Source organism: Microcaecilia unicolor, chromosome 3, assembly GCF_901765095.1.
Source record: "Microcaecilia unicolor chromosome 3, aMicUni1.1, whole genome shotgun sequence".
NCBI classification, from domain to species: Eukaryota; Metazoa; Chordata; class Amphibia; order Gymnophiona; family Siphonopidae; genus Microcaecilia; species Microcaecilia unicolor.
The window spans coordinates 456,223,480-456,295,568 of NC_044033.1; the positions used below are offsets into that span (position 1 = coordinate 456,223,480).

General features: G+C 41.7%; 1 protein-coding gene across 1 annotated transcript; it reads left to right on the forward strand.

Annotated features, from left to right (window-relative positions):
* Positions 1-3,056: 3,056 nt before the first annotated feature.
* Positions 3,057-56,656, forward strand: LOC115464802 (the record flags this gene model as incomplete). Its single annotated transcript, XM_030195162.1, has 5 exons — positions 3,057-4,061; positions 15,110-15,255; positions 20,188-20,467; positions 38,372-38,596; positions 56,438-56,656. Coding segments are annotated over 5 exons (1,875 nt in total), but the record flags the coding sequence as incomplete, so codon positions are not given.
* Between the last annotated feature and the right edge of the window lie 15,433 nt (positions 56,657-72,089).

Genomic DNA, 72,089 nt, shown 5'->3' on the forward strand with positions numbered 1-72,089 from the left:
TGTACAGAATCATTTTTCAGCGCACCTGTAAAAAAAATGCCTTTTTAAAAATGTTGCCGAAAATGGACATGCGGTAAAATAAAAATTGCCATGTGTCCATTTTGGGTCTGATACCTTACCACCAGCCATTGACCTAGTGGCAAGCACTGACGTTGTAACCGAGCAGTAATGGTCTATGTGTGTAGAATGACGATTACCACCCAGTTACCGCCCACGCACCAGAAAATAAAAATATTTTCCGGCACACCTAGTGGAAATCTCTATAAATCTGGAGGATGTAATGATGCAATTTAATAAATTAAAGAGTAGCAAATCTCCTGACCAGGTAGTATTCATCCCAGAGTACTGATAAAATTGAAAAATGAACTTGCGGAGCTATTTAGTAATATGTAAATTATCTTTAAAATCAAGTACGTATGTTTCCAGAAGATTGGAGGGTAGAATTTTTAAAAAGGTTCCAGAGGTGACCCGGGAAATTATAGACCAGTGAGCCTGACGTCAGAGCTGGGCAAAATGGTAGAGACAATTATAAAGAACAAAATTACTGAGCATATTCAAAAGCATGGATTAATGAGACTAAAGCCAACATGGATTTAGTGAAGGGAAATCTTGCCTCACCAATCTATTACATTTTTTTAAAGGGGTGAACAAGCATGTGGATAAAGGTGAGCCTGTCGATATTGTGTATCTGGATTTTCAAAAGGCATTTGACTAAGTACCTCATGAAAGACTCCAGAGGAAATTGGAAAATCATGGGATAGGAGGTAGTGTCCTATTGTGGATTAAAAACTGGTTAAAAGATAGAAAACAGAGAGCAGGGTTAAATGGTCAGTGTTCTTAATGGAGAAGGGTAGATAGTGGGGTTCCACAGGGGTCTGTGCTGGGACCGCTGCTTTTTAACCTATTTATAAATGATCTAGAGATGGGAGTAACTAGTGAAGTAATTAAATTTGCTGACGACACAAAGTTATTCAAAGTTGTTAAATCGCAAGAAGATTGTGAAAAATTACAAGAGGACCTTGTGAGACTGGCCATCCAAATTGCAGATGATGTTTAATGTAAGCAAGTGAAAAGTGATGCGTGTGGAAAAGAAGAGCGCGAATTATGGTAATGTAATGGAAGGTTCCACATTAGGAGTCACCGACCGGGAAAGGGATCTAGGTGTTATTGTTGATGATACATTGAAACCCTCTGCTCAGTGTGTGGCGGCCGCTAAGAAAGCAAATAGAATGTTAGATATTGTTAGTAAAGGAACGGAAAACAAAAATGAGGACGTTATAATGACTTTGTATCGCTCCATTGTGCGACTGCACCTCGAATATTATGTTCAATTCTGGTCACTGAATCTGAAAAAAAGATATAGTAGAATTAGAAAGGTACAGAGAAGGGTGACAAAAATAATAAAGGGGATGGGATGACTTCCCTATGAGGAAAGGCTAAAGCAGCTAGGGCTCTTCAAATAATGAGTGGAGTGGAACGGGTAGATGTGAAGCATCTGTTTACACTTTACAAAAATACTAGGACTAGGGGGCACACAATGAAGCTATAAAGTAGTAAATTTAAAATGAATTGGAGAAAATATTTTTTCACTCAACGTGTAATTAAACTCTGGAATTCATTGCCAGAGAATGTAGTAAAAGCAGTTAGCTTAGCGGAGTTTAAAAAAGGTTTGGATGGCTTCCTAATGGAAAAGTCCATAGACCATTATTAAAATGAACATGGGAAAATCCACTGCTTATTTCTGGGATAAGCATCATAAAATGTGTTGAGCTTTTCTGGGATCTTGCCAGGTATTTGTGACCAGTATTGGCCACTGTTTGAAACAGGATACTGGGCTTCATGGACTTTTGGTCTGTCCCAGTGTGGCAATAATTATGTACTTATGTACTTAAGTTATGAGGATATGGCCAATATTTCGTGCCATGCCTGCATAGCTAACCAGGCAAAGTTAGAACTACTATTTACATAGTCCTACTTGCCCCTTTAGCAATGTGGGCACTGGCACTGAATATCACCAGTGCCTTCATAACTTCTGGGCCCACCCCAACTCCACCCTGGGATCAGCTCTCAACTGGCTGATTTCACTATGATTGGTTAGAGCCAATATACACTGGCACTGCCTGGTTTAAGTGCCACTGAATACAGGCAGATGTCCAGCTTAGCAGGATTTAACTCAAAAGATCCTACCTGGTTAAATCCTTTTCATGATTGACCCCTTCATCTTCGGCTGTTTTTACTTCTGTCTGTGTTGACATTTATTCTTTCAGATTTATATAGCATTCTCATTTGTGTTTCTCTTTTTGAAATCTTATTTTGTAAGCAGTAACTTTTTTGCCTTGGTTTTTGCAGCCCATAATGGTTTCCTTTTCTTCTTTATTTACTGTCCTTACATGAAGACCTGTAGCCCTTATAGCCCCTTTTCTGTATAGCTTAGGGGTTCTCAACACAGTCCTCTAGCTAGTCAGGTTTTCAAGATACCTTTTTTCCTTCCAACCTGCCAGTTGCTTCTTCAGCTACTTTCTTATTGTACCAAAGTCAATGTGTTTGAAATCCAGAACTTTGAATGTACTGTGACTAGATTCCATGTTAGCTTTCATAATCAGACCACATTGTGTAATGATCACTGCTGCCCAGGTGTGCACTCACCTGGACAAAAGACATACTTTTTCCTTTCGCGAGTACTAAATCCAATGCTGATCCTTCCCTGGTGTTTTCTGAGTAAAGACCCTACTTCTTTCCAGATTTTCAGATGGGATACTCCAATGCACGTCCAGTAGATTTAAAGTCACCCAGTATCATCACTTCACCTTTCATTCCTACCTTTTCAATATCATTGATCAGATCTCAGAGTCGGAAGTCTACACTGTAGACCACACTGGTGTGGTTGAACATGCCATCTCTCCTTCCCAATACAATCCACAGAAATTCTTCTTTACTTCCCACTCCTTGTGCCGGAAAGAATATTTGAAGCGGGGGAGTCGGAGAAACTAAACAAATTCTCTGTAACCTTGGAGGATGTAATGGGTCAGTTCAGCAAGCTGAAGAGTAGTAAATCACCGGGACCTGATGGTATTCATCCCAGAGTATTAATAGAACTAAAAAATGAACTTGCGGAGCTACTGTTAGAAATATGCAATCTGTCCCTAAAATCGAGTGTAGTACCGGAAGACTGGAGGGTAGCCAATGTTACTCCGATTTTTAAGAAGGGTTCCAGAGGAGATCCGGGAAATTATAGACCGGTGAGTCTGACGTCGGTGCCGGGCAAGATGGTGGAGGCTATTATTAAGAATAAAATTGCAGAGCATATACAAAAACATGGACTGATGAGACAAAGTCAGCACGGATTTAGTGAAGGGAAGTCTTGCCTCACCAATCTAATGCATTTTTTTGAGGGGGTAAGCAAACATGTGGACAATGGGGAGCCGGTTGATATTGTATATCTGGATTTTCAGAAGGCGTTTGACAAAGTGCCGCACGAAAGACTCCTGAAGAAATTGCAGAGTCATGGAATCGGAGGTAGGGTATTATTATGGATTAAGAACTGGTTGAAAGATAGGAAGCAGAGAGTAGGATTGCGTGGCCAGTATTCTCAGTGGAGGAGGGTAGTTAGTGGGGTCCCGCAGGGGTCTGTGCTGGGTCCGTTGCTTTTTAATGTATTTATAAATGACCTAGAGATGGGAATAACTAGTGAGGTAATTAAATTCGCCGATGACACAAAATTATTCAGGGTCGTCAAGTCGCAGGAGGAATGTGAACGATTACAGGAGGACCTTGCGAGACTGGGAGAATGGGCGTGCAAGTGGCAGATGAAGTTCAATGTTGACAAGTGCAAAGTGATGCATGTGGGTAAGAGGAACCCGAATTATAGCTACGTCTTGCAAGGTTCCACGTTAGGAGTTACGGATCAAGAAAGGGATCTGGGTGTCGTCGTCGATGATACGCTGAAACCTTCTGCTCAGTGTGCTGCTGCGGCTAGGAAAGCGAATAGAATGTTGGGTGTTATTAGGAAGGGTATGGAGTCCAGGTGTGCGGATGTTATAATGCCGTTGTATCGCTCCATGGTGCGACCGCACCTGGAGTATTGTGTTCAGTACTGGTCTCCGTATCTCAAAAAGATATAGTAGAATTGGAAAAGGTACAGCGAAGGGCGACGAAAATGATAGTGGGGATGGGACGACTTTCCTATGAAGAGAGGCTGAGAAGGCTAGGGCTTTTCAGCTTGGAGAAGAGACGGCTGAGGGGAGATATGATAGAAGTGTATAAAATAATGAGTGGAATGGATCGGGTGGATGTAAAGCGACTGTTCACGCTATCCAAAAATACTAGGACTAGAGGGCATGAGTTGAAGCTACAGTGTGGTAAATTTAAAACGAATCGGAGAAAATTTTTCTTCACCCAACGTGTAATTAGACTCTGGAATTCGTTGCCGGAGAACGTGGTACGGGCGGTTAGCTTGACGGAGTTTAAAAAGGGGTTAGATAGATTCCTAAAGGACAAGTCCATAGACCGCTATTAAATGGACTTGGAAAAATTCCGCATTTTTTAGGTATAACTTGTCTGGAATGTTTTTACATTTGGGGAGCGTGCCAGGTGCCCTTGACCTGGATTGGCCACTGTTGGTGACAGGATGCTGGGCTAGATGGACCTTTGGTCTTTCCCAGTATGGCACTACTTATGTACTTATGTACTTGCATTTCAGCCACTGTAAAGTTCTTGACATGGAAAGCTACTCTCCCCCACCCCCGTCTGAAATATCCTATCTACAAGCTACTCCTCCCCCCCCCCCCCCTTTTTTTGCCATCTTTATCTCTCCTGAATAGATTGTATCCAGGTATGGCACTATCCCATTCACGAGACTCAATGAATATCTGTGTAACTGCTACAATGTCCAAATCCACTTCCATCATTATTCTGGAATCCTTTTCCCCTTTGTTACTGCTAAGAGTATTGAGATCATCTCTCTTATTTTTATCCCCATCGTTATTACCTTTTGCTGAACTTCTTTTCTCTCACCTGCCATTCACTTCCAGTAGTTTAAATGTCTGTATACATATTGACTGAATTATTCACTTACCTCCAAATTCTTTCTCTATATATGTTGTACCTTAATTTCCACGTGGAAATCGATGCATATTCTATAACAGTGCATGTAATTTAATTGGCTAACTTGCTGATCAGCATTGCCAGTTGGATGTTAATAAACAATTATCAGCACTTATTAACATTAATTAAAATTTACACACACAACTCACTAAGAGGCATATTTTCAAAGCACTTAGCCTTCCAAAGTTCCATAGGTTTCTGTGGAACTTTGGAAGGCTAAGTGCTTTGAAAATATGCCTCTAAGTGTATTCTATAACATGGTGCGCATAAATTCCAAGTCACATAGTTGAAAGGGGGTGTGGTTATGCTCATGGATTAGGTGCAGTGGCGTACCAAAGGGGGGTGGTGGGGGCGGTCCGCCCCGGGTGCATGCCGCTGGGGGGTGCCGCGTGCCTGTCGGCTCTTCGTTTTCATGCTCCCTTTGCCCCGGAACAGGTTACTTCCTGCCATAGAGGTTACTAGTGGCACTCCTTCCATCTGGATTCCCAGTTCTCCGTCAGCACGAGCTCCCTCGGTTGATGGCAGCACCTCCCGTCTCTCTTCTCCCGTACCGACTCTAGAAAACGGGATTGAGGATGCCAAGAGTGGAGTACGGCTACCAGAGGGTTGAGGGGGAGGAGCTCTCATGTCAGGGCTGAGCGAAAGCTCTAGTCCAGGGAACGCTGCGAGGTCTCCATTCACCCCAGAACGGACCAACGGGCTGCCTTCTGACGATGCTGGCATCAGCGCTCTCTGAAAATATGCCTGCAGTGTTCCTGGATTCGAGGAAAGGTTTTGACGATGAGGAGCGGTGGAGGCAGGACGGCCCCTTCTCTTCAGCATCGCTAAAGCGGAAAAGATTCAGAGAGTCAGCAGGTACGTCAGACCAGCAACTGCCATCTTGAATCTGTCCCGCTATGTACCTTTGTATACGTGCTTTGAATTCAAAGTGACTCAGGGACTTATGGGCATTTACTCTAAGCTTCCTGTGTCTTTATTCTTGCTTTCTTTGCTGCTCTTGTAAATAAATTCACACTTTATTTTTATAGTACCTGGTTGTGGAGTTAGTTCTTTCTATTATTTATTATTTAGAGCACAGTGAGCTTGGATCTAAGGTTAAGAGAAAACATATTTGCTTCTGACGCTTCACTCACTAAGGGCTTCTTTTACAAAGCTGCGCTAGCAATTCCTGTACAGCAAATGAGAGGAAGCCCATAGAAATTGAATGGGCTTCCTCTCGTTTGCTTTACCTAGGATCAGTAGTGCGGTGGTGTAAAAGAGGCCCTAAGACTGGTATCACCGGAGACCTATTTCTGTTGGAATTTAGGCTAACTGTCAGGTACCCCAATAACATTCTAGAAGGTTTGTATCTGTATGCACTCACAATTGTACTATCCTTTTCTTTAGTAGTGTTTTCATACAATTACCTACTATCGAATTTAGAGTGACAAGTCTACCTAGCTTTTGTGGAGTAGGCTATATTTGCCTTCCTCAATGGAACATCCCTTATTTTTAAGGGCAATTTAAACAGAGCTGTTAGGGAAGCACTCTGGGATGTACTCCGTTTGATTCCATTGCCTCATATACTAAGTTGAAGATGAAAGATATAAGAAGCAGTTACATTTCTAGCAAACGTGTGTTTGTTATGCTAGGGAAATAAAAATGTTCAATTATATGGAAGAGGTTGCTGAGAGACTTGAGAATCACAGAAAAGCTGAATAAGCCCCCTTTATTTGAGATTTTTAGGACGGCTATCACTCTCCTTGTGTAATTCATTATGTGCTTCATTACAGTATTTATACAGCTCATTATCCGTTTTCTGACATGCGAAGTCATACTCCTGATGTCTGCAACATCTGGAATAGGACAGAAGAAATACAATGAGCATGCTCACAGCATATTAAGTATAAAGCTGTGTGAGCACAAATGATAGTTTGAGTGAAAGTATGTTTGAGTACATCTATCTATTTAACTGTTTATTGATCTATCTATCTATGTATAGATGTGTGCACTTATCGTAAATGAATAAATGGGAAGAAAGAGCAGTGTGTGTGAAGAGTTGATAGTGTTAGGTTGTAAACATTTTTATAGGCATTTTAAAAAGGTGAGTGCTATGATTTCTTATGGAGAATGTGGAAACTGTCTTTTAGAATGCTGGATTGGCCATAAGAAAATGCAATCATTATGCCAAGTTTTTGTCTCTCCTGAATTGCTGGAGAGCATCACAATTTTCTCTCAGGTTTATTCCACAAGGTATATGTTTATGTTTTTATTATTCATAGCCCTCCTTTATTTAAGGCAGGTAACAATACAACAAACAAAATTAAAATACAATCAACAAACAACTAACAAACATGGATGCAGCAATGGAACAGAAGCAATGGGGTATAGGCAGATCACGGTAAGTTAAAGGACTGGCTTAAGAAATAACATTATAGCATCTATTTAAATGACACAGCATTCTTTTATGATTTCAGTACTAAAGGCAGCTTGTTCCACTCTGAAGGGCTGGCTACAGAGAATTCACCAGTTCTTGTGATTCCCAGGCATGGTAAGTATGCAGGCACGTGTTAAATGCAGTAACCTAAATGGCACTTATCATTGCAAAACACTACACAAATAAAAAGAAAAGTCCTGACATAATCCCAAATGAACTAGCAACAGTAATTTAAATTTGATTCTCTGCACCACAGGAAGGCAACATAAATATTACAATAAAGGTGACACATATTCAAATGTCAAAAGTCCATACAACAAACTCACAGCAGAATTCTGTACTGTCTGCACCACCTCTATACAAAAAAAAACAGGTAAACCCACATACATTATGTTACAATAAACCAAAGTGCTGAAAATCATAGTCTGTATTACATTTGAACATCACCTCTAGATTTTATCTTTGTACCCCATGCTTTCCCACTCATAGCAGGTTCAATGTGGCTTACATATTATATACAGGTACTTATTTGTACCTGGGGCAATGGAGGGTTAAGTGACTTGCCCAGAGTCACAAGGAGCTGCCTGTGCCTGCAGTGGGAATTGAACCCAGTTCCCCAGGACCAAAGTCCACCATGCTAACCACTAGGCCACTCCTCCACAACTTACTTCTTAGTAGTGATAGGAGTTTTTGATCATTGCCTGGATCTGGGATTTAAAGGACAAGGATGAGTCCAACAGGGCTCCTAGGTTCCAAACTTCACAAGAGACAGCAATGGAAATAGTTAGGAGGTAATCTGGAGCAGAATGAGAAGAAACACCTCTGTTTTACTCACATTCAACCACATCCACTATCCGCTATTTGTCATCCACTCCACTGTCACCTCAAATACCTCCTGTACTTTTGTTACATTAGTCAGCATTGACAATATTGACATCTATAATTTTATTACAGTAGGCACCATTGACAATATTTGGAACAAAAAACTGAATATGAAGTTGAGATTTCATACAAATGTGGATGGCTCCAAGACCAATTTCCAAGAAGAGAATAGAATCATGATATATACCTACTGTACCTGAATGTAACTTGCCTTGAGCTACAAGAGAAAAAGATGCAAGCCTAATCCAGAAATCAACTAATCAACCTATCAATCAATCATGAAAGACAATAAAGAATTTTCTCTAGATTTTTGTTTATTGAGAGTAGATATATGTGAATAGATGTGAGATGCAAGCAATAGTAACAAAATACACTGTGTCCTGCCACCTGGCAAGGAATATAAACTGACCAAGAACAATACTGAATTGCAGTAAAATCTGGGAATCATCATTATTATTTCATCTGTTAATCAAATTCAATGGACCAGAAAAAACAAAACAGAAAAATCATATATCATGTCAAAAATCTACCATACCATAAAAAAAAACTCAGACCCACTGGGATAAACTGTGTTGAGCCGATAAATCCATTTCTGCTCTGATTGGCACAAAGTCAACCCTTCATTACCTCCTCGACGTGTTTGAGGTAAATGGTCAATGAGAAAACATCTCAGAGAGTTAAATGAATGATTTTCCTGCCTACAGTATAATAACAAAGACATCCCCTGGCTTCTTAGTGTCATTCTGTCATTCTAATTCTTAATGCTCTGCTTGTCTTCTCCACATCTAACTTCTGACAAGCACAGATGATTATATAAATTACATACATAGATGAATAGGTAGAAAAATATCTCAATTTTATAAATCTTCCTGTCCTGAGGATTTCTGAATTGCTGTAATTGCATTGTAATCTTACATGTGAGACAATGTCTACATTTAAAAGTCATTATGGTGTGGCTTGCTATTGCAGAAAGTTACGTATTCTTTTGAATTTTTATGCAGTTATAAGGGTATTTTTAACACATATTCTTCTTCACATATATTTATTTCCATTTAGGCTTATAATCGAATGAGTGGATTTTTTTTTATGAACTGAGATGTTAAAGTGCTTCCAGATATGATAAGTGCCAGGGCACTAATAAGGTACAGTAACTGAGGTCTTTTTCTTTGTACTAGTAATATTAACAATATAAGAGATTATGATATGAAGTAATGGGGCTGCTGAACTGATATGTTGCATGACACCATACCACCACTTGAATTCTCCCGCATATGCCTGTCTAAATAAACAACTTTCGAAATCACAAATAGACTGGCAAAACACTTTTGCCTGCAAAATATGGGATGTCAAGATTCCCAGTTCCAGGCTAGAGACTTTTTGGCCAGGCCTGGTTTTGAACTTACATTCTAAAGCAGTGTGGGATTTGTAGTGCCTGATCCCTTTTCAACATTGCTGACTTCATTGCCTTACTCGCTATTCAGCCATACTTTACATCAACGGTCTTTTTAAAGCAGAGGCATATCTGGACTTCAGCAGGAGGGAGGCCAGAGCCAGAGTGAGGGGGCACATTTTAGCCCCCCCCTCCCCGGTGCCACCGACCCCCCCCCCCCCCCCCCCCCCGCCAACTTTGACCCTCCCCCCTGCCAACGACCCTCTCCACCCCCTCCCACCGCCAACCCTCCTCCGCTGCAGTCGTATACCTTTGCTGGCGGGGGACCCCCAACCCCCACCAGCCGAGGTCCTCTCTTCCGTTGCAGCAAAGCTTCCTTCAGTTTCAAATTCTGAGTCTGACGTCCTGCACGTTGTATATGCAGGACGTCAGACTCAGAATTTGAAACTGAAGGAAGCTTTGCTGCAACGGAAGAGAGGACCTTGGCTGGCAGGGGTTGGGGTCCCCCACCAGCAAAGATAGGCGACGGCGGGTTGGCAGCAGGAGGGGGGGTGGAGAGGGTCATCGGCAGGGGGGTCCTGGGCCAAATCTACAGGGGCCCAGGCCCCCGTGGCCCCACGCAGATACGCCCCTGTTTTAAAGACCTTCATAATCTATCGTTGCTACTTCTGGAGTTGTATCTCTAATCAAACATACATACTCCTGATGTAGGCCTTCTGGCTGAAACACAACGTTGTGTCGAGTTGTCTTATCTTTCAATAAACTTTGTTTCATTATACTTCTGCTGTGGTCCTGTCTATGTAGATCCTGGTTCTCATTCCCACTTTCTTCTCTACTTGAGCTTCTCCGTGGGACCTTTCTGAGTTCTCCACGCATGTGGATTCTCCATAGAAATACAGTTACATTTACAGCTTTTGCATTCCGCTTTAATTAGTTCTAAGTGGATTACAAAAACAAAGAGCGAGATCAGCAATCTAGGAAGCCACGAAAGAACAGTAATAACTTTAGTTAACATACTAATGGCATAACAATTTGAAAAGAATATATTTGCAAGACAAAATTGTTTTATTTGCTTTTTTAAAAATGTCAAAGCTTGTTAGAAATCTGAATTCCTTAGACAGGATGGCCCAAATACTGCTTGATAAGAAAAAAGAAAAGCAAACATTTTCTTAGATAAAATGCCTTTAGGATTTGGGAATGACAAAAGCATTACTTTTCAAGATGCATAATGCTGATTAACAGTTGTTGTACATCAGTGTTACAAATCCCATAATGCACTTGGATGGGGTGATCAGAAATCCAGGTTTATCCCAAATCTCCAACCTGGAACTGGGTAACATGACATCTCTGCAGATCTCATATAAGTAAATCTACATGCATATTAAAAAATATGCAAGGCTCTGTCCACAATCCAATATTCTTTACTGCTTTTTTCTGTGGCAGTTCTATCCCAATAAGTGAAACCCTCACTCCTGGACTAGGAATCTGTTATCCAATTCAGGAGGCCTCTGATTTAGTGACATTCAATTTAAATCATTGCTAAAACAAACATTTAGTCACCTGCAACAAACAATTGTTAAGTTTACTACACTGGTCAAATAATATAAACATCATCCCCCAAAACATATCGGTGTCCTGATTTTCTAATGATCTTTCCCAATCATTATAGATAAATATTGAAAATGAATAGCAAAAACACCTATCCTTGGACCTCCCAAAAGGTAAGGTCCAAGTCTCAGTCACCTATTGCTCCAAACACACCCTCTCTGATTGTAATTCTAATTAAAAGGTTAACCATTGAAAGTGGGGCATAGCCAAACTTCAGCAGGAGGGGAGTCCAGAGCCCGAGGTGAGGGGGCACATTTTAGCCCCCCCCCCTGGCGCCGCTGACCCCCCCCCCCCCACCCCACACCGCTGCCAACTTTGATGACCCCTGCCGACGATCCTCTCGACCCCCCCTCCCACCGCCAACCCTCCCCCGCCGTCGCCGTGGGCTACCTTTGCTGGCGGGGGACCCCAATCCCCGCCAGCCGAGGAGGTCCTCTTCTTCCTCCGAAGGCTTCATTCTGTTTCTGATGTCCTGCATGTTGTACGTGCAGGACGTCAGACTCACAGAAACAGAACGAAGCCTGCGGAGGAAGAAGAGGACCTCCTCGGCTGGCGGGGATTGGGGTCCCCCGCCAGCAAAGGTAGCCCACGGTGACGGAGGGGGAGGGTTGGCGGCAGGAGGGGGGGTCGAGAGGGTCATCAACAGGGGGGTCCAGGACCAAATCTATGGGGGCCCAGGCCCCCCAGGTCCCACGTAGCTACGCCACTGATTGAAACACAGGGGCTCTTCTAACAAGCTGTGTTAAGTAGCTAGCATTGCTTTTACTGCACATTAGTTATTAGCAAAGACCTGTGCTAACATCTAACACATATTTAAAAAGCCGATGTAGTAAAAATCCTATGCTAGTTGCTTAATGCTATTGCAGGTGGTAAGTGAGCATGACAGGAGAGGAGCAGAGGCATGGCTATCAGTAACTAGTAATGCACAATGCAGTACTACGATCTGTCAAGAAAAAAATAAATAAAAATAAAAGTCACAATTAATAGCTTTTATTAAATTTAGATATATGTATCATATGTCAAAGAATAAAGTGGTTGCTGAAAGCATATTCTAAGCACAATCGCTCAACTGCAAAACACTATGCACAACTTTGTGCAAGAACACACCCAGAACCTTACTGTACCATAAATATTACACTGGGCAGAACCTAATACACCAATATACCACCCATACGGAAAATGCAGACCGTCAACAATATGAAACAAGGGATCATATCATCACAATTCTCATGTAGAGCCAAAAAGCACCCTAATTCATCTTTAATGTGGGATAAAAATTCCATAAATAAGTAAATAAATATAAACTTTTAATGTTGAGCACCTGATTCTCAAAGTGGACATATTCCAAACACTATAATGAAAATAAAATGATCTTTTCTACCTTTGTTGTCTGGTTGTCCGATTCTGCTGCTATCTGTTCTCAGTGCAGGTCAGGAAGTCATCCTCGTTAAATATCTCCCTGGCAACCCAGCCAACCCCCCCCCCCCCCCCTGCTCTCCCAGCAGTAAGGTAAACAAACCATAAACCAATTTCTACAATTGGTTACACAAGGCTAGAGGGCTTTCACTGCAGCTCCAGCTGTGAGGGTGGAGGTAAATCAACAATTTAAACCTCTCAGAGCACAGCAGGGGAAGGCTTAGCCTGTCCAAGCCTCTTATACCGGGTGCCTATGTCTGCCACCATTTGCATGAGGATAGCAGTTTGAAAGGCATCCACTATCTCTCCACTTCTTTCTGATTCTGCAGAGAAAAACACTCCAATCTGCATCCAGCAGGTTGAAATCTCCCAGCAACAGCACCTCCCTGTTCATTCCAAGCCTTAAGTACATAAGTATTGCCACACTGGGACAGACTAAAGGTCCATCAAGCCCAGTATCCTGTCTCCAACAGTGACCAATCCAGCTCAATATATTTTATGATGCTTATCCCAGAAATAAGCAGTGGATTTTCCCAAATCAATTTAATAATGGTCTATGGACTTTTCCTTTAGGAAGCCGTCCAGACCCTTTTAAAACCCTGCAAAGCTAACCGCCTTTACCACATTCTCTGGCAACGAATTCCAGAGTTTAATTACACTTTGAGTGAAGAAACTTTTCTCTGATTCGTATTAAATTTACTACTTTGTAGCTTCATCGCATGCCCCCTAGTGCTAGTATTTTTGGAAAAAGGAAGCAAACGATTCACGTCTACCCTTTCCACTCCACTCATTATTTTATAGACCTCTATCATATCTCCCCTCAGCCATCTCTTCTCCAAGCTGAAGAGCCCTAGATGCTTCAGCCTTTCCTCATAGGAAAGTCGTCCCATCCCCTTTATCATTTTTGTCGCCCTTCTCTGTACCTTTTCTAATTCCAATATATCTTTTTTGAGATGGTGTGACCAGAATTGAACACAATATTCAAGGTGTGGTTGAACTTTTGTTTTCCATTCCTTTCCTAATAATACCTAACTTTCTATTTGCTTTCTTAGCCGCTGCCGCACACTGAGCAGAGCATTTCAACGTATCATCAACAACAACGCCGAGATCCCTTTCTTGGTTGGTGACTCCTAATGTGGAACCTTGCATTATGTAGCTATAGTTTGGGTTCCTCTTTCCCACATGCATCACTTTGCACTTGCTCACATCAAATGTCATCTGCCATTTAGATGCCCAGTCTCGTAAGGTCCTCTTGTAATTTTTCACAATCCTCTCGTGATTTAACAACTTTGAATAACTTTGTGTCATCTGCAAATTTAATTACCTCACTAGTTACTCCCATCTCTAAATCATTTATAAATATGTTAAAAAGCAGCGGTCCCAGCACAGACCCCTGAGAAACCCCACTATCTACAATTCTCCATTGAGAATACTGACCATTTAATTCTACTCTCTGTTTTCTATCTTTAACCAGTTTTTAATCCACAATAGGACACTACCTCCTATCCCATGCCTCTACAATTTCCTCTGGAGTCTTTCCTGAGGTACTTTGTCAAAAGTATTTTGAAAATCCATATACACAATATCAACTGGCTCGCCTTTATCCACATGTTTGTTCACCATGTCAAAGAAATGTAATAGATTGGTGAGGCAAGATTTCCCTTCATTAAATCCATGTTGGGATTTTTCTTATTAATCCATGCTTTTAAATATGCTCTGTAATTTTGTTCTTTATAATAGTCTCTACCATTTTGCCCGGCACCAACGTCAGGCTCACCGGCATTGCATGGGCTACCCTTCAGTCTTCTGGTACCACGCTCGATTTTAAAGATAATTTACATATTACTAACAGTTCCACCAGTTCATTTTTCAATTCTATCAGTACTCTGGGATGAATACCATCTGGTCCAGGAGATTTGCTATTCTTCAATTTGTCAAATTGCCCCATTACATCTTCTAGGTTTATAGAGATTTCATTCAGTTTCTCCGGGTATCACTGCTAACCCAGATATTCCATGCTGGAATGGCTTGGCATTGAAAATCCAGATCAAACTTTTCCGGTGACAGTCAGCACTTTAAAAAATGGTCACTGCTATCAGCTGAATATTGACCTCGTAAAGCAAGGTGACAAGATATTTTTCAGGTATATTGGGGAAAGGAGGAAAACAAAAGGCAGAATTATGAGACTCAAAGGTGCTAAGGACCGATGTGTGGAAAGCAATGAAGGAAAGTGGAAATGCTAAATGAATAATTTGGTTCAGTGTTCCTGGAAGAAAAGCTTGGATGTTTTGCAGGAGATTGACAAAGATACATATAGAGATGACATGGATACCAAATGCATCACTGAAGATAATATTTATGAACAACTTGTAAAACTGAAAGTGGACAAAGCTGTGGGACCCAATGAGATACATATCAAGATACTGAGGGAGCTTGATGGGTTCTATAAAGGATCCCTCCAATATTCAAAAGCATTTAACTGGCCAGGATGGGCATCTGGCCGGTTAAAAGTCCCATAACTGGCTATCTGATATTAAGCAGGAGATAGCTGGCTATCTCCTGCTGAATATTGCCAGTTAGGGGCTAGCAGGGGGCACTGCAGAGGACTTCAAATAAATGCTATCAGGTATACATCTCACTGTTGCTCCCTTATCTTGTCTGCTACACCCCCCAAAACTCACCCAAAACCCACTACCCCCACTGTATACCACTATAATAGACCTTATGGGTGAAGGGGGCACCTATTTGTGGGTACAGTGGATTTCTGGTGAGTTTTGGAGGGCTCACAGTTTCTACCACACATGTAACAGGTAGGGGGTGTATGGGCCTGGGTCCACTTGTCTGCAGTGCACTGCATCTACCACTAGACTACTCCAGGGACCTGAATGCTGCTCTGATGGACCTGAGTATGACATCTGAGGCTGGCATAGAGGCTGGTAAGTATTGTTTTTAATCACATTTTGGGGGTGGGAGGTGGGAGAGGGTTAGTGACCACTGGGGGAGTAAGGGGAGGTCATCTCTATTTCCCTCCAGTGATCATCTGGTCATTTAGGGTAATTTTTTGTGGCTTATTCATTAATAAAACAGAACTAGACCAAAATGTCCAACTTATAACCCACAATGTTTTTGTTTTGATCTATTGTGACAGAAAAACATCCAAGTGTTATGAATGCCCAGATCCCACCTTTAACACACCCTTGAAATGCTCTCTTATGATTTGAGCGTACGTCTGATGGACTTCATAGAAAAATGCCAAAAAATGTCCAAATGCAGATTTATGCCACTTTTTGGATGTTTTTCTCTTTTGAAAATGAGCCCCAGAATGCAAATTGTTGTGGAAATTATTAATAGTTTTGATATTATTCTAGTCATTGGGCCATCTTTCATTTTAATGTAAACAATCTAGAGTTTTTAGTGTCTGATGGTATATAAGATTTATGTATTGCATAGAGAGAGGCATAACCAGCAGAAAGAAGGATGTGATTATGCCCCTACACAAATCATTGGTGAGACTGCACTTGGAGTACCGTGTTCAGTTTTGGAGGCCGTGTCTTACCAAAGACAAAAAGATGCAGATCTGTTCAGAGGAAAGTGACCAAAATGGCCTCAAGTCTCTGCCAGAAGCCATATAGAAGAGACTTGAAGACTTGAATATGTGTGCTCTGAAGAAGTGGAGGGAGACGGGTTATATGATACAGACATTTAAATACTTGAAGGTTATAAATGAACAAACAGAAAACAGAGAGAATAAAGAACTAGAAGTCATGAAATGAAACTGTAAAGCAACATCAGGAAATACTTTATCGCAGAGAGGGTAGTAGATGCCTGGAATGCTCTTCCACAAGAGATGGTTGGGATGAAAAGAGAGACAGAATTCAAAAAGGCGTGGGATATACAAAGAGGATTCCTATATAGGAAGAGGATGGAATGAAAGTATAAAGTATTTCCACTCAAATAAAACATATTTGAGAGCATAGAGGAAATAACCTGTACAGAGTGGCGGGTACAGTCCTAACAAAAAAGAGGGGAGGGTAATGTGCAAAAAGCAGTTGAATAAGGAAAAAACTAAATTCTTATTAGTAAGGGCACAACAGAATACAGATCTAAGATCAGATCTGCTGATTGGTAGATATTGTTTTAAACTTGAGAAGCCCATAAAAATTTTGTCTTATACTGGATAATAAACTATCCGTGGGGCATCAAATAAATTCCATAGTTAAGGAGTGCTTTTTACACAATGAGAAAATGAAGAATCATAAATATCTCACAGTAGATCTATTTCAATTAGTGGTGCAGGCGCTGATTCTTAGCAAACTCGACTAATTTATTTGGGTTTACCAAAATTTTCTCTCTACATAAAACAGATAGAATTGCTCATTATTTTATTAGGACTCACTGGTTAAGGTTGACTGTTGAGTCGAGGGTATTTTTTTAAGCTTAACTGTTTGTTATGGAAAATTACATCTGGACAAATTCCATTACATATGACCACGTGTACATTATACATTGGTTAGTTATTTCTATAACTTCCGGAAATTGGCATTATTTGATCTCCTGAATCTTAAAGGTATTACTTCAAAGAAACTTTTTAATTGCTTGTTTGCTTTACAAGCTACAACATTTTGTAAACTCTTACTTGATAACCTTAAAAATATTACTAACTATACCATATTTAAGAAGGGTCTGAAAACACTATTGTTTAGGATTCATGTAACAAAGAAATAATCTGATTATAGTTACTTTTATGTTTTATCACTACTACTGTTAGTATGTGATACTGCTTCAAGGTTTAAGTATTATTTTATACTATATTATGTAACTTCCTAGGCCATTGTGTTGTAGAATCTTGTAATCCGCTGTGAACTATATTTATGAATGGGAAACGGCAGGCTATAAGTGAACTAACTGTAAGTCAACATTGGACACCTTTCTGGGCAGACTGAATGGGCCATACTGGTCCTTTTCTGCTGTCACTTTATAGGCCAACTGAATTCATTGGTTTTGGTTCCAGCCAAAACTGAATCCGTGGCTGAAATCTGCCACTGTTTCAGCCGGAGAACCAAAATTGAAACCATGTCCCCACTCCCCATTACCACCACAAGCCCATCCTCCGATCCGGCATTCCCCCTTCCATTATGACAGAAAACCCACTCCCTCGCTGGGCCGCTCACCAACTCTGCCTTCCACAGGCCCTCCCTGAGCCTACCTTTTAAAAGCCCTGGTGGTCTAATGGCCTTTTGGGGGCAGAAGTATCCCGAGTTGCTCCTGCCTCACTGGCCCCGTTGTGAAAATGACAACTGCAAGACTGCTACGGGAGGTTCCGGCTGCCATTTTGAAACTGGGAATGGCATGAGCAGGAGTGATGCCCTGACTCCATCCCTGGACCACCCACACAATAGCCAGTTTTCGCTTTAGCAGTTAGATGTGATATTGAATGGCACTATTTGGGTGAGTGCTACTGAACATTCCCTTGGGCCCCGCTCAACACCAGATAAATGAACAAAGGGCTCTCTTACCTGGTTAACTGGCTTTGAATATCGACCCCAGCAGGAATGTGCATGGGGAAAAAATATTTGATTTGTGTTTAGTTCTTTTGGCCTTTTTTCTGATTTTCTTTTCAGTTCACTGCACACATATTTTACATTTGAAGATCACCTTTAATGGATGTTAATTCATAGGTTAATGTGCAGCAAATTGATTTTGTGTGTACTAAATTGTTTAAGATGTACTATCAAACCAAATTCTTACTAATGAATGCACAGCTCTCAATTTCCCAGTGGACTGCAAATCAAATTCCCTAAATGTCTGGTAATATGAGCTATCAAAGGCTGCTGTGAGATCAAGTAGCACCAACAGATACTCATTTTCCCTTACCAAGCTTATTTCTTAAACTGTCCATTAAAGCTAATAATGTAGATTCAGTATTACGGCCTTTTCCAAAGTCAGACTGATCAATATCTAATTAGACACTATTGTCTACAAATTTATTTTAATTAACAAGAAACAGTGGATCAAATAGTCTTCTCCCAAATATTTAAACTTGACACAGGTCTCTAACATCCTACATTTTTGCAGTTTAAAATTCTTGCCACATCCACTCTGCCCCATTAAAAAGCTCTATATATCCTCTAAAGCATCCTCCCCACTTACTTCCCCACCAATTAAAACCCTACTCCCTAAAGCAGTGGTACTTACTCCCAGTCCTTCACAGCCACCAATAGATGAGGTTTTCAGCATATCTCTAATAAAATGCTTGAGGAAGATTTGCATTTAATAGAGGTACTAGGGTATACAAATCATTCTCATGCATATTTATTAGATATATTCTGAAAATCTCACCCACTGGTAGCCATCTCACTCACTGGTAGTGAATACCATTGCCCTAAAGAAATCATCTGGGCCAACCCCCCTTCCCCCCCACACACAAAGTTTCACCCACCCAACATGCACTCCACTCAGCATGTATCCTTTAAAACATACACTATCCCTAAAGCATCCTCCAATTATCTCCTTACCCACTAACTAGCTCATTTTTGAAAGTGATCGCCGGCCATCTTCCGACACAAATCGGGAGATAGCCGGTGATCTCCTGAACCCGGCCAAATCGGTATAATCGAAAGCTGATTTTGGCCGGGTTCAACTGCTTTCCGTCAGAGCCGGTGAAACATCAAGGGGGCGTGTCGGTAGGGTAGGGAAGGTGGGACGGGGGTGGGATGGGGCGTGCTCACGAGATGGCAGGCTTTGCCTGATAATGGGAAAAAAAAGCCAGACTTGACAAGCATTTCGCCAGCTTTACTTGGTCCCTTTTTTTTTCACGACCACCAGCACCTAAAGTGCTCACCCCCCCCCCCCCTCCAAGCAGCTCTTATTCACCTTCCTTCCACTAACTTTCAATTTCAAATGCATCCCCCATTCAGTCTCCCAACTACTAAGGCCTTTCGCTTGGCTCTCCCACCCACTAGGCATCCCACCTTCCGACCAGTGGTGTACCTATGTGGGGCCACAGGTGCCTGGGTCCCCCCCAAATTTCCTCTTGGCTGGTGGGGGTCCCCAATCCTTGCCAGTTGAAGCCTTGTCCAGTGCCAGTCTCCGGCACCGCCGAATTACCTGCCCTGCTCTCTATTCTTCATTACGTCCTGCACGCTCCTTTTAGTGAAATTGAGCATGCTCAATTTCACTAGGAGGAGCATGCAGGACGTGAGGGGGAAGAGAGAGCAGGGCAGGCAACGCGGCAGCACCGGAGAGTGGCGCTGGACAAGGCTTCTGAGGGTTAGACCTTACACAAAAGAAGACAGCTGCTACTTTTAGCCTAAAGGACAGCTGAGGAAAAGTTAGGGACTTTGGTAGTGTTTTTTCTGTTCTCTTTCTATAGGTGCAAATACTTCTGCAACTGCAGTATGGCTAGGAAACATCATGTCACCAAAGCTGTTACCCCAGTTACAGCTTCTACCTCTGTGCAGACAGAAAATGTGATCCCAGGAAAGGAGCTGGTTCCATGGGCAAGATGTCTTCAGCTTGAATCCCTCATGAAAGAAGTGCGAGAACTGAGAGAGCAGATGGCAAGGTTGAGAAGCATCTGCAAAAATAAGAAATACATTAATGAAATGCTTCATGAAGCATCAAAGAATTCCAGCAATGGGGAAGAAGAAGCTGTGCTGAAAGAGGACATCTGGACTCAGACCATTGGGCTCATTTTTGAAAGAGAAGGACGCCCATCTTTCGACATAAATCGGAAGATGGGTGTCCTCACAGGGTCGTCCAAATCATCTTCACATGGTCTTGAGCTGTTCTATCCAATAGTAGTGCTGCTTTAACCCACTCTCTTTGCCTTGGGTTCTTCCAGCCAATGTTATTACTGTTGTTGCCCACTTCCATTACATTAAGGACTTCTGGCCAGTATCATTGATGCTTTACCATTCTCTCAATATCCTAGTCTTTCTGCCAATATTTATACCATTTTACCACTCTCCCAGCACCATGGTGTGTTCTTGCCAATATTTGTGCTGCTTTGTCCCTCTCCCAGTATCTTAGGGTCTTCATTATGCTTTTTATGCTACATAGACCTTCTTATGGTGGCTTGGAGTTTTCATCCCACTGTCGATTTGCCCATCTTTTAGTGCTGTTGCCTGTGTTACAGATTCCTTCCCACAAGTTTTAAGCAAGTGTCATTAAATATTTATGGACAATCACTCTGTTATGGAAGAATATTGCTTGTTCCATTGATGATAATGGAAATGAATGAAATGAAAGTGATGAATGCTTAGGTAACCAAAAATGATCCAAATAATTACTTAAACCAAATATGAACCAAACCTTTTTCCTGTGCACATCACCACTATTGACGTGGCCTCTTTTTCTTTGTTTAGTTTTCTGTGACTTTGGTGCTACTCTGTATCTGCTCCACAGCAATTGTCATGTTTCAGGGTTATTGCAATAAGAAGAGAGGGAGTTTAGGGCTAAGGCAAGATGAATGAGTTAGACAGATGGAGGTAAGTTTCTTGGAGAAAAACAAGAGAACAGGAGACAGATTTCTAAAGGAGACAGCACAAACCAAATGATAGGGGCTAGAGAAGACAGAATTCTAAGGAGATAGAGAAGAAGACATGGGAGGGTATGAAAACAAGATTCTAGTGGATGATATGAGAAAGTTGGGATCTGCAAAGGAAAGATGAGATTCTGATGGCTTTAGGGAAAGAGATGGAGAACTGGGAGGGAAAAGAGAAAAAGATGGGGTTGTGGAAGATTGGATTCTTAAGGGCCAGAGAGGGCAGAAAAGGGTTGGGCAACAAAACGAATATGAAGTAATAGTTCCCATAGTGGTTGACTTTCTAGAAAATTTTATTTTTGCCAAGAATAGCAATAGTTTGCTTAGACCTTTTAACCTTTATGGACAGATAATGTAGTGTCACTTGACTAATTCAGAAAAAATGTTTGTGCTACATTTAACATAATTTCATTTTACCAGCAGCATTTGGCACATCTTTCCTCACTTTGACATTAAATACAGAAGAATAATTCTACACATTTTTGAAAAAAGCATTATCTCACTGCATGACATTTTCTTAATCAGTTCCTTTCAAATACAATTGTCCTCGTATGTTAAAAAGAAGCATAAGAAATGGGATTTGCTATATATTAAAAATCCTAAAAAGGTTATAGCTGAATAGCAGATAACAGGTTCAATAAAAAGAATATATAGATAAAGGAATGGATTGAAATTGTATTAATATCACATAACATATACTGTTCACTAGAATCTAAAAGGAATTGTGCTAAAATGATAGTTCCAGTGAGTATGAATGCCCATGCAAATGTAGTAGAATACACAGATCTACATTGAGGTCAGTTTTCAAATGAGATGTCCACTAAGACAGCCAAGATGTACACCTAGATTAGACACATATTCAGTGGTGCTATGTTTATAATGTGCACCATTAAAAATATATGTTTACACCTATGTGACTACTCCAGAAATAAAGGGATGGATTCAGTAAATGGTTCCCAAATATGGGTGCCAAAAAAATTGACACCCATCACTATTCTATAAAGGACTCGCCAGGAAAAGCCCTTCTTATAGAATATTGTTGGTCGCTGAATTCCACACCCAGCTTTGGGCACGAGGACGTCTACCAACTGAAACCAGGTGTAAATCCTGGCATGCAAGTTGGGTGCATATCCTCAGTATTCTATAATACTGCACACAAGTTTCCAGAACACCCCTGACCTATCAATGCCCCAGTATTTCCTTTGTAGTTGCATGTGGTTACACTTAGGCGCTATCTTATAACTGGGTGTATTTCTTCACCAATCTGCCATTTCAGCTCCGTTGTACATGTCAGATTATAACTGGTTTTGCATTTCCATCCCAAACACATATTCTAGCCCCTGGGTTCTATATATGATGCACGCACGTCTTGAGTAATGAGCCATTAATTAACGATGCTAACAACCAATTATTGAGGTTAATTGACTCTAATTAGGAAATGCACATGCATCTTGCTAAGCACTATTCTATAAAGATCCATATGCAAATCTTTTAGTGTGCAACTCAAAATGGAGCATGGCCATAGGAGGGGCAGGAGCGAGTCAGGGGCATTCACTAAAGATGTGCACAGTATTATAGAATTCAGGGGACCTACACCTAACTTATGCAATAAGATTTACACCAGGTTTCAGTTGGTGCAAATCCTCATGCCCAAAGTTTGGCATGGAAATCGGCTCTAAGCGCTATTCTATAAATAGCGTGCAACTTGGAAAACTGTTTACAGAATAGCATGTTCCCTCTATATGATTAATTACTCTGACCTCGTATCTTCCCAGACTGTTTTACACAGTCTGAGCACTAACAGACTCCATAATCAGAAGGACACCCGGGATTCAGTGGATATAAGAACACAGTTTATTAGTATCTTACCAAAGGCAGTACAGGTAATTAGGCATTCATATCTGGAACATGATGGAACAGCGCTCCACGACACACAGCAGGTGCCATCAGTCTTCTCTCTTCTGCCTTCCGCCCCTATACCCTAGCAGACTGCCTTTTTATACATGTCTTGTACCATTCATTCCTATGGACACTCACTTTCTCACTGGCCATCTTGACCTGTTATCAGCCAGTACCTTCTAAATGTCAACATCGTGGAATGCAATGATTTCACATGTCCCCAGGTTCATATTATCAGTTGATAGCATTGATTCTTACACATTCCCAAGCCTTCCTCCAGCCCCCCTTGGATGTTCTCACCCTACTTGCATCTGACCCACTGCTATCTTCCACTAGCCAAAACATCCTTGCCTGTGACTTTCTTGCTAGTGCCAGTCCATCTCTTGTTTATTGAGCAGATTCTCCCTCCCTCTGTCTGCTCTCAATTACCTCATTCAGCTTTTACTACAGTGAAATGTCTTATGATTTTTTGAGGTCTAGCTCTTAGCTCTAAGCCTGAGCCCTTGGCCTGTATTTCACTGAGCGCAAGTGACAGCATTTTTCTACACTTTGCCACTGTTGTAAACAGGATACTGGGCTAGATGGACCATTGGTCTGACCCAGTATGGCTACTCTTATGTTCTGGATAGCTAAGAAGGCATCTTTGCTTGGTTAGTTATCTGGGTACCAGGATCTAAGATTTAAAAAAAATATTGAGAAGTCCTCAAAACATTTTCCTCATACATCCACCCTTCATTTGTAAGAGTTAAACCTCTATAGTAGACAATGATATGGTAATGAAAATATTGCCCATCCCCTACCCATCCCTACATTATTTTCCCCATCCCTACTATACCAGAGGCATAAGTTGGGTGGGGGGGAGCAGCTACTCCCCCAAAGAGCAGATACGATGGTATCTTGTGACTTGGCTGTGAATAATGAATTTTTTTTGTATGTGAATGGTGGAAGCTGATTGAAACTGTGGTGTTCAATACATACCATCCTACAATCAGATTCAAAATTGACTACTCCACAGAAAAAGTCAATTTTTTGGACACCACAGTTTCAATCAGCAATGGCTATATACAAACACCCATATACAAGAAACTCATAGACAAATGCAGCTACCTCCACAGCTTCAGCTTCTACCCTTCACATACAAAATAAATCCGTTATTCACAGCCAAGCCACAAGATATCACTGTATCTCCTCTGACCCAGATCCTTTAAAAAAAAGGCTACAACCCCAAAATAATCTCCAAGAATATTGCTTCCTCCCTCAAATCACCCAGGAGAAAATCTGCTACAGTACAAGGAAAAGAAAGCCACACACAGAAAATCCCCCTTTTAATGACATACAACCCAGAGCTGGAAAAATTGAGAAGAATCATAAAGAATCTACAACCACTATTCCAGGAGAATGAATTACTGAAAGAGATATTCCCATTCCCACCAGTGCTGGCCTTCCAACAGCTACCTAACTTAAAACACAAGCTAGTGAGAAGCTCCCAACACAGACTCAAAAAGAAGAGAGCTGCACATATCCTTGCAATATATCCAGCTGTAAACTATGCCAAAACATTTCACAGAATCCCACAGTCATTCACAAAGGAAAAATATTCAACATAAAGGAATCCTTCACATGCTCATCTCCCAATGTGGTATACATTATTCAGTGTAAAAAAATGTGATGAAGGGTGCTATATTGGAGAAACAAGCCAGATGCTAAAGAAGAGATTTAATTTACATAGACATCATATGAAAAATGCCAGTACCAATCAGGATGTCACTTCTGCAGGGCAGCACTTTACAAAGCCAGAACATTGTACCAATGATTTTATGGTGAGAATACTAAAAGGTAACTTTAAAACAATACAGGAATGTAAGACCTTTGAAGTCAGAATGATTAAATATTTGACACCCACCAGACAGGACTTAACAAAGATCTGGGTTTTCTAGCCCATTTTAAACCATGAAATTCTACTGCTTTGTCACCCTCTTATCATCATGCATATATCTCCCTGTCCCTCATCCACCCGGCCCTCTCTGTCTCTCACCTAACCCCCCCCCCCCCCACCACCACCACCACCACCACCACCACCATCCTGTTAGACTGTCACTGAAATGCTTTGATGTTTCACTTATATACTGTATACTGTTATTTATCAACTTTTGCTTATTTCTGATCTGACAAACAAGGGCTACCTTCGAAAGCTAATCAAAAAAATGTATTGGGACTGTCCTTATTTGTTAATTTGTGCAGCGCTGCGTAACCCTAGTAGCGCTCTAGAAATGTTAAGTAGTAGTAGTAGTATTGTTAGTCTAATAAAAAAGGTATCATCTTATTTTCTTTTCTATGTTTTATTATATTCTATTTCTATTGATTACCTAGTGTTGTCAGAAATAGTGAACAAATCTTTGGATAGTGGGTTGGTTCAACCTGCTTTCAAAGTTGCAACCACTACACCTAGAGTTAAGAACCTCGCATTAGGAGCTACTATGCTCAGTAGTTATCATCCAGTAGCTTCTTTGTCCACGTTGGCTAAGATTACTGAGTGAGTGGTTTACATCAATTGGAGGATCATTTGGTGAAGGAGAAATGACGATCCATTTCAGTATGGATTTCGTGGTGCACACAGTACTGAAGGTTTGATGGCAACAACATTGGATGAAGTGCAACAGTTGTTGGATAAAAAGGTTAGCTGTTTGATGGCTTTTTTAGATGTATCTGCTGCCTTTGATACCCTCAACCATAGAATACTGCTGGAACGTTTGATGGCCTGTGGCATTGCAGGATTGGTATTGATGTGGTTCAAGTTATATTTAGCTGACAGGAGAATGCAAGTATGGGTGGGTAAAGAATTGGGTACTGTGACAACTGTGACTTGTGGAGTGCCACAAGGCTCTACTACTACTACTTATAATTTCTATATTGCTACTAGACGTACGCAGCACTGTACACTTGAACATGAAGAGAAAGTCCCTGCTCCACAGAGCTTACAATCTAATTAGGACAGACAAACAGGACAAATAAGAGATAAGGGAATATTAAAGTGAGGATGATAAAATAAGGGTTCTGAACAAGTGCATAAGGGTTAGGAGTTAAAAGCAGCATCAAAAAGGTGGGCTTTTAGCTTAGATTTGAAGACGGCAAGATGTGGAGCTTGACGTACCAGCTCAGGAAGTCTATTCCAGGCATATGGTGCAGCAAGATAAAAGGAACGGAGTCTGGAGTTAGCGGTGGAGGAGAAGGGTGCAGATAAGAGACATTTACCCAGTGAACGGAGTTCCCGGGGAGGAGTGTAGGGAGAGATGAGAGTGGAGAAGTACTGAGGAGCTGCAGAGTGAATGCTTTTATAAGTCAATAAGAGGAGTTTGAACTGTATGTGGAAATGGATAGGGAGCCAGTGAAGTGACTTGAGGAGAGGGCTAATATGAGCATAGCAACACTGGCAAAATATTAGTCGTGCAGCAGGCTCTGCTGTGTCTGGGTTGTTGTTTAATTTATATTTGACCCCAGTTGGTAAGGTCCTGAAGGATCTTGGAGTGGCATACTACATATATTTATTTATTTGATGCATTTGTATCCCACATTTTCCCACCTATTTGCAGGCTCAATGTGGCTTACATTATATAGCAATGGCATCACCATTAACAGAGTAAGAGGTTCAGCATATTGTTACAATTAATGTACAAGAATAACAGGTAGGTAGGGTAAATAAAATGATAATACATAACATACAAGTGAGAGTAGGAAAAAATGTAATGTTCAATAATGATAATATGATAAAATAATCAAATCAGAAGGGATCAATATTGGTTGGTTCTGGTATAGATTAGGAAACAAGTCATTAAGGAGTATTCTTTGTGTAAGTCTCTTTGAATAGGTACGTCTTCAGTAACTTCCAGAAGGTTGTCAAGTCATGCGTAGTTTTTATAGTATTCGGTAGTTTATTTCATAATTGTGTGCAGAGGTAGGCGAAGCTAGATACATGTATTGATTTGTATTTAAGACCTCTGCAATTGGGGAAGTGGAGGTTTAGGAAAGTACGTGATGAACTTTTGGTATTTCGTGTTGGTAAGTCAATTAGGTCTGACATATACAGTGGGGCCTCTCCATGAATGATTTTATGAGTTAAGGTGCAGATTTTGAATGCAATTCGATCTTTTAATGGGAGCTAATGTAATTTTTTCTTTAAGAGGTTTGGCGCTTTCATATTTCGTCTTTCCAAATATGTTCTGGTCAGTCTGGAGTTTCTTAATGGTTTGCACTTTGCATCCTGCGTAATTGGAATTGCAGTAATCCAGATGGCTCAGTACCAATGATTGCACCAGCTTGTGGAATATCTCCCTTGGGAAAAAAGGTTTCACTCTTTTAAGCTTCCACATTGCATAAAACATTTTCTTTGTAACATTTTTCACATGGCAATCAAGGGTAAGATTTCCATCAATAGTAACATCCAATTTTTCATCCTGTTGAAAGAACCGGTGCCTGTAGTTGGTACTCGACTGCAAGCAATTTTAGAAGGGATTAATGATTGGATGTCTCCAAATTGTCTGTCTCTTAATATGTCTAAAGCAGACATTTTGTTGGTAAATGCTGAACAACAGCTTTCTTTTTCTTCTGAGATTGTAATTTCTGATGTTGTGATTCCTGTCTCTCCCGTTGTGAAGAACTTAGGTGTATTGTATGATGATGCATTGTCTTTTTCCCATCAGATTTGTTCTGTGGTAAAAAAAAAAATCATTTCACAAATTTTGCCAACTTTGTATATTACGCCCACTGATTTCCCAGAATGATTTTTACAGGGTGTTCCAGAGTTTAGTTTTGACAGGTTTAGTCTACTGAAGTGTATGTTATGTGAATTTGCCTGCAATATGCATACATACACTGCAGGTAGTGATGAATTCAACTGTGTGCCTGTTATATGGCCTTTCAAAGTATGATCATGTCACTCCTAGCTTTAGGAAATTGAATTGGTTGTCTATGCAAGATAGAATTAGATATTAATTGCTGATGATAGTTCACCATCATGTACATCATGACTCGTCTCAGTACCTATTACATTGTCTTCAGCTAAATTCAGGGCTTTTTTTGAGGGGGTACTTGGGGGTACTGAGTACTGGCACCTTTTCCATTGTCTGATAAAATTGACCCATGGTCCCCACATTTTAATGAAAGATTTCAGGCTCTACACACCAATTCAACCTTGTCATAGATTCTGTGACTGGTTGCAGGGGGCCTGGTTATTGTGGGGTGGGTCTCTTAGTGATCACCCCACCCCTGAAAGGTGGCCTGGCATTTGAGTACTGGCACCTTTTTCACTAGAAAAAATGCACTGGCTATATAAACCGAAGTGGGAGCTTCGTTCAGACAATACTTGTTTGTTGATAGTTCCATATTACCAGCTGTTCCGATTAGAAGGTACCAGGAAGCGTATCATTTCTCTTGCTGGTCCTAAGGAGTGGAGCATATTACCTGGACCTATGAGGACACAGAAACATTCAAGTTTGTTTAAGAAATTGCTGAAACAGCATTTGTTGGCGCAAGCTATACAGTGATCCGGACAGCCAGTGGACATGTTATGCTAATCTGTTTTGTTGTTTTGTTTTAGATGAATCTGTATTATTTTGCCTTGTATTCTTTATATGTTTTATTATGTATAAGTTGAGTTGTTCACCGCTCTGATAAGGGCGATATACAAATGGAATGAAATGATATGAAATAGAAATACAAAGATATGGCCAATATGTTCCTATTACTTTGTCTGTTTTGTCTTACACTTGATGCCTGCATTGTGGGAGCTACTGCACCCCATTCAGTCTTGCATTGTTAATCACTTCAATGTGATGGTCAAAAGACAGTCTCCGTTTGTAAGTGATTTGTTCTTGGCACACAATTGCCTATTGAGTTCACACAATAGAATAGCATTTATGATTCACACTCATTTCCTATATGCTACCTAGAAATAGCTCATACACTCGGAAACTTCGTGGATTGATTTACACTACTCTCCCTGGTCAACAGAAAACTCTGTGAGAGATTTGTACCTTTTTTGTCTCTGGTTCACCACTTCATGGTATTGTCATTGTTGGCAGTGTTTCAATATGAGAATGTTTCCTTTGATATTGCAGGCTTTCGGCTTGAGTTATATATATGTCTTCCATGTCAATTCAGTTAATATGTTTATTTTCAGCTCCACTGTTCCTTTCTTTGTAATAACCCTAAACCTCATTTGGCTACCACCCCCACCCCCCAAAAAACAAGAACATAGCCTTCAGCCGTACAGTACATAGATATGTCTTCCACATGACAATCCAATTGCTAGTCTTGTGGGTCACATATGCATGTGACAAGACATCATGAAAGCACCCATTAGCCCTTTCTCTCTTCCAATTTTTGCAGTGCTCAAAAATCTGCTGTAGTAGGCCTGGAACCTTCATATCAGATAGAGCAGTCATAGGCTTTGAGAAGAAAAGACAGGCCACCCATATAAACTTCACATGTTTATTACACTATGGATAAATCTTTACAACTTAGTTGAATCTAACCTCTACAACTAAATTTTATAAGTCAATAAAATTAAAATCATTTCCCTCAAATGGACACAAGCTCTAAAATAAAATAGCTTACTGAAAAGTGCTGACATCACTGTTATTCAAACAACTAGACAACCTTGTGTCTGTCTCTGCTTGAGAAACCAAGCATCCACAAAGCAACACATTCAACAGAAGAATGTGAATGTAGCCCAAAAAGAAAATTTACCACAATTTGAACAATTCAAAATAAACAATTTGTTTTGCTCTTGTACCCATTAAACAAAGGTTTATGACCTTTGAACCTCCAGTTCTGATGGAGGTATGTGTGGTTCTTCATCACTATATATGTTTTCAGTCATCTGCCACATTGATATTGATGTAGTGTATCTAGATTTTCGGAAAGCTTTTGATAAAGTTCCGCATGAGAGACTCCTGAGAAAATGAAAAAGTCATGGGATAGGAGACAAGGTTCTGTTATGGACTAAGAATTGGTTATTGGACAGAAAACAGAGGGTAGGGTTAAATGGTCATTTCTCTCAATGGAGGAGGGTGAACTGTGGAGTGTCACAGGAATCTGTACTGGGACCGGTGCTATTTAACATATTTATAAATGATATGGAAATTGGAATGATGAGTGACGTGATTAAATTTGCAGATAACACAAAACTATTCAAGATTGTTAAAACACATGTGGACTGTGAAATATTGCAGGAAGACCTTACATAAGTACATAAGTAATGCCATACTGGAAAAGACCAAGGGTCCATCGAGCCCAGCATCTTGTCCACGACAGCGGCCAATCCAGGCCAAGGGCACCTGGCAAGCTTCCCAAATGTACAAACATTCTATACATGTTATTCCTGGAATTTTGGATTTTTCCAAGTCCGTTTAGTAGCGGTTTATGGACTTGTCCTTTAGGAAACCGTCCAACCCCTTTTTAAACTCTGCTAAGCTAACCGCCTTCACCACATTCTCCGGCAATGAATTCCAGAGTTTAATTACACGTTGGGTGAAGAAAAAGTTTCTCCGATTTGTTTTAAATTTACTACACTGTAATTTAATCGCATGCCTCCTACTCCTAGTATTTTTGGAAAGCGTGAACAGACGCTTCACATCCACCTGTTCCACTCCACTCATTATTTTATATACCTCTATCATGTCTCCCCTCAGCCGTCTCTTCTCCAAGCTGAATAGCCCTGGCCTCCTTAGTCTTTCTTCATAGGGAAGTCGTCCCATCCTTGTTGATGCAAAGTTAAGATAGGTGGACATAAATTCGTATTCTATGACCCAGGTCAGTTGAATGAATTCTGGCAGCAGAGATATGAACTTCTCATTCGGGTCATTTGTTAAATGTTCAGCTTTATTTAATTATTATTATTATTTTTTTTTTATTTTAGTGAAGGTATTATAATGTTTTGGCAAATTGTATCCTTGTTTGTATCTTGGATAATCCCAAATTTTGTGGTTTATAATATGATTGTGCAAATTTGATTCCTTGTTTATTTATTGCTAACTCAATTTTGGAGTTTATCATATAATCTTTGGTAATTTGTACCTTTTTTTTCTCTATGATGTTTCCTATTTCAAAGCCTCTTTTATCGATTCTCAGTGCGGCAAATGAGCCCATTCAATTCCTATGGGCTTCCTCTCATTTGCCACACAGGAATAGATAGCGCGACTTTGCAAAAGAAGCTCTATGTTTGTTCTTGATTATATTAATTGTAAATATATAATGATAACTATAGATAATAGATACCTATATCTATCTGTGTGTAGGCTTGCTGGAGATATGGTAATAATTTAACGTTGTTACATAAAAGACTCCACATGGCACCGTGTTTCGGCCCAAAGTGCCTCAGGAGTCTCACAACCGTTTGTCCAGGCAATGGAACAAAATAGCTACATATATTGCCAGATAGTCTTTAAAAAGACCAAGATCAAAAACTGATATACTCTCCAGCAAACCTCTGAGAAAATCATAGAAAAATAAAAGATGAAAATAAAAAAATATGGTGGTTGGGAGGTGAGGATAGTGCTGGGCAGACTTATACGGTCTGTGCCCTGAAGAGCTCAGGTACAAATCAAAGTAGGGTATACACAAAAAGCAGCAAATATGAGTTATCTTGTTGGACAGACTGGATGGACTGTGCAGGTCTTTTTCTGCCGTCATCTACTATGTTACTATGTTACTATGAGGAGGTAGAGAGGGTCATCACAGACTAGAGTTTCACTCATCTGCCGCAGTATCTAGCTCAGCCTGCACCCTCTGGAGAAAGTCAGGCTCATGTTGCCGCAGGTAGCAGGTCCTATTACAGAGGTCCTCCATCTGTATGGAGGCAAGGGGGCAAGGGAGAGGGAGGATGAGTGGCAGGTAATAAACAAATTTGGCATACAGTTGTTTCACCTAACTGCCCCCCCCCCCCCTAGGTTGCCAGCATTTTCCACGTTGCTTCTCAGTACTACAGTTCAAATCCCATCAGTGGAGCATGCCCCCCACCAAGCCACACATGTTTTGCTCAATTCCCCCTCCCTCGCAGCAGCTTTTGACATTGGCTGAGGCTCTGTTGCTTAAGGACAAAAGTGAAAGAGTGGTTAGAGCTCTTGCCTTGCCCCTCTGGGGTATCTGGTCTCAAATCCCATCTGGGGAGCATGCCCCCCCCTCCAAGCCACATATGTTTTGCTCAATTCCTCCCCCTAAAGCAGCCTTTGACATTGCCCTAGGCTGTGTTACTCAAAATGGAAGTGGCAGAGCACTTGCCTTGTCCTTCTTGAGAAAAAGCTATTACGATCTTATTGCTTTAGTACAATATTGCACAGGGATGTTTAAGGATTAAGGTCTGATGACTAAGTTTGTGATGACATTTTCTCCCAAAATATCTGGATGAATGATGGGTGGGGTACTACTGTACTAAACAGAATTTGGAATTTTAAGTATGCCATTGGTTCTGTGGAATTTTGACATGAATAATAGGGATAATAGTGGAGGAGTGGCCTAGTGGTTAGGGTGGTGGACTTTGGTCCTGAGGAACTGAGTTCAATTCCCACTTCAGGCACAGGCAGCTCCTTGTGACCCTGGGCAAGTCACTTAACCCTCCATTGCCCCATGTAAGCCGCATTGAGCCTACCATGAGTGGGAAAGTGCGGGGTACAAATGTAACAAAAAATAAATATGAGTCATTTCCAGACTATAGTTTGCTGGGACAAATACTTAATTTTTAACAGGGGAGAAAGTGAAGTACTACAATCAAAAACATAACTTGTGGATGCTATGTAATATACTTACATCCTGAGGATCTGGGCCTCTGCATTATATACCACCATCAGCCTCTCCCAGCTTCACTGGTATCTCAAGTATGCCCTCCTTCTCCCAGTTACAACAAAGTACCGTTCCTCCTTCCTGAGCAACACACATGCCAATAGTGTGAAATCCTGGGGGCTGAAATTAGGCATTCTTTTCCTCCTTTGTGACATCTTGGAGAAATGTCCCCGCAGCTATGATGTCATGGCATCACAACTTTGATGTACGTTGACGCAATTTGTCAATTCTGGGCAGATTGTATATACCGCATGGAAATCGGTGATTTTTGCTGCGCAGAGAGAAGATATACTTATTCTATATATAGCACCTTTAATAGCATGCATATCTCTGGCCTAGCATATTCTATATATAGATCCTTGCAGTTACAGAATGCGCTTAAGCGATTTTCTGTTCCTGCACAAAAATACGTTAATGTGGCAAATGCAGACTAATATACTCATTTACCAGGGACTGCTAATGCTGATAATGCATGTTAAGGTCAGCATTAACCCTAGCACTATTTAGTAAATAGATCCTTTAAAGTGGTCCACAAAAATGTATGATTTTTCAGCATCCTGTGGTTTATGGTGGTCAAATTTGTGATGGATTGAAAATAAAAGACCAAAGAAAACTTGTTACTAAGGCAGATTTCCTAAGTTGACATGTTTGTAAAATACTTCCAGAGTTAGTTTAAATGTAAGGTAAATATTTAAGTATTCAAATGTTCATCATCATCCTCACTTATTATATTCTGATTGCACTAAAATCCTATGTAGGCTATTATCTTTTAACAGTTATTATTATTATAACATATTAGCAAATACCTTGATGTTACAATTTTTATTGTAAAATTCCAGTAATTATTTTTACATTATAATATAAATACCTATTGAATAATATAACAGCAATGTTCCAATGCAGCAAATAAGCATCTATTTTTAATTTTTAATAATGCGTAAGAAATACTAAAGAAAAAGAAATTATGTTACATTAATAAACATAATAAGCAAAAAAGTACATGAGTTCTTTAAACAATTTTTCTATATGAATGGTAGAATATTAAAATTCCAAAGCCTATGTCTTTACTAACCCAGTACATTTTATTTTTATATGTGTCACAATTCAGTCAGTAGATGTGTATTGCTGTAAAGTAATGTCACATTTATCAGTGTCAGGTTACTCATGGGAAAGGCTATTCTGAAGAGAATCTATTTTGGGGGCAATTTTCAGATTGTCTGAATTGGACAGAGACTGTTATTATTTTTAACCCATGGATTTTGTACCAATATTTAAACTGCAGGTACATGAATACTTTCACTTTGAAATCTGTCACAGGTGTAAAGTAACTGCAGATAGCATCACTTGTTTTTCTTGCACATACTATTTTCATTAAAAATTATGTAGATTTGAAAATACAATAATCTATTAATATTATGTCCTCCAATTTTACCAACCACTCACATTGTTTTGGTTGTAAAAAGTACCTGCAGTAAAAAGAGATGCAAATATCTGTAAGTATGTTTTCCTTCAACAGTTTATAAATTGAAAGTATGAGCATATCTCTTTTATAACTGTCACAAACTTCATACATAAAAAGTACCATGGACTTTGCAGCAATGTGGGTAGTGTGAAAATTAACCTCTAAATCTGTAGGTAACCCTTGCTTAGTGGTATGAGGCAGTGGTTTTCAACTCAGGGACCACCTGGCCAGACTGGGGTTTCAGGATATCTATAATGAAGGGAAATGGGGGCTTGATATACCACCTTTCTGAGGTTTTTTTTGCAACTACATTCAAAGTGGTTTACATATATTCAGATACTTATTTTGTACCAGGGGCAATGGAGAGTTAAGTAACTTACCCAGAGTCACAAGGAGCTGTAGTGGGAATTGAACTCAGTTCCCCAGGATCAAAGCCAACTGAACTAACCACTAGGCTACTCCTCCATTTGTATGCCAAAAAAGGAGGATCAGAAAGTCAATTAGTAAGGTTAGAGTCCTGAGTCAGCGAGCCAGGGCGAGCTTAAGCATTAACATAGTAACATAGTAGATGACAGCAGAAAAAGACCTGCACGATCCATCCAGTCTGCCCAACAAGATAACTCATATGTGCTACTTTTTGTGTATACCTTAGCTTGATTTGTATCTGTCTTTTTCAGGGCACAGACCATATAAGTCTGCCCAGCACTAGCCCCGCTTCCCAACCACCAGCCCCTTGATTTGTATCTGTCTTTTCCAGGGCACAGACCGTATAAGTCTGCCCAGCACTAACCCCGCCTCCCAACCATCAGCCCTGCCTCTGCCGTCCAATCTCCGCTAAGCTCCTGAGGATCCCTTCCTTCCGAACAGGATTCCTTTATGTTTATCCCACGCATGTTTGAATTCCGTTACCGTTTTCAGCTACATTACTGACTGCAATAAAAGCTGTTATAGCATTCTTTGTTGAATAAGAGGTTATTGATGCTTAGTAAATAGGGCCCTAATTGTTGAATTATAAAAATACTGTAATAGGTGGAGCTTATAACAAAGCATTGGTATACTTTTAGCAAAGTCAACATGTCTTAACATACACTGGAGGGAGGGCTGCACTTTACAAACTGAATAAAGATGAAACTGAGTGATGTATGAAAAACATTTCACCCCTCAAAAAGAGATTAGGCTTTTCTCAAGCAGACAAAACATTTTCCACAGTTGGCTATTTTACTGACAGATGGGAATATACAAAGGACAAACAAATTACAAATAGCTTCAGAAGAAATCTCACATCTTTCTCCTGTAATTTGATTTATTGGAGAGCATGACTCAGAGAGAAGAATTAGATGGCACTTAAATGCTTGCCTTTTGCATAACAAAAGGAGGAAATGTTGTGTTATATCTAGAAAAGTGATACAAGAAACTGCTCTATGCAGACTCTTTAGCTTCACAGAAAGTAGTATTTAGAGACTACCTCCTTGACAGAGTCTGCCCCCCCCCCATCAATTTCCAGTAGCAAGGCCCTCAGACCCTTCCCCCAATGAGGAAAGTGACACATGGCAGCCTTCCCAAGACATTCCCCCCAGGCCCAAGGCCCTCACGATAGCACTGCCATGTGAAAGACCCATCCCCAAACCCAGTCCTCATACTTACAAGGAATACCTGGTGGCTACTGGGGTGGGAGCAATGCCCACTCGTTCCTGCTCCATGGAAGCCAAGATCTCTAGTGGTAATACCACAATATCACCACTAGAGGATGCTTATATGAAAACAGGACCCTTTCAGTAGTACTGCAAGACTACTGCTAGGGGTCACAAACAGCATGAGGATTGCTCTTGCTTGGACCACTAATTACCTGGGATTTTCTAAAAGTAGGATGAGGGGGCCTTCAGGATGCTGGGAGGGGTAGGCTTTGAGGGGTTCACAGCTTGGGGGAGTCTTCTGGAGGGAACTTCTGAGGGGGAAGTTCTATGATAGGGAGGCATTTCTGGTTGGGGAACTCTGGTTGAGGAAACACTATGGAGGACCTCGATTTCAGGGGTGCAAAAGGGGGTTTAGTTTCGGGGGAGAGATCTGGCCACTATATTTTTGTCAGGTTGCTGGCCTTTTAAGATGCGGCCCAGGAGTGTTTATCAGTGGCTTGGTGGCCCAGTGCTGGAGAGGCAATGGAATTATACTGTCTGTGCTCACATGCAACCTTATTCTTTTAACACAGGAGACAGAAGCCTGTGGTACTAACAAACTGCAGGTTGGTGACTCCCATATTAAATCAAGGTGCAATAAAAGCCAGCCTTTTACCATACCTTGATAACTACTCCCCTTGGTTGGAAACAAGAGAAGAAAAAAACAAGAGATCCACTAAAGGTTTAAGACATTGCACCAAGAATGAAACCCAATGATCTTTATCTGCATCATACTCCAAAATTCTATAAAACTGGTCTAAAAATATAAAGCAGGTCTGCAGGTCTTTTCAAAGATATTGAGGAACCTTGCTTCTTGGTTTTACCATCTTATGTGTTTATTGTTATTTAATCTTGGGACATTTTCATAGTTCTGAATTTTGGTTAACATTAATGCTAGTTTCAAAAATACCGATTTGGACGTCCAAATGCTGCTTTACGTCACTTTTTAGATGTTTTTCTGTTTTGAAAATGAGCCCATCAATCATCAGTCATTCAATGCATTTAGCACTCATGATTCTGGTCAAATATATATATGAAACAGATTAACCTTTACTGTGTCAAAGACGCAGTTAAATTTCACACGATAACTGCTTAGAAATACAATTCAATGTGCACAGTTTCTGTAACTAAACCTTTACTGTGACATTTCATTCTAGTACCTAAAAGAAAAATAATTAATTCCATTCAGTGAGGGCAGATAACTTTTCAGTCTCTGTACTCTACTATGTCCAGGATAATGCTAGGACCAATATTATAAATGCTGGGATCCAAGGTGGAAGGTTGGAAGGAGGCCCCAAAGCTTTCTTAAGCTTCAGTCTTATTTGCATTTTAGAAAGACAACTGAAACTTGGTTAATCAGGAAATCTGTATAGAATAACATTCCATAATTATTTTAGTATTTGGTTTTGGGGGGGGGGTTATGTTATTCCCTGGGTTATGTCCTAGCTTCTCTTTTGTTAGTCGCTTTGAACTGCAAGGTTATAGCAGCATATAAGACCATGTATTATGTTATGTTCACCAATGGCATCACTGTTGCTAGACTCTGTCTTCATTCCACCCCCCTTGCAAGAAAACAAAAACCTTGCAATGGCAAAGCCCTAGTATCTCTCATTAGCTTCTGCTTTTCACCAACTCTGTTCTTTTCTTCTGTGTATCAGATAGGGATGTGCATTCATTTAAAACAACATGGGAAATGTCAATGAGAAAACCCATGTAATTTTGACTACTACTACTACTACTACTTAACATTTCTAAAGCGCTACTAGGGTTATGCAGCGTAGAGGGAGGGTCCCTGCTCAAGGAGCTTACAATCTAAGAGACAAGTGAACGGACAGTCCGATAGGGGCGGTCAAATTGGGGCAGTCTGGATTTAGTGAACGGTAAGAGTTAGGTGCCGAATGCAGCATTGAAGAGATGGGTTTTAAGCAAAGACTTGAAGATGGGCAGGGAGGGGGCTTGGCGTAAGGGCTCAGGAAGGTTGTTCCAAGCATAGGGTGAGGCGATATGTTGATATGAAATGAAAACAAAAGGAAAAAGCATGAAATATGTTTTCATTTGTTGTCAATAATGCAGACTCTTTCCTGATAATATGAGCATGTGTAAACTATTGCATACTCTGTCCTAAATAATACATTCTTTGCAGAGGTCATGCATTCTTTGTGAAAAATGCACACTCCTTGGGATACACCTGAGGGTACTCAAAGAAACTGGAGAAGTTCTGGAAGCTCTGTTGTCTGACCTTTTCAATGTTTCTTTAGAGTATGGAGTGGTCTTGGAGGACTGGAGAAGGGTGTATGTGATCCTTCTGCACAAGAGTGGAAGTAAGGAGGAGGCTGGGATCTACAGGCCTGTTAGTCTGATCTCAGTGGTGAGTAAACTAATGGAAATACTTCTAAAGCAAAGGATTGTGAGGTTTCTAGAATCAAATGGACTGCAAGTTCTGAAGCGGCATGGTTTTACTAGCAGTAGGTCTTGTCAGACAAATTTGATTGATTTCTTTGACTGGGTGACCATACAGTTGGATATGGGAGGAGCGCTAGATGTGATGCACTTGGACTTTTTTTTTTTTATAAACATTTTAATGAACATAGTATTCAATCAAGAATAATAATACACAATGCATGAAATATCATAATTATAAGAAAAATGGAAATAAGGAAATAACAAAGAAAACTTCTATCGTCCACAAATTAGAGGAAAATGATCCAAGAATTAGGAAAAATAATCAAACTATAAGTATCAAACTTATAAACATTCTATTAAATCAAATCAAAGACTGCACCATGCCTTGTTGACTTATTCCAAGCTGCTATACAGTGTTACATTCGGGTCTAAATTTTCACAATAATACTCTCTTTGCCTTTTAAGAAAATATCCAACTGTTTAGGTTCAAAAAACTGATATTGCTTATTGTGGAATAAAATCCTACACACACAAGGAAATTTCAAAAGAAAGTTTGCTCCCAGAGCTATTACCCTAGGCCGCATAACAAGAAATGACTTACGTCGCTTTTGAGTTTCCCTTGACAAGTCTGGGAAAACCCTTACTTTTGAACCCAGAAACAAAGAATTTAAGTGTCTTAAGGAAAGTCTGAGTACTGCATCTCTATCTATTTCTAGAGCGAAAGTCACCAGCAAAGTAGTTCTTTGCGTGACCACCTCCAAAGAAGATTCCAGGAAAGCCGTCAAATTCATTGCACTTTGAGAATTTAATTTTTCTGGAACTTGCCCAGCTATCTGAATATAATATGCCCTCGTAATTGGTGGCAATGAATTCTCTGGCATTCCCAAAATATCAACTAGATATTTCTTAACCATTTGCACAGGGGAAAGAATTGGTGATTTTGGAAAGTTTATAATACGCAGGTTAAGTCTCTTAGATTGATTTTCCAGATATTCCATGCGTCTAGAAGCAAAGTTCCTTTCTTTAACCAATGTTTGTTCCAAAAGATTCATTTTTTCAACTTTTTCAGAGAGGTTTTTTACTTCATCCGCATGAACCTCGTTGATTTGCAATTGCTTAAGTGCAGACTCAGCCAAAACTTTGAGCACTTGGACTTTTTAACAAAGTCTTTGACACGTTTCCGTATCTAGCCCAGTATCCTATTTCCAACAGTGGCCAAGCCAGGTCACAAGTACCTGACAGAAACTCAAATCATGGCAACATTCCATGCTACTAATCCCAGGGCAAGCAGTTGCTTCCCCATGTCTGTCTTAATAGCAGAATATTGACCTTTCCTCCTGGAACTTGTCCAAACATTTTTTAAACCCAGATACACTAACTGCTTTTACAACATCCTCCGGTAAAGAGTTCCAGAGACTTTACATACAAAGAACTCTTTCTAAAATGACATCCAAAACCTCTTGCACTAACATAAGAACATAAGCATTGCCATACTGAGACAGACCAAAGATCCATCAAGCACAGTATTCTATTTCCAATAGTGGTCAATCCAGGTCACAAGTACCTGGTAAGATCCCAGAACACTAAAAAGATTTTATGCTGCTTATCCAATAAATAAGCAGTGGATTTTTTTCCAAGTCCATTGTAATAATGGTTTATGGAATTTTCTTTCAGAAAAATATCCAAATCTTTTTTAAACCCTGCTAAGCTAACTGTTTTTACCACATTCTCTGGCAACAGATTCCACAGTTTTATTACACACTAGTAAAAAAGGCCCGTTTCTGACACAAATGAAACGGGCGCTAGCAAGGTTTTCCTCGGAGTGTGTATGTTTGGGAGAGTGTCTGTTTGAGAGTCGCAGTGAAAGTGTGATTGTGTGAGAGAGAGCGTGAGTCTGGGTGTGAGTGTGTGTGTGAGAATGAGAGTGTGTGCAAGTGTGTATGTGAGAAACAGTGTGAGTGAGAGTGTGTGTGTGTGGGCGAGAGAGAGAGTGTGTGTGTGTGGGCGAGAGAGAGAGTGTGTGTGAGACACAGATTCTCTGTTTCAGTGAGTGTATGAGACCAAGCGAGTGTGTGAGTGACTGTGTGGCACATAGAGAGTGAATGTGATACAGTGTGAGACAGTGTGTGTGAGAGTGAGAAAGACATTGTATATGAGAGAGAGAGTGTGAGCCGTGCCCTCCCAATCCATGGCCATCTGTCCCCTGCCCCCTCCATTCATCCTTTTCCAGCAATTCCCCTCTGTCCGTGAGCCCTGCCCTCCCAATCCATGGCCATCCATGTTTGTCTGTCACCTGCCCCTTCCATTCATCCCTATCCATCATTTCCCCTCTCTGCTTGAGGCCTGCCCTGCAATCCATATCCATCCATGCCCATCTGTCCCCTCCATTCATCCCTATGCAGCAATTCCCCTCTCCCTGAGTCCTGCCCTTCCAATCCATGCCCATCCATGCTCCTCTGTCACCTGGCCCCTCCATTTTTCCCTATCCAGCATTTCCCCTCTCTGCCTGAGGCCTGCCCTGCAATCCATATCCATCCATTGCCCATCTGTCCCCTCCATTCATCCCTATGCAGCAATTCCCCTCTCCCTGAGTCCTGCCCTTCCAATCCATGCCCATCCATGCTCCTCTGTCAACTGGCCCCTCCATTTTTCCCTATCCAGCATTTCCCCTCTCTGCCTGAGGCCTGCTCTGCAATCCATATCCATCCATGCCCATCTGTCCCCTCCATTCATCCCTATCCAGCAATTCCCCTCTCCCTGAGTCCTGCCCTTCCAATCCATGCCCATCCATGCTCCTCTGTCACCTGGCCCCTCCATTTTTCCCTATCCAGCATTTCCCCTCTCTGCCTGAGGCCTGCTCTGTAATCCATATCCATCCATGCCCATCTGTCCCCTCCATTCATCCCTATCCAGCAATTCCCCTCTCCCTGAGTCCTGGCCTTCCAATCCATGCCCATCCATGCTCATCTGTCACCTGGCCCCTCCATTTTTCCCTATCCAGCATTTCCCCTCTCTGCCTGAGGCCTGCTCTGTAATCCATGCTCCTCTGTCCCCTGCCGCCTCCATTCATCCTTTTCCAGCAAGTCCCCTCTCGCCCTTCCATGACCCCCCCCCCCCTCGCATCCATGCTACGCTCTCTCCCATATCCCAGCCTGGCCCGCCCTCTTCTTCCCCCCCCCTTCGCATCCATGCCTCGCATCCATGCCCCCCCCCTCGCATCCATGCCCCCCCACCCCTTCGCATCCATGCTTCCTTTTTTTTTTTTTAAATTCTTTTTAACTTTACCTCCGTGGCGGTTCGTGCAGCGAAGCGTCAGGGAAGGAGGCGGCGCTCCCGACGTCTAGCTTTCCCTTCGCTGTGTTCCGCCTTGTTTTGTTTTGAAGGCGGAACACAGCGAAGGGAAGGCTAGACGTCGGGAGCGCCGCCTCCTTCCCTGACGTTTCGCTTCCGGATTTGTTTGTTTTGTCGCGAGGGCGGGGCAGAGACGGCTGGCTGGCTTGAAGGCTTCACACCACGAATCCCCGAACCCTTCAGCCTCAGCCTGGGAGTGACGTCAGATGGCTTCAAGGCTTCAAGGCTTCAGGCTTCAGGCTTCAAGGCTTCAAGGCTTCAGACTTCCGGCTTCAAGCTTCCGGCTTCACAGAACGTTCACGGTGCGTTTTATTATATTAGATTGAGTGAAGAAATATTTTCTCTGCTTTATTTTAAATGTACTACAGTGAAACCTCGGTTTCATTGACTTCGGATTTCGTCGGTTTTGGTTATCGTCGATTTTTTTCGCGAAAATTTTGTCTCAGTTTTTGTCGATCGCCTCAGATTTTGTCGGCGTGACCACGCAGCTAATCTTGCGTTCTCACGTGTCATTCTTCTGGGGCGTTGTTTCCGGTTGTGGGATCACACTGCTGCTGTTTTCGGACCCACATTTCGTCGTTTTGCCACAATACTGCTGCTACTGATTGAGTGCCTGTATCAATGAACCTGCAGGTGCATAAGGACCCAAATTTCGTCGTTTTGCCACAATACTGCTGCTGCTGGTTGAGTGCCTGTATCAAAGTCCCTGCAGGTACATAAGGACCCAAATTTCTTCATTTTGCCACAATATTGCTGCTGCTGCTGCTGGTTGAGTGCCTGTATCAAATTCCCTGCTGGTATTAGGACCTAAATTTCGTCGTTTTGTCACACTACTACTACAGCTGGTTGAGTGCCTGTATCAAAGTCCCTGCTCTCATCATGGGACCCAAAAACGTTTCTATGGGCAGCAGTCCTTAAAAGAAGGACAGGAACACGATTGAGTTGAAGAAGGAAATCATTGAAAAATACGAGAGTGGCATTAAGATTGCTGAAATCGCCCGCATGTACGGGAAGTCACCATCCACGATAAGTTCAATCGTTGCAAAAAAGGAAGCAATACAGGAGGCAAAAGTAGCAAAAGGTGTGAATGCGATAACAAAACAGACATCACAAACAATTGAAGATGTAGAACAGTTATTATTAATTTGGATCAATCAAAAACAGTTAGATGGCGATTCTGTTTCTGAGGCCATCATATGTGAAAAGGCCAGACTGGTGTATGCCAATCTCATAAAGAAATTGCCCGGGACGAGTGCTACTTCACTAAGTGATGTTAAGGCCAGCAGAGGCTGGTTCGAAAAATTCAAGAGGCGCACTGGCATACACAGTGTTACTAGGCACGGAGAAGCTGGTCCTAGTGACAAAAGAACAAGAAGGGAAGTGACCCCCCCCCCCCAAGAAGCTGGTCCTAGTGGCAAAAGAACAAGAGGGGTAGTGACTCCCCCAGATAGTGTCCTTATGGAGGGGGATCCCCCTTCCAAACAATAATCTCTGCTCCTCTCTCTCCATCTTCCATATACCAAGAAGAGTCTTCAGAAAGGTAAATGCCATGTTAAATGTTCATTTATTCTATACACTAGTCTTTTTTATTCATTTAAAAGAAAAAATTGCTTGTTGCCTAGGTTTTCGTCGGATTCGGTTTTCGTCGATAGTTTTCGGACGAATTATCGACGAAAACCGAGGTTTCACTGTACTTAGTAGCTTCATTGTGTGCCCACTATAAAATCTTTTGATTATTTTTATGCTGGTCCAATAACAGATATCATAAGTTGTTAGTCCCCAGAAAGATCACATTTTAAGGAAATTAAAAACTATGTAATTTTTTCACTTGGCAAATTCATTGTTTGATTTTGCTGATGATAGCAAAGAAGGATTGGAGAGGAAATGACTGTTGGAGAACAGGAAAGACTAAGAGACAGACTAGAGTAAATGTCCCCGCTCCTCACCAATTCACAACCTTCAACCATGCTCCCTTTTTCTATAAAACGTGTGCTTTTGTATGCTGTTCTATACCTTGCGGCATGCTCTGCTAGTGTTATTTCTCCATAAACATGGGGTCTTTTGCGCAGGCACACTGGCATTTTTAGTGCACGTTAAAAATAGGCACGCGCTAAATGCTAAAGATGCCAATGTATTCCAATGGGCGTCTTTGGCGTTTAGTGCATGACTGTTTTTAACGTGCACTAAAAATGCCAGCATACCTACGTAAAAGACCCCCTTGGGGGTCTAAATGACTACTAAATGACATTACGCCTTAATGTATGCTTAGCATGTGCAAAAATGATTACCACAAAACACATTAAAGCATTTTGAGGTAAGTAACCTGTTTGTGCATGCAACATTTGGCACTATATATATACAATTTCCCCCTAAGCGGGTGGTATTTATTTTTGTATGTTTTTCTGGAAGGAGTGTGTCAGGGGGAGAGAATGGGTGTGGATTCACTATCCAGCTAGTGCTTTCCTATTACCATTTTCTAACTGATTAGCACATCCATAACTCAGGAGCCCTTATTGCCTCCTAAATAGGAGGTGGTAAGTGCTCCCCCTCAATTTTGGGGGGTTATGCCCGCTAATGCAAACATTAGCACATGGCCTGAAAGAGAAATACTGGAAATTGTGATATTTCCTGGGTGCGCTAGAAATGGGCTTACCATTAAGGCCATTTACTAGCACACTTTAGTAGAGATACCTCTTAGCTGAAACAATAATATTGTGGCTATTTTTCTTGCATGATTTTTAAAGAGACCTCTAGTACTGATGGTCAGCTTTGTGATGCTAATGTGCTAGAAGAACCCTTGGGGTTGCAAAGTGTGAATCTTGTGATTTATTTTCTGTTTCTCCCAACTTAGTTTTTCTTACTTATAGTTTCTTTTAAAGCACTTGATGAATAATTTTCAAGTTTAAATGTCACAGAAGCTAGAATTCTCATATTTACTGAAGACCTCATTTTACTTAATTGGAACACACTTAGTATGCAGTGTTTGTATTTTTAAGCAAGCATTAACATTTAATACCTGTAAATTATTGCTTTTATTATTGTAATATAAATTAATTTATCTTCCTGGTTTTCACAGAATGCATAAAAGCAGGTGTTCTGCAATTTTCTGCGTGCCTGGGTCACCCTTATGGACACGACACTGCATATGAATGAGATTTTAGTACAGTGAGTGCAGTTATAATAAACCATTGTAGCATGATGTGAATGATGTATGAAATGAAACATCCTCGTCTAGTGCACAGAGGGAATACAAAAATCTCTACACCCAGTAATCACTATTGTGTAATCCTACTTGCTTATAGCAGTTCCAGACATTGAACATCCTTAAAGGATACAGATAAATAGTCTCTCAAGTGCATGGTCCCTATTTTCATCACACAAAATATCAGTAATCCCATTAAGTAAGATTTGCCAATTTATTTAACTTATTTTCCTCTCCCTCTTTCATATTGTCACTTATTTTTGGACCCCATTAAAGATCCAAAATTCAACCACCTCTTAATTTAGACCTATTCAAACTTCCAAAGGACTCGGCTAATTCCAGGTCCATTGTAAACCTTAAATATAAATCTACATCACATCAATATATCATCCACACTTACAACGTTGCATAGGTTACAGTGTAACTTTGTAAGTCTATGTGCTTTGACAATGAGCACCAAATTCACTTATTTCTGAACCCCATCAATGCCAAAATTCAACCACCTCATGATTCAGGCCTATCCAAACTTCCAAAGAAATCAGCTACTTCCAGATCCCTTATAACAAATGTAAATCCATATCACATCAATATACCATCTATATATTTGACTATTTGATGTTCTACTTCTATTAAACATTCATCTAGCACTATAAAAGTATACACAGCATTGTTCAGACATCAGTAAATGACATTACCTACTCTACTGAAGTGATGGCAAGTATATAGGGCCTCATTTTCAAAAGAAAAAAATGTGCAAAAAATGGAACAAGGGGCAGATGGACATATTTCTCACAGGAAAATGTTTAAACCATATAATCAAACAAAAAAATGTATACGTCGGATATTCGCAGAGAAAAAATCGTTTTGAGAGCAGGTGTTTTGGGGGCATATCGTGGACGTGAGATGGGCAGTGTTAAATGATGTATGTTTGTTTGCAATAATGAATAGCAAAACAATTTCCTTGTGCTGGAAAGAAAAACACTGTGAATTAGACCTGCTTTATAAAAGCAACTATCTCAAGAACAAACTTGTCTTTGGACTCATTTGTGATTTTGCTGACTTGGAGAGTGAAGAGATTGAATTGTTGGTTTGTGAAAAAGAGTGGAATGGTGCTGAATGGTCTGTTACCTTTGTTTGTTTGCCCCTGTCTGAACCTTCTGATCATCACATTTCCTGCCTTGCCTCCTCTGTGTCTCATCTCCTCAAGTCCTCACCCACACCTGCCAGCTCCATAGCCACACACATCCCTTGCTTTGCATGTCACTCCCTTCCCCCACCAAACCTTCATTGTCTCATACCCCACACCTCCCATTCAAACCCCCTACCTGCTTATCTTGTCTCTCTCATCGTTCCTCTGTTTGTCCATTCCCAGTTTGTCACTGTGCTTTGTGTTGCAGCTGTTTGTGTGAGGACTGGGTCTGGTGCTGGGAAAGACTGTGCTGTGTGTATGAGGACTGTTTGCTGGTGCTGAGAGAGTGAGTGCTGGGTGCTGGGTCTCACTGGATGCAGTATATGGAAGAGTGCACAATGGCGTTACTGGGCTTAGTGGGTTGCACCTATGGTGGTGAGACACCTGTAGATCAATCATGGATGAGATGAACGTTATTGTGGCTGACGCTTTGCTGGATATGGATGAGAGTATTTAGGCCCAGGCTCTGCTTCATGGACCTCACTGACCATCAATTCCTTATTAGGTACCACTTTGATAAGGCTGCCATAAAGCACCTTTGTGACCAGCTACAACCCCTCCTCCAGGCCAGGACACACAGGAATAATCCAGTGCCAGCCTACCTTAAGGTCACTTCCTCCTTTGCCTTTCTTGCCATGAGCACATTTCAATCGGTGCTAGCAGTCAATGCAGGCCTCACCAAGCCTGCCATCTCCAACTGTCTTGTCCAGTTCCTTGATGGCTTCCTCACCCAGAGCTCACACTATATTACCTTCCCCACTACCACCCAGGCACTCCAGAACAACATGGCTCAGTTCCACAACATAGACCGCTTCTCCTTGGTCATTGACGTCATTGACTGCAAACACATTGCACTTGGACACCCCCCCCCCCCCCCTACACTCCACAGGCACCAGAGGAGACCTATAGGACAGAAAACCATATCACTCCATGAACATGCAGATGATGGCCAGGGAAGATTGTCGACATGTGTGTTAAGTACCCAGGGTCCACCCATGATGCATATATTCTGCAGTATTCTGGAATCTACCACAGGTTTGACCAAGGGGAGATCACCAGAGGCTGGCTCCTAGGTAAACAGTACTGGGATTCCTAACCCCCATACCCACTACCCCCCCCCCCCTTATGACACCATCCTACCTACCTCAAGATGCCCCCAGAACCCACAACCATGACCCTCACTCCACAAGGTCCACATACAAATACACACCCATTTCTATGAATCCTGCTCCCCACACAGGTGACAGAGTCTACCCCCGGGAAACCTGACTAATGGCTTCCATTGACCACCCCAGAAGCAGAGGAGGAATATAACAAGAGCCACAAGAACACCTGTACCATTATTGAGCACACCTTTAGCCAGCTGAAAAACAGATTTAGATGTCTGGACCATTCTGGAGGAGAGCTCCTCTACAGCTCACAAAAGGTTACCAAAATGTTCATGGCCTGCTGCAGGCTGCACAACGTTGCACTGCAACAAAGACAGCCCCTGCCAGAGGACATACAGCAGCAGCAGCAGGCAAAACACAAGGATGATGACCCCCCCTCTCCCCCTGCCCACAGAGCTAACCAGGGCCGCATCGTGCTAGACAAAAACTCATACAGACCAATTTCCAGTAAAGGCCAGTGCAGTATTTATTTGTGATCACCATATTTTATTCTATCTCCCCTCCACTCCCAGCCCCGCACACATACTACCCCTCCCCCCACAAACACACTCCCCCAGCATACACTCCCCCACCCCTCAGCACACACCACCACAGAATGGCAAGTATTTGCCTCACAATCCTACTTCATCCTCCCCCTCGCCATCCCCTCTGAGGTCCACCTTTCCCACCCCTCCATCTAGCTGTTGGGGATGGTCCAGGCCTTGTAGGAGCAAACAGTGTCCAAGTCCTCACAGCCACTACATTAAGAGACATCAGGAGATACAGCTGCTTCTGCTGTCCCATGGAAATTTGGTCAACTGTTTGCCCCTGTGTCTGAGTTGCTGCTGGGCACAGCACTCAGCAAGGCACTGTATGCTGCCCCAGAGGGACCAGGCTGCAAGGTAGGCCCACTGGCCTGGGGTCCTGTGAGTCCCATCTGGCTACTTTTCTTCTGGTCACAAGAGGGTACTGTCCAATATCCCTTACCTCGTCCCCCTTCTTTTCCATGTCATCTCATAGATTTGGGATTGGCTGCAGCACGTTCTAATTGATATGGGGGTTGTGGGCACCAGGGGCATAGCTACAGGGGGGCCTCGGTGGCCCAGATTCCCTATTCTTGGACCAGGCTCTCCAGATCCTGTCACCCCAGAACCTGCCTGGTCTAGTATCTCTCTCATTTCGCTCCCCGTAGTCCAGATTATTTCTCTTTCACTAGCCCTCCCCTCCCCCCGCTGCACTGCCACTGCCTCTTGCTAGCCCTGGAAGCTTTCTCTCTGCAAGCATCTCTCCTATGCGGGAACGGGAAGTTGTGCAGAGAGAAAGCTTCCAGGGTCAGCAAGGCAGGCTGTCTTGAGAGCTGAAGTACTGCCGGAAAGTCAGAGAAGTGCAGTGGCAGTGGGGGTGGATAGTAGAAGAGAAGCTGGACACTGGGAGGAGGGAAGGGAGAGAGAAACCAGACTGTGGGTAGTGGAGGAGGGAAAAATAAATGCTATATCATGGGGGGGGGGGGGTGAGAGATGCCAGATTGCAGTGAGTAGAGGGAGAGGTAATAGAGAGTTCAAATGAGAGTGAAGAGAGGTGGAAAGGCACTGGACCTATGGGACAGTAAGGGAGTAGTCATGAGGGTCATACTTGGGTGGCCAGAGTAGATGGGAGATGGGGTAGTGTGGGGGGTAAGGGCGTGGAGGTAGAAAAGATGGGGAGAGATGCAGCATCTCTCTCTCCCTCAGTAGATCCAGCACCATTGAGAGGGAGGAGGGGAGAGATGCTGACCCTGGGTGGGTGGTTCAGGAGAAAGGGAAAAGAGGGAAAGAAGCTGGATACAAGGAGGCACAGTAACACAGGAGAAGGGACAGGTACAAGGGCATGGAAGGAATGACGTAGACAGACAGAGAAGAAATATCAAATAGACAGGAGACTCTGGAAAGATCAGAAAATGGATGGAACATGAGGGGAGGTAACACAATAGAAGATGGATGGCACTAAGGGGTGGAAGATAAGGGGGGCAGAGTATAATATGGATGGCACTAGGGGTTGGAGAGAGAAGGAGAACAGAGTAGAAAATGGATGGCACTAGGGGGAGAGGGAGAATAGAGCAGATGACTAGGACTCAGGGGAGGGGAGGGGAATAAAGCAGAAGATGATTAGGACTTGGTGATTGAATGGGCAGCAGAGCAGGAAATTACAGGTGGGAGAGATCAAGTGGGAGTTTTTAGGGGATAGTGAGTACTTAACAATTGGTTTAAGTGGGGGTATGTTGATGGGTTGGGAGAGTGAGTGAGGGTGTGAAATAGGGGGTAAGAAAAAGAAGATCAAGTATGGGGAAAAGTTGAGACAGAGTGAATGGCCTGAAAGAATAGAAAGAGGATGAGTGGCATTGAAAAGGAATGGGGGTACTAGGGAGGGATAGGAGATAAAGGAGATAGGTTTTTGAAGTTGAGTGAAGGCAGAAATGAGATTAAAAAGATGGTAAAAGAGAGGCAACAGGGAATGGGGTAGAGGGTAAGAGAAGAATGGTCTTGAGGCAAGGGAAGGAAGGAGAGATAGGGTTGGAGCTGGGGCTAGTGAGAAGATGAAAGGCAATGGCGGGTAGGTTAGGGCTGAGAGAGTGAGTATAGAAGATGAAAATGGGGGTTAAAAGATGGGGGGGACAGAGGGAGCACTGGGAGTGCTAGAGGGGATGAGAGGGAAATAGGAAAAACCAGTAGGTAAATGAGATATGAAAAGGAGAAGACTAAGGACTAGAGGGGGAGAGAAAGGGAAAATGAGGGTAAAATTAAACGGGCCAATATAAACACAGGGAAGACAAAAGTGGGGGAAGAAAAAACATAGAAAGATCAGTGCCAGACAGATGTACAGAAGGAAAGGGAGAAGACAAGAGGGGAGAGAACAAACGGCAAGGCCAACTTGGTAAAGAATTTAGGATAAGACTAACACAAGGAAAGTGGAAAATGAGTGGGACCAGTCCAATTGGAAAAATAAAATACCCAGACAATAAAAGGTGAGAAAAGTGAAGATATTAGACATGGGGGCTGGAGGGTAACAGAAAGGAGATGCTGGGTCAGGATGGGGGAAGGGAAAGAAGGAATGGAATGGCATAGAGAAGATGCTGGCTTAGAGGAGGAGGAAAGAAAGAAGAGATGCTAGATCAGGTGGGAAGATAAAAGGATATAGGAGTATGCAGGACATGGGGGGATGGGTTTGTAAGATGAAGGAAAATACTGGACATGGGGAATAGGAAGTCAGTGGTGAGATGCTGGACATGGGAGAAATAAGAAGACAAAAGGGGTGCTGGACACTGGATGTGGATGGGTACAGAGAAAGTGGTATGCTGGGCATTGGAGGAATAGGGAGATGCTGACACAGAAGTTGGAGAGCAACATGAAGGGATGCTTGATACGGGGGGAATAGGGTAATGGGGAGAGATACTGGATGGAGGTGGGGAGAGAAAGAGAGAGAAGATACTGGTCAGAAAAGAGGAAAAGAGAAGGTGATGGAAGAGAGGCGGGAGTTAGCAAAAGACTGGGGAATAACAGGATGAAGAATGAGATGGCTGGGATAAGGGAAATGGAAAGCTGTAGGTATATGCAGAAAAAAAAGGAAGATTGAACATGAATAGTAAGAATTAATGAAATCTGAGCAGATAGAAAAATAAATGAAAGAAAGCTAAAAGGAAAAGATCAGTCAGATGGATGTAGGAGAGGAAGTGACAGATGGACTGAAGACCTTGGAAAGAAAGTTAAGAAAAGACAGAGTAAATGAGAAATTGGAGACTGGGACAAATATGATCAGAAAAAAACAAACAAACCAGGCACAAAGGTAGAAAGAAGAATTTTATTTTTAATTCAGTGAATGGAATTTTACAAGAAATTTACACTGACTTCCTTATATTTTGCAGAATGCAGGGTGCTGTTTCTAGTTCTCCAGTGTTGCACTGTATGCAGAATGTGACTTATTGGAGTTTATATTTAATTTTTGTCTGCGTATTCATATTTTAAAGGTTGTGGCCACTTATTCTGTACTTGGCAAGGGTCTGTTGGTGTTCAATGTTTGTGACTTGAAGTCAAGGACTGCATGTAGTTTCTATTTAAGCATTCTTAATATTTCAGCTTGTTCAGTTTCCCAATAAGCATATTGATGTTCTAGTTCCCACAGCAATATTTACTGTGTTGAGTGTTCCTAGTTACAGTCCTTGTTGTGTTACTTCTGTAAGTTAGTGGTGTTGTGGTAAGTAGATTAGCTCTATAGATCCTGGGTAATTTTTATACGTTTTGTGTTACAGGTACTTCACAATAAGCTTGGAACTGGAGAGGGTTTATATTTTTACTGAGATGTCACCAAAATCAGATTTATTTATTTGTTTTTTATTTTTTGTGTGGTGAGTTCCTGGGGAAATGCCCCTTTTCTGCTTTACTTAGGAACATAAGAAAAGCTATAATGGGCAGACCGATTGTCCAATCTACCCAATATCCTACTTCCAGCAGTGGCCAATCCAGGTCACAAGTACCTGGCAGAATCCCAAGTAACAAGATTCCATGTGGTCAACCCCAGAGATAAGTAGTGGCTTTCCCCATGCCCACCTTAAGAGCTGTTTATGGATTTGTCCTCCAGGAACTTGTCCAAACCTTTTTAAATTCCAGATACACTAATTCCTGTTACTACATCCTGCGACAACCAGTTCCAGAGCTTAACTATTTAAGTGAAAAAATATTTCCTCTTATTAATTTTAAAAGTATTGCCATGTAACTTCGTTGAGTGTCCCCTAGTCTTTGTACTTTTTTGAAAGAATAAACAATCAGTTCATGTTTATCCATTCTACACCACTCAGGATTTTGCAAATCTCAATCATATCCTCCTTCAGCCATCTCTTTTCCAAGCCTTTCCTCATATGAGAGGAGTTCCTTCCACTTATTCATTTTGGTCACCTTTCTTTGAACCTTTTCTAATTCTGCTATATCTTTTTTATTTTTTTAATATCATTCTTTGAGAAGGGGCTATGTGGGTTTCTGTGGATGCAAAATAAACGTATGTTTATGTTAACACATGATGGTCCAGTGTGCAGTGTCAGGGGTCATTATTTTTATATATTAGATTTTCAGGCTACATAATTAAACTGCTACTTCAAAGGTATTTATCTATTTTATTAATTCACCTTTATAAGAAATTTATTGAGGAATATATGTGTGCCACTGTGGTAATTTATATTAAAAGATACTGTGATGTGTGATGAGATGTTGACTAGATATAAGTCTACTATAATGGCAAAGTTTAAGCTATGGGATAATGCAACTATATTTAAAAATGTTATGTTTCCAAAGTTTCCATACATGTGTATGGGGCTTATGTTGATGCAGGCCAGACTGTTTACTTAGAAATCCATTAAGTGCACTCTATGGCAGTTTTTAGGAGTATATCAAGAATTACTCACACCTATATGCCTAGTGCCCCCCAGGGGCGTATCTGGACTTCGCCGGTAGGGGGGTCCAGAGCCGAGATGAGGGGGCACATTTTAGCCCCCCCCCGGGTGACACCCCCCCCCCCCCCGGCGCTGGCACCCCCGCTGCCATTGCCGCCACCCCACCCCCCTGCCGCCACCAGAACCACCTCCGTGGCCTGCCCGATGACCATCTCGACCACCGCTGACCCTCCGCCCACTGTCGCCTACCTTTGCTGGCGGGGGACCCCAACCCCCACCAGCTGAAGCCATCTTCCTTCATTGTTTCTTCTTTCTGAGTCTGACTCTGACATCCTGCACATACACAACGTGCAGGACGTCAGACCTGCATGTTGTATACGTGCAGGACATCAGAGTCAGACTCAGAAAGAAGAATCAAACAATGAAGGAAGACGGCTTCAGCTGGCGGGGGTTGGGGTCCCCCGCCAGCAACGGTAGGCGACGGCAGGTTGGCGGCAGGAGGGGGGGTTGCTAGGGCCATCGGTAGGGGGTTCCAGGGCCAAATCTACAGGAGCCCTGGCACCCGTGGCCCCATTACAGATACGCTCCTGGTGCCCCCCTCCATGTTAACTCTGCCCCCCCAAAAAAAAAAAAGTCAGGTCTGGCTATGTCACTGGTGAGAACACTGTAATGAGGATAGCTGCATACTCAGGCCTTGATACAGGACAGATCTGGTATAAGAGTGCAATGTCAGTGGGACTTACAACAGGCCCTGAGGTGCTCCCTCATGTGGCCTGGGTTTTTCCACCATCTCTTCCTGTACCGGCACCTGAGTGCCTCAGGGTCCCATGAATGCCAAACTATCTACAAAACACAAGTTGGTGGAGACAAGGTTCAGGTGATGGACCTTCTTGGTGTCACATACATAATGTTTTTGGACATGTTATGCAATGCTCCTCACATAACTTTTGACAGATGGCTACAGGTAGATTGGGGGAGGGGATGTTGAGGGGGTAGATATGCAGTACACAGGCACAGGTGTGTGTGAGTTGAAGTGGCTATGGGGACAGAGGACGGCATGGTGGCCTTTCTGTGGAGCATGTGCACTGCTGCTGGGAGATTGGGATGGGAAGTGAGGTAAAATAGGTGTGCCTTTGAGTGGCTCAATGTGCTTTAGTGAACTACCATCAACTACTGGTTGACGGGCAGGCGCCAGAGGGTGGTAGTTAATGGAATTCGCTCGAATGAGGGAAAGGTGAGCAGTGGAGTGCCTCAGGGATCGATGCTGGGGCCGATTCTGTTCAATATATTTGTGAGTGACATTGCCGAAGGGTTAGAAGGTAAAGTTTGCCTTTTTGCGGATGATACTAAGATTTGTAGCAGAGTGGACACCCAGGAGGGAGTGGAAAACATGAAAAAGGATCTGCAGAAGCTAGAAGAATGGTCTAAGGTTTGGCAATTAAAATTCAATGCGAAGAAATGCAAAGTGATGCACTTAGGGAGTAGAAATCCACGGGAGGCATATGTGTTAGGCGGGGAGAGTCTGCTAGGTACGGACGGGGAGAGGGATCTTGGGGTGATAGTATCTGAGGATCTGAAGGCGATGAAACAGTGTGACAAGGCGGTGGCCGTAGCTAGAAGGTTGCTAGGCTGTATAGGGAGAGGCGTGACCAGCAGAAGAAAAGAGGTGTTGATGCCCCTGTACAAGTCGTTGGTGAGGCCCCACTTGGAGTATTGTGTTCAGTTTTGGAGGCCATATCTTGCTAAGGATGTAAAAAGAATTGAAGCGGTGCAAAGAAAAGCTACGAGGATGGTATGGGATTTACGTTACAAGACGTATGAGGAGAGACTTGCTGACCTGAACATGTATACCCTGGAGGAAAGGAGAAACGGGTGATATGATACAGACGTTCAAATATTTGAAAGGTATTAATCCGCAAACGAATCTTTTCTGGAGATGGGAAGGCAGTGGAACTAGAGGACATGAAATGAGATTGAAGGGGAGCAGACTCAAGAAAAATGTCAGGAAGTATTTTTTCAAGGAGAGAGTGGTGGATACTTGGAATGCCCTCCCGCGGGAAGTGGTGGAGATGAAAATGGTAACGGAATTCAAAAATGCGTGGGATAAACATAAATGAATCCTGTTCAGAAGGAATGGATCCTCAGAAGCTTAGAGGAGATTGGGTGGCAGAGCCGGTGGTAGGAGGTGGGGCTAGTGGTTGGGAGGTGGGGCTAGTGCTGGGCAGACTTCTACGGTCTGTGCCCTGAAAATGGCAGATACAAATCAAAGTCACGTATACACATAAAGTAGCACATATGAGTTTATCTTGTTGGGCAGACTGGATGGACCATACAGGTCTTTCTCTGCCGTCATCTACTATGTTACACATTACTAGGTTACAATGTTCTCATCAGTTTGTAGACATAGGGCAGGATGCTGGTGCTGTCATACCCCTCACCTGTTTTCCGTGGTCTGTAGCAGAATTCTGTGCCAGAAGAGTCTGATTTACTTCCTGGAAATTCTGCAGTTCCTTTATAGCCCTGCAAGAGGGTGCTGACTGATGTCATCACTTCCTGTGTTAAGCACATAAGTATATAAGCATCACCATGCTTGGACAGACCAAGGGTCCATCGAGCGCAGCAACCTGTCACTGACAGCGGCCAAAAGAACAAGCAATTTGTCCCGCCCATCCTAGAAATACTGTATCATTCCCTCGTCCATTCAATAACATTCTATGGCTTTTTCCAGGAAGCTGTCCAACCCTTTTTTGAAGTCCGCTAAGTTAACCGCCTTAACCACCTTTTCCGGCAGCGAATTCCAGAGTTTAACTACTCGTTGAGTGAAGAAAAATTGTGGTATAAAAGGAAGTTCCTGACTCTATACCAGTGCCTTTGCAATGGATTGTCTAGCCTGATCTAGTGTGTGTTGCAACTTTGTTCCAGCTTTGTTCCAGTTTGTGTCTCCAGTCTTGTTCCACTCCTGTTCCAGTCTTGCCCCAGTCTGTATTCCAGTCCAGATCCAGCTTGTGTTTCAGTCTAGCTCCAGCATATGTTCCAGCTTTGTTCCTGACTTTCTGACCCCGATTCCTCAAAGGGCTCTCTTATGAGCTACTCTTTACCCTGACTTGATGGGGCACCCCCAAGGACTCTTAAGAGCTATTCTCTGTTCTGGTCTTTGTCAGGGCATGACTCACCTACCACCAGCCAAGGCCCACCTAGCCTTCAGGTTGGGTAGGCAGTGTAAACCCAACTGCAGCCCGAGGGCTCTCCCACCCTGAGCCGTGACAGCAGCCTCTTCCAATTGGCTGTCAAGGCTACATAGGCTAGAAAAATAACACTACTATTGAATGAACTGTGCACAGTATGGCGGACAGCACAAACTGCTGTTGAAATTCTCATGATGTTACACCACCTTCCTCAGCCCCATACTTTCTCTGTAGCACTCAGGGATTAGCTTCCTCTAAGCCCTACTCATTCTCTCAGTGCAACCATAACACTTTAAAAGATACTTTGTTCTCCAGTCTTCTTCAGGCTGTACCATACTTTCCCACTGCCTTTGTCCCCTGCGCAGATTCCTGGGAATTAGCTTTTCCTCCAAGACCTCTTCCCACTATGCAAACAGAACACCTCCAAAGGACAGTGTACCTGGTAGCTTTTCCTGGCTCTATGCAGACAACTCAGAAGACAGCAAAGGTGACAATAAAATGATGATGCTGTATAATCAACAGTTTATTGATTGATAAAAGTAACTCAGCAGCGATGACTTGACATGGCCGTGTTTCAGCCAACTGGCCTGCCTCAGGAATCTTCTTGTCGCTTCCTGTTTTATAGTATTGTTATTCTAGTTGATAGGATACTTAAAAAAGCGGGAAAACTCTGTGAATATCATTACATGCCCTTGTCAAGCGCATTAGAAACTTCTTCCAGACTGCTAGTCTTTGTCTGAAGATTCACGGCTGTGTTGAGTGGTATTTTTTCTGCAAGGTTTTTTGTTCTTCTGTTTTTATTGTCTATGCAGACAACACCTGCTTCCTGGGGAAAGCTTCTCCCTGTCTGCCCTTCCATTTGCAGGCTGCTTTAAATCTCCCAGGGCTCCTGCTCTTCTGTGCCTCAATGTCACGATGCCAGAAACACTCTTCTCTCTCTCTCTCTCTCTCTCTCTCTCTCTCTCTCTCTCTCTCTCTCTCTACAGTCAAGCTAACAGCTAATTTGTCCACCTGCAAGGAAAACTTCCTGCTAATTATAATCCCCATGATTCTTGTTTGCATTCCCCAGGTTGTGTGCCTGGTCAGCTTCCTGGGTTTTGTTTCCTGCCTGCCCCTCCATCCAAGGCCTGTGCTTGTTCCAGCTCCATGTATTTTATAGAACTCTGACAGGTCCTAGGTTAAGGACAATTTTTCTCAGTTCTTCTGTTTTCCTGGTGGATAGGAAAAACTGCTGGACTTTTCTTGTCTTCTCCTTTCCTCTGCCCCCCTCTCTCATTCCATGAAACAGATAGCAGTGTGGAATCATTATGGATAGAAATTCCACGTGTGAAAGGAAGGAGTATTCTTGTAGGGCTGTACTACCATCCACCAGGACAGAACAAACACAGAAAGATAAAGAAATGTTTACAGAAATTAGGAAAGCTGGCACATTGGGCAACAGTATAATAAGGGTGATTTCAGCCCAATATTGTATGGATAAATGTTACATCAGGGAGCACCAGGGAGATAGCATTCCTACATGTAATAAATGGCTGTTTCTTGGAGAAACTGGTCCAGGAACCGACAAGAGGGGAAGCCATTTTAGATCTAGTCATTGGTGAAGTGCAGAGCATAGTACGAGAGGTAACAGTGTGGGGTCCACTGGGAAATGAAGCTATAAAGGAAATCTACTGCAGCAACATTTACATTTTTGAAAGGATGACTATGATAAAATGAGGAAAATGGTTAATAATAACCTAAAAGGATCAACTGCAAATGTTAGGATATTAAATCAGGCATTGATATTGTTTAAAAATACCATCTTGGAAGCTCAGACCAGATATATTCCATGTATTTACAAAGGTGGAAAGAAGAGAAAGCGACAGCCATCATGGTAAAAAGGTGAAGTGAAAGAAGCTATTAGAGCCAAAAGAATGTCCTTCAAAGAATGGAAAAAGGACCCAAATGAGGAAAATAAGGAGAAACATAAGCACTGGCAAGTTAGATGCAAACGTTAATAAAGAAGGCTAAAAGAGAATATGAAGAGAAACTTGCCACAGAGGTAAAATTCACAGTAAAAACATTTTCAGGTACATCAGAAGCAGAAAGCCTGTGAGGTAAACCATGGGACCATTAAATCATGAAGAAGCAAAAGGGGCACTCAGGGAAGGCAAGACCATAGTGGAGACACTGAGTGAATTCTTTGCTTCGATCGTTACAGAAGAAGAAGTAAGAGATCTATCTGTACCAGAAATAGTTTTCAAGGGTGATGATGAGGAGGAATTGAAAGAAATCTCAGTGAACCTGGAAGATATACTGAGCCAAATCAACAAATTAAAGAGTAGTAAATCAGCTGGATTGGATGGCATGCATCTACGGGTATTGAAAGAACTCAAACATGAAATTGCTGATCTGCTGTTAGTAATCTGTAACCTGTCATTAAAGTAATCTGAACTACCTTAAGACTGGAGGGTGCAGATTTTTAAAAAGGGTTCCAGGATGATCCAGGAAATTTCAGACCGGTAAGCCTGACGTCAGTGCTGGGTAAAATATTGGAAACTATTATAAAGAATACAATTACCAGAACACATAAATAAGCATGGTTTAATGAGACAGAGTCAGCCAAAAGAAGTCTTGCCTCATCAATTTGCTTCATTTCTTTGAAAGCATGAATAAACATGTTAAAGGTGAGCAGGTTGTCACAGTCTATCTAGATTTTCAGAAAGTTTTTGACAAATTTCCTCATGAGGAAATTAAAGAATCGTGGGATAGGAGGCAATGTTCTGTTGTGGATTAAGAATTGGTTATTGGACAGAAAACAGAGGGCAGGGTTAAATGGCCATTTCTCTTAATGGAGGAGAGTGAATAGTGGAGATGCACAGCAATGTGTACTGGTACTGTTTATAAATGATCTGGAAATCGGGATGAGTGAGTTTATTAAATTTAAAGATGACACAAAACTATTCAATGATGTTAAAACATATGCAGACTGTGAAACATTGCAGGAAGACCTTAGGAAATTGGAAGACTGGGCATCCAAATGGATTGGGAAGAATAATCTGAATCATAGTTACCTGATGCTAGGGTCCACCTTGAGGGTCAGCACCCAAGAAAAAGATCTAGGTATCGCTGTAGACAATACACAAAAATCTTCTGCCCAGGGTGCAGCGGTGGCCAAAAAAAGCAAACAGGATGCTAGGAATTATTAGGAAAAGGATGGTAAATAAGAATGAGAATACTGTAATGCCTATGTATCACTCCATGGTGTGACTTCACCTTGAGTATTGCATTCAGTTCTGGTCACCGTATCTCAAAAGAGATATAGCAGAATTAGAAAATGTTCAATGAAGAGAGAACAAAATGATAAAGGAGATGAATCTCCCTCCATATGAGGGAAAGGTTATAGAGGTTAGGGCTCTTCATCTTTGAAAAGATATGGCTGAGGAGAGATATGATTGAGGTGTATAAAATCCTGAATGCTGTAGAATGAGTAGAAGTGAATCAATTTTTTACTCTTTCAAAAACTAGAAAGACTAGGGGACACTAAAGGAGTTATATGGAAATACTTTTAAAACAAATAAGAGATAATATTTTTTCACTCAACAAATAGTTAAGCTCTGGAACTCTTTGCAGAGGATGTAGTAACAGCAGTTAGACACACCTCAGGATCAATAAAGTTAAATATGTATTGCTCTGGTGTGTATAAAAAGACCATGCATACATAAACTCACACATTTGGAGTACTTGTCTTTTTGCTTTTTAATACCTTCGGTGCATCAGTTTATGTATGCACAGTCTTTTTAAAGACCCCCTTGAATTTTTTTAACCCAGTATTACCATTTGACACTATTTACTCATTGTCAGACTCCTGAGGCAGGCACGTTATATGCTGAAACACAGTGCCGTGTCGAGTCTAGAGCACTGATTTTATATTCATTGTGTAATGCTGACTGATTTGATATTCATTGTGTAATGCTGATTTTTAAACTGATATTATTCATTGTGTATTGTTTTACACATATTGAATTTTATGTAGTGATTTTATATTTATTCTGTAGTGTTTTTATACACACCTGCGCAATAAATATTTAACTTTATTGATCCTGAGGTGTGTCTAGCCCACCTACGTTCCCACTTCCTTTGTGTATTGCTATTTGTCTCGTGGGACGTTGCCATTTGGTTACCTTTTGGTAACAGCAGTTAGCACATCTGGTTTTTAAAAAGTATGGATAAGTTTCTGGAGGAAAAGTCCATAGTCTGCTATTGAAACAGACGTGGGGAAGCCACTGTTTGCCCTGGGATTGATAGCATGGAATGTTGCTACTATTTGGGTTTCTGCCAGGTACGTTTGACCTGAATTGACCAGTGTAGGAAACTGAATACTGGGCTAGATGGACCCAGTATGGCTATTTTTACGTTCTTATATCTGGGACTAACTTAGCAAGCAACAGCATTTCAAATATGCTGATCGCCGCCAGCTGAATATTGACTAGATACTGTGTAGGAGCAAATATGGATCCTCAGTTCCCACTCGTGGAAAAGACTGCAACTGCCATGGGCATGGCCCAGAAAAGACTTTAGTAAGAAAACACAGAAGTCAATCTCCAGCAAGTGCCAAAACATAGACGAGCACACCAAAGCATAATGGTGTACAAGTTAATTTACAGTAGATAGCAACACCCAATGTGGCCATATTTTGGACTCCTCTTACATCAGGGGTAAACAGATCTGTTGAAAATGTAACAGAGAGCAATAAGCATAAATAAATAGCATTCCCCAAAATATAAAATCATAAATGATGCATTCATATTTAAAAATGTTTAAAACATACAAAATATGTAAAAGCATAGTTATCTGCATTGTTAAAAGCTAATGACTGACAAAAATATGAAACTCTATTACCAGTCACTCATTAAAATGTTTCAGAAAAGACTGAGGCCACAATTGTGTAGCTAGCCCTAGGCTTCCCTTCCAAAAAGGAGCCAGAAGAAGCTCATTATAAGTATTTGATAGTGGCTTTGATCTGCCATGCAACCCATGCAAACACACATGAATATTCAACCCCTCCAACACATAGCTCCATTTATCATCCCCATTTACCCACCTACACACTGAGCTCTACATCTCCTGTCACATACCTACCATACAAAATCTCTCTCTCTCTCTCTCTCTCTCTCTCTCTCTCTCTCTCTCTCTCTCTCTCTCTCTCTCACACACACACACACACCTTCCATATGTACATCTTACTTCCCCTCCCACATATATGCAAATCTCTCCCACAGTCTCCAAACCCCACATATTTAATAAATATACCCAATAATACATCCAGTTTTATACACAAAACCACACATATTACCTTCCCTGATACATCACAAATACCTATCCACTCCCTTTCCCCAATGCTTTATATGCACCATTCAACTAACACAAATGTAGAAAGGGAAAGAGCCATTCTTGTCATACTTTACAACCTGTTAAAATGTATTTTACTAATAGTAGAAAGTCTTGAACCAACATTTCTAGGCTTAGAAGGCAAGATGCCTGATCCACAATCAATGAGATATTTATTTTTCCATTTTTCAGTGGATTGTTTTTCTGTCTCATACAATAAAACTGCCTTTCTGCAATAACTCTCACAATACTAAGCAAATGCATTTTGAAGTTGCAGTGTACAATGTATGCAGAAAGTTGCACTTCCAGTGGAACCACGCTCCTTTTGCTTTGTGACCTCTATCACAGCAGGCAAGAATCAATTACCTCAAAACTAGAAAACAATGATCTAATGAATTAACAATGCAAATTAAAATGAGTACTTCAGGCAACTTAGAAAGAGTATACAATTGGAGTAATCCTTTACAAACAATTTACTCTTGGGTATTGCGTGCTGCACTAGCTGCAATCTGTGAGTCTCCTTTTGAATCACACCACTATACAGAGAAATTCAGCAGTCTGATTCCTTTTACTAATAAGCAGTAAGCTTACCATAGCTTAAATGGGCTTACTGTGGACGAGGTGAGGCATCCTGCATTTCCCAGGGTTATTGCAGGACTCGCTCAGGTGTTCTGCAGTAACTTTGCAATGCAATTTTTTTAAGGGGCATGTGACCACTTAATTGTATCAATAAACAAATAAATGGTTCACCTAAGGGAATACACCTACACATGGAAGAAATGAAGCATTACGTGTGAAGGCTATGCTTTGGCACTCATGTGTGAGGTATTCCTAAGATCACTTCTATGACTCCAAATGTAAAAATTATAACAAAAACTGCTACAAAAAAGACCTAAAGTCTAACTCAGAGTGTGCCTTAGTAAAAGAGCCCCTATGCGCACTATTATAGAATGCACCCGATCTGCACCTAACTTAGGCACAGGTGTTCAGCCCTGGTTTTAGGTGGCCTAAATGGGTACACCTACATTTTAGTCACAAGAATGGCATGTGCACATATTCTATAAACTACACCTAACTTTAAGCATAGTTTATAGAATCATGTTAACCAAGTGGTTTTTTTGCGCCAATTTTTAAGTCGCCATTATAGAATTTGGCCCTATATAAACCACCTTGATTGTAACCATGGAAAAACAGTAAATGAAATCCCATCCCCTTTCCTCCCCTTAACTGAATTCTGTAACTTCCATGCATAAGTGGCAGCCCTGCTCATGCCCCTCCCAAGCTCTGTTCAACTGAACACCCTTTTGCATTTATATGCTATGCCACTTACAAGCACCCTTATAGAAAAGTGTTCAGTTGATTTCCTGTCTCTTAAACATTTACGTGCTGGCTTTCTGTGCATTTAAGTGTGCAAGTGGTGTATAACTATACACACCCCATTATAGAATTGACCTTAAACAGCTTCTTTCATAGGCCTCCATGCTACTAAACAACATCAATAGACCCAGATACATAAAAAGTGTTGAATGAAAGTAAATGTCCAGAATCCAGCTCCATCATCTATCTTGGACAATCTATGAATAGAAGGAACGAGTGGGCACTAGTACACAAAGGGAAAGAAACAACATAATTTGTAAAACAAAAGAAAAAAATCTTCAAAGAATTAGATAAGCAAACAAAAACAAGTGGCAGATGCACAGAGTATGAAATATAATGTTTTATGCCAAGAACCATACATCAATCAAACCTGGACGCATGAATGTTTGAGGAGAAATGAACTGTTACCTTAGGGTGAGATTGAGATGTGCAGCCAAAGACAATAAACAATGGATTAGATGGTAAAACAGGCATATGTAGATTCTGCAAAAATGAGCTGGAAACAGCTGCTTATTTCATAGCTGGCTGCAAATGTCAATGGGAAAATTTTCTGTGGTGAAAGAGTAGCCTAATGGTTATTGCTGTGGCCTGAGAACCAGGTTCAATTCCCACTGCAGCTCCTTGTGATACTGCGCTAGTCACCTAATCCTAAATCAAATCCAAGTCTTTTCCCAGCTAAAAAAAAATAAGTACTTATTTATGTAAACTGCTTTGATTGTAACCACAGAAAGGCAGTATATTAAATTCCATCCTCTTTCAATACAAAAAGGCACAAGGAGGAGTGGACTAGTGGTTAGGGTGGTGGACTTTGGTCCTGAGGAACTGAGTTCGATTCCCACTTCAGGCACAGACAGCTCCTTGTGACTCTGGGCAAGTCACTTAACCCTCCATTGCCCCATGTAAGCTGCATTAAGCCTGCCATGAGTGGGAAAGCGCGGGGTACAAATGTAACAAAAATAAAATAAGGTTTCTCATCAACTGAAATCTTTGCAAACAATATAACATCATAGAAAATCACTGGAATCATGACCCTAAAAGAATTATGGAGAATGAAGAGGTTAGGATCAGTTAGGACATCCCCATTCCAAATAGTGGCAAAGAAGAAAAACAGAGATGAGAGTGCCAGGTGATCATTATGTGAATCGCGTGGAAAGGGAGTAGACCCTAAGAACCAAGAAATGCAGTCAGAGACCAAGAAATGTGCCAGAAAGATACAGAAATATTTCTAATCATATTGGACGCCACAGGCTTGATTACAAAGAGCTTTCAGGAACACCTTGATAGGCTGTCTATGCATGTTAAACCTTATGAACTCCATAAGGAAGGTCTGTTTGGCATGATGCTACTACTATGATGAGTGTTAGCAATTAATTTGAAAGACTGAGATCACAAGCCATATACCGTGACTTAGGAGTGAGATTCATTACTGTCATAGTATAGGCAAAAGTAACCCACTTGGAAATATTGCTCTCAAAAAGAAGCTCTACCCTTTTGAGAGCCTATCATCTACTCAGGCCCCACTCCCTCCTCCCTCCCCCAGTGCTCCCCCACCCTTCTCTCTTCCCTATCTAAAGGAAGAGGTCACTGGTTTTCTAGCTACTGGTATTCTATTAGTATGCTAGCATTCACAATAACTCCTACCTTTCTGATGCCAAAATTTAAAACAGCAGTGGCTGGCTCATGGATCACCTTTGCACCCTTTAAATGTAAATAACTGGACCACAACCAGATATCACTATGGCTGAAAATACATGAAAATATTTTAGCTACAGAACTACAAGGAAAGTTCCTGTGATACTTACTAAACTGCTGTATTAAAATACCACAGTTTTGTAAATCTCACAGAAATTTTCTTTTGAGTTGCTGCAGCAAGAAAAAAATCATGTATTTGTACCTATGTCAGCCTGCTTGTCTGACATTATTGCCTGGATGTCTCAACTCCATCTGAAACTGACCATGCCAAGACTGAGCTTCTTATCTTTCCCCCTAAACCCACCTCTCCTCTTCCCCCATTCTCTATTTCTGTGGTCAGCACTCTCATCCTCCCTGTCTCATCAGCTTGTAACCTTGGGATCATCTCTGGCTCCTCTCTCTCTTTCTCTGCATATGTCCAATAGATTTCCAAAACCTGTCATTTCTTCCTCTATAACATCGCCAAGATGTGTCCCTTCCTTTCTGAACACACTACAAAAACCATTGTGCACATTCTTATCACCTTTTGCTTAGACTACTTCAACTTGCTTCTCACAGGTCTCCCACTAAACCATCTCTCTCCCCTTCAATTTCTTCAAAATTCTGCACGATTTATATTACACCAGTCTCGCTATGCTCACATTAGCCTTCTCAAGTAACTTCATTGGCCCCCCTGTCTTTTTCCGCATACAGTTCAGACTCCTATTATTGACTTACAAGTGTATTCACTCTGCAGCTCCTCAGTGTTTCTCCGCTCTTATCTCTCCATACAACCCTCCCTGGGAACTCCATTCATTAGTAAGTCTCTCTTATCTGTGTCTTCTCCTCCACTGCCAGCTCCAGACTCCGTTCCTTTTATCTTGCTGCACTGTATGCCTGGGATAGACTTCCTGAGTCAGTACATCAAGCCAAGCTCCTTCTCTGGCCATATTCAAATCTAGGCTTAAAGCCCACATTTTGAGGCTGCTTTTAACTCCTAACTCCTATTCACCTGTTCTCTACCCATATATATGTTAATCATTCCCATCATAAATTATTCCCTAATCCCTTATTTGTCCTGTTTGTCTGTCTTAAATAGATTGTAAGCTCTATCAAGCAAGGACTGTGTCATACATGTTTAAAGTATAGTGCTGTGTACATCTAGTAGGACTATAAAAATAAGTAGTAGTAATAGACTGCAGAGACATATTTTTTTATTTTCATCTTTTATTTTTCTATGATTTTCTCAGAGGTTTGATGGAGAGCATATCAGTTTTTGATCTTGGTCTTTTTAAAGACCATCTGGCAATATATGTAGCTATTTTGTTCCATTGCCTGGACAAATGGTTGTGAGACTCCTGAGGCACTTTGGGCCGAAACACGGTGCCATGTGGAGTCTTTTATGTAACAACATTAAATTATTACCATATCTCCAGCAAGCCTACACATAGATAGATATAGGTATCTATTATCTATAGTTATCATTATATATTTACAATTAATATAATCAAGAACAAACATAGAGCTTCTTTTGCAAAGTCGCGCTATCTATTCCTGTGTGGCAAATGAGAGGAAGCCCATAGGAATTGAATGGGCTCATTTGCCGCACTGAGAATCGATAAAAGAGGCTTTGAAATAGGAAACAACATAGAGAAAAAAAAGGTATAAATTACCAAAGATTATATGATAAACTCCAAAATTGAGTTAGCAATAAATAAACAAGGAATCAAATTTGCACAATCATATTATAAACCACAAAATTTGGGATTATCCAAGATACAAACAAGGATACAATTTGCCAAAACATTATAATACCTTCACTAAAATAAAAAAAATACTAATAATAATAATTAAATAAAGCTGAACATTTAACAAATGACCCGAATGAGAAGTTCATATCTCTGCTGCCAGAATTCATTCAACTGACCTGGGTCATAGAATACAAATTTATGTCCACCTATCTTAACTTTGCATCAACAAGGATATCTTAATAAGGTAGCTTCAAAATAAATTAACTCCTGTTAACCAGACAGTACTACTGAATATATCTGCTCTGACTGTTACCACACTCTTCCATCTAGCTGTCTCCCCATAATGCAACCCCTCTAGGTCTAGCCAGAAATTGACTAGCTAAATTTGACTTTGTTGTAATTTGCAAAGATGTTGCTTACAATAAATTAACTACAGGGAGTTCAAATAGTGTACTTGTTCCCACAAATAACTTAGCTGCTAAATGGATCAGTTAACAATCAAAAAATACAAATGAAATTATCATAAACAATATAAGATCATATCAAATTCAGCACTAAATAAATATTTAAAATATCAAAGTGTGCCCTGTGAAAACATTTACAGCCAGCACAATACAAGGCTAAATGCACAGAACCATCATTGCACATCAAAATTCTTTCAACTGAGGCACCATGCTGCCTCTGTGTTAGAACCATTGTCTCAATACATTGATTTCAGTTTGAAACCTTTTGAGTCTAAAACTTTTTCATGTGTGCAAGATTCTTCACATTTTATTGAATTTTTGAACACAGTGCAAATTGCATCCTCTAGTAATTTTGCAATGCACTACCTACAAACATCCCACAAGATCAAGCATTGCAGGTGGTTGATTATTATTTGTCTCAAGCTCATATTTCTGGGAATAAGCTGAATGTACTGAACACAATGACAGAACTAGTTGTGAACGGCATTTTTGTTACAAAGAATGTGAATGGTGTTCTTAGCTAAGTCATGGGTGCTGAATTCGAAAATGAAATCAGTTTTTGCCTATCGGGCTCAGTTTTCTTGTGGTACGCTACCCTTTTTATAAAAATCCTTGAAAACGCTGCATTTTGGTACCCTGCTGTGCAGGGCCACAGAGAGGGGGGGTGGGGGGACAAAATCCCCAGGGCCCGGGCCTTCAAGGGGGGCCCGGTGCCAATCCCACCCACCCTCTGACCATCTGCCACTGGGCCGGCCCCCTGTATTTAAATCACCGTGCGGTGCGACTCTCCCTCTCACCTCCCTGTGAGGCGGAACTCCTCCCTTCAGGTCTCCTTCCCTCCCTGTATCCCACCCTCGGGGGAGCAGCAGCAGCGGTGACCTCGGAGGGGGGAGGGGCTGCGGCAGGGGCGAGGCGGCCTTGTCCCGGGCCCGGCCAAGTTTCTCGGCGGCCCTGCTGCTGTGGATTAATTTAATTCAGCAGTTGTAATTGTTGGAAAAACAATTGAAATATACTAGGAATTACAATACAAAACCCTTAGTTTAGAAAGCCACCACCAGGAAATAAGGGAGGTTTGGCAACATTGCCCATGAGTCATGCTCGAACATGTTCAAACACGTTCAGTTGCGTCAGTTGCCACCTGTATCTCAGCATTCAGAGTTCAGTCAACAATTGCTGTTGGAAGTGACTGCTTGTAGTTCTAAGTTTGTGAAGGTTTGTGTTTTGTGTCATTTCAGAAGAAATGCCTTGTACCTGTGCAAATAGCCCAAATTCTTTTTGTTATATCTGTGGAGAGTTTACTCTGAAATCGCAAAAATGAAAACTTAATCCTCTTGTAAAAAAGTGCTACGAACTATATTTCGGGTGTAAGGTTGGTGAACAGGACCGCAAATGGGCTCCCCACATTTGCTGTTTGATGTGTGTTACACTCCTGACAGGCTGGTTAAAAGGAAGACGTTGCATGCCCTTTGCTGTTCCCATGATTTGGAGGGAACCAACGGATCACACAACAGACTGTTATTTCTGTCTGACAAAAATAGCAGGAATCACCTCGAAAACAAGGAAAACTATGCAATATCCTAACTTACCATCTGCTATAAGACCTGTATGTCACAGTGAAGAATTGCCAGTAACAGTGCCTCCTGAGAATTTGATAGTGAGTGAAGATGAATACAGTGACGAACATGCAGAAGACAGAGAAGGGGATATGCATACCGACCCATCATTTCAGGACCTCTGTGAATCAAATGTGCCCCACTTTTTGACACAAGGGGATCTCAACGATCTTGTTCGTGATTTAAATTTGTCGAAGCAACAGGCTGAGCTTTAGGTTCGAGATTAAAAGGATGGAATCTTCTTTCTTGCAATACGAAAGTGAGTGTTTTTTGTGACCGACATGCTATTTTTTCTGAATATTTCTCCAAGAAAGGTGACATGGTCTTTTGTAATGATATCGAATCCGTTAGAACGGTTCCACCAGGACATTTCTCAAATGGAAAAGCACTATCAAGGCAAATGGAATGCCGCAATGTTGTCCGACTACTGCTGGACCTTATGGAGAGACGTTCCCGAGGCAAAGTACCACAGGAAATCAGGAAGGAAATCTTTTTAGGTATGTTTCTTCACTTCTCTTTACTCTTATGTTGCTTATATCTTTGATTTCTTTGTGAACTGACACAGTTTTTTTGGAACTCTTGTAGCAGAAGCGTGTCATTTTGCCAGATACATATAATGGCTACATACGCCGACACAAGCATTTACAAAAACCATTATCACATGAAAACTGAGGCTGATACAGAAATTCTGAAATGAGATCTGGATTCAGGGAAGAATTATCTTCCAGAAAATGTATGTTTTGTTCTTGTTACAGAAAAAAAGGTTTTTTTTTGTAGACCAGTGTTATTTTTTATTTGAACATGATTATTATTCACAAGTGAAAGGGGTGGCAATGGGAGCTACCTTAGCCCCATCACTAGCATGTTTATGTTTGACCATGTTTGAGGAGTGGTTCATTTTCAAGTCAGCTTATGCTTCTCATATTTTGGCATGGCAATGATTCATTGATAATGTTGTCCTTATTTGGGATGGACCGATGGATTTATTATACGCATTCACTGGTTCGGTTCATCATACATATACAGTGGGGGAAATAAGTATTTGATCCCTTGCTGATTTTGTAAGTTTGCCCACTGACAAAGACATGAGCAGCCCATAATTGAAGGGTAGGTTATTGGTAACAGTGAGAGATAGCACATCACAAATTAAATCCGGAAAATCACATTGTGGAAAGTATATGAATTTATTTGCATTCTGCAGAGGGAAATAAGTATTTAATCCCTCTGGCAAACAAGACCTAATACTTGGTGGCAAAACCCTTGTTGGCAAGCACAGCGGTCAGACGTCTTCTGTAGTTGATGATGAGGTTTGCACACATGTCAGGAGGAATTTTGGTCCACTCCTCTTTGCAGATCATCTCTAAATCATTAAGAGTTCTGGGCTGTTGCTTGGCAACTCGCAGCTTCAGCACCCTCCATAAGTTTTCAATGGGATTAAGGTCTGGTGACTGGCTAGGCCACTCCATGACCCTAATGTGCTTCTTCCTGAGCCACTCCTTTGTTGCCTTGGCTGTATGTTTTGGGTCATTGTCGTGCTGGAAGACCCAGCCACGACCCATTTTTAAGGCCCTGGCGGAGGGAAGGAGGTTGTCACTCAGAATTGTACGGTACATGGCCCCATCCATTCTCCCATTGATGCGGTGAAGTAGTCCTGTGCCCTTAGCAGAGAAACACCCCCAAAACATAACATTTCCACCTCCATGCTTGACAGTGGGGACGGTGTTCTTTGGGTCATAGGCAGCATTTCTCTTCCTCCAAACACGGCGAGTTGAGTTCATGCCAAAGAGCTCAATTTTTGTCTCATCTGACCACAGCACCTTCTCCCAATCACTCTCGGCATCATCCAGGTGTTCACTGGCAAACTTCAGACGGGCCGTCACATGTGCCTTCCGGAGCAGGGGGACCTTGCGGGCACTGCAGGATTGCAATCCGTTATGTCGTAATGTGTTACCAATGGTTTTCGTGGTGACAGTGGTCCCAGCTGCCTTGAGATCATTGACAAGTTCCCCCCTTGTAGTTGTAGGCTGATTTCTAACCTTCCTCATGATCAAGGATACCCCACGAGGTGAGATTTTGCGTGGAGCCCCAGATCTTTGTCGATTGACAGTCATTTTGTACTTCTTCCATTTTCTTACTATGGCACCAACAGTTGTCTCCTTCTCGCCCAGCGTCTTACTGATGGTTTTGTAGCCCATTCCAGCCTTGTGCAGGTGTATGATCTTGTCCCTGACATCCTTAGACAGCTCCTTGCTCTTGGCCATTTTGTAGAGGTTAGAGTCTGACTGATTCACTGAGTCTGTGGACAGGTGTCTTTCATACAGGTGACCATTGCCGACAGCTGTCTGTCATGCAGGTAACGAGTTGATTTGGAGCATCTACCTGGTCTGTAGGGGCCAGATCTCTTACTGGTTGGTGGGGGATCAAATACTTATTTCCCTCTGCAGAATGCAAATAAATTCATATACTTTCCACAATGTGATTTTCCGGATTTAATTTGTGATGTGCTATCTCTCACTGTTACCAATAACCTACCCTTCAATTATGGGCTGCTCATGTCTTTGTCAGTGGGCAAACTTACAAAATCAGCAAGGGATCAAATACTTATTTCCCCCACTGTAGGTTATAAACAAACTAATTTTCTTGATATTACTGTTCAGTTATTGCCTTTGGGGCATTCTTCCACAACCCTTTATCAAAAAAATTCAGATCATAGTGCATTATATTATTATTCTAGCTACCACTTTCCCTCCATCAGCCCACATCCCTTATGATACAGAAGCAGTACAAGAATTCCAGCCCACCAGAGGATGCCACTTACACCCAGTAAAATACAAGTGCAAGCAAGAAGAGCAGCAGATCAGAATAATCAAGTTGTTGTTCTGACCAGACAGAATCTAGAAAGAGACCTGAGAGGGAATAAACCCAAGCCCTGCGAACACTGCTATTAGCTGTAGTACAGAATCAAATGTAGTTGCCTTATATAGGGATTCAGAAGCATAGGAGCATCAGTCTCAAGTGATTAGTCTGTGAATCACATGGAGAGAGAGAAGGTCCTCAACCAGTGGCATAGCCAAGGGTGGGTCCGGATGGGCCCAGGCCCACCCACTTTGGGCTCAGGCCCACCCAGTAGCAGCACACCTATGATGTGGCTGGCAGGGATCCCCAAGCCCCACCAGCCGAAAACTTCCAACAACTGCCCCTCCTGCATACCTTGTAAGATCCTGCAGCGAGCAGCAACTGATATAAACTGCTCGCAGTGGCCCCACAGCCTTCTCTTTGATGTATTCCTGCCTATGCGAAAACAGGAAGTTGCATCAGAGGGAAGGCTTAAAAGGAATGTGGGGGAGGGAAGATGTTTGAGAGACAATATAGCATGCATACGAGAGAGGGAGGAACCAAATCACTTGTGGGACAGGGTGGAGTTCTGCCCAGGCCCACCCAAAATTGGGTGTGTGGCTACGCCCCTGTCCTCAACTACCAGGAAATGCAGTCTGAGATCAAGAAAATGTGGAACAAAGATACAGAAATTCCCATGGTTTTGGAATCTATGGGCTTGATGCAAAAGAATTTCCAAACACATCTGGATAGGCTGCCTGTACACATTACATCTTACAAATTCCACAGGGAAGCTCTCTTTGGCCCAATGCAACTTCTACAGCAAGCATTAATGGTAGATTTGAGAGACTGAGATCATACTCCACATGCCCTAGCTTAGGAGAGA